The 72,089-nt window shown below is 35.8% G+C and overlaps 4 protein-coding genes across 5 annotated transcripts in view; 3 read left to right on the top strand and 1 right to left on the bottom strand.

The window, feature by feature from the left end:
- Wdr33 (WD repeat domain 33) overlaps nt 1–8,519 on the top strand; it is an 8,833-nt gene extending 314 nt beyond the window's left edge. The window contains exons 1-9 of the mRNA XM_083041615.1: nt 1–160; nt 764–1,210; nt 1,297–1,566; nt 1,958–2,109; nt 4,633–4,730; nt 5,047–5,407; nt 5,631–5,842; nt 5,939–6,274; nt 6,357–8,519. The exon at nt 1–160 is cut by the window's left edge and continues 314 nt beyond it. Of these exons, the coding sequence (XP_082897741.1) occupies nt 887–1,210; nt 1,297–1,566; nt 1,958–2,109; nt 4,633–4,730; nt 5,047–5,407; nt 5,631–5,842; nt 5,939–6,274; nt 6,357–7,765 (3,162 nt within the window). The 5' untranslated portion in view covers nt 1–160; nt 764–886 and the 3' untranslated portion in view covers nt 7,766–8,519. The remainder of the gene's footprint in view (nt 161–763; nt 1,211–1,296; nt 1,567–1,957; nt 2,110–4,632; nt 4,731–5,046; nt 5,408–5,630; nt 5,843–5,938; nt 6,275–6,356) is intronic.
- Nucleotides 8,520–9,606: 1,087 nt separating this feature from the next.
- Nucleotides 9,607–12,633, top strand: Ns3 (nucleostemin 3). The gene is made up of 4 exons (XM_083043369.1): nt 9,607–10,015; nt 10,327–11,716; nt 11,904–12,207; nt 12,486–12,633. The coding sequence occupies exons 1-4, from the start codon at nt 9,917–9,919 to the stop codon at nt 12,631–12,633; spliced, it is 1,941 nt and encodes a 646-aa protein (XP_082899495.1). The 5' UTR covers nt 9,607–9,916.
- Ssu72 (Ssu72 CTD phosphatase) lies at nt 12,209–14,926 on the bottom strand. The gene is made up of 4 exons (XM_083043372.1): nt 14,482–14,926; nt 14,067–14,210; nt 13,435–13,693; nt 12,209–13,354 (listed from the first exon to the last, which is right to left on the bottom strand). The coding sequence occupies exons 1-4, from the start codon at nt 14,562–14,564 to the stop codon at nt 13,253–13,255; spliced, it is 588 nt and encodes a 195-aa protein (XP_082899498.1). The 5' UTR covers nt 14,565–14,926; the 3' UTR covers nt 12,209–13,252.
- Nucleotides 14,927–27,470: 12,544 nt separating this feature from the next.
- LOC145939157 (uncharacterized) lies at nt 27,471–70,396 on the top strand. Of its 2 annotated transcripts, none has more exons than XM_083043371.1 (3): nt 27,471–27,489; nt 64,577–66,113; nt 67,777–70,396. In XM_083043371.1, the coding sequence occupies exons 2-3, from the start codon at nt 64,684–64,686 to the stop codon at nt 68,108–68,110; spliced, it is 1,764 nt and encodes a 587-aa protein (XP_082899497.1). In that variant the 5' UTR covers nt 27,471–27,489; nt 64,577–64,683; the 3' UTR covers nt 68,111–70,396. The 2 variants fall into 2 exon arrangements, with proteins under 2 accessions (XP_082899497.1, XP_082899496.1); XM_083043370.1 differs by lacking the exon at nt 27,471–27,489 and adding an exon at nt 47,568–48,533.
- The last annotated feature ends 1,693 nt before the right edge of the window (nt 70,397–72,089 follow it).

The raw sequence follows: 72,089 nt of genomic DNA, 5'->3' as shown, positions 1-72,089 counted from the left end.
TGACCAGAGGGGACTCTCGAGAGTTGTATTCATTATTCGTCGATCGATTCCCGATGAGGAGATCGACGAGGAACTGAGGAATCTCCGAAAATCTCGCGCGCGCATCTTCGTATTCGTCCATTCGTCGATCCAACGTGTTTTGCGGAGCATCTCGTGACGTGTACGTATTTTCCTCGACTACCTATCGACTGTCCGAATGTCAATTTCGATTATTCGATTAATCATTTTTTGGTAATTAGAGAAGTTGAAGAATTGGAGATTTTATTTAAAAAAAAAGAAAATGTGTATATATATTTTTCTTTTCAAGCCAGCCATTTGATTCGTTCGAAGAATGATGTAAAATTGATGCAGATTTTTCCGTTTTCTCTTCATAAATTATATGCTAATAACCTGCGGTTGACAGCAGTCAGGAATAGATATGTTAATTGAGAATTAAAACAGATTAGAGCAACTAATATGGCCTGTATTATAAATCATTGGAGCAACTCATTAACAATCAGAAAAAAGATCATAAATTATTAATGAAATATAGTGTACAATTATATCTTCGATTAGTGTTTTGCTTTATTGATTAATTTAATTTTGATATAAATTTTAAAATAGTACATTAATTGTATATAATATATAAATGTAAGCTGGGCAATTGATATGGCTGTAAAACACTTTATTGCTCTAGAATCTTTATTACAATAATAATGAAAGACTGATTGGCATATTTTATTTGTTCAGAATAATAAAAAGAATATTTCTTGTGTTTTTACAGGTTTCTCTCTCAAGAATGGATCCGTCGTAATGTTATTACAGGCATGAAACATGCCTGATCCTTGCTGTTTGGACAAAGTTTAATTGGAATTATTCTGTACCTGCGCATGTAACTCCTCTCATCATGTCTGCGAATACTCAATTTGCGAGTCCGCCACCGGCTGTCAGCTTACCCAATATGTCTGTGCCTCCACCTACAGCTCCAAATCTATCAGCACCACCGCCGAATTTGACTACAATAAACACATCGGGTAGCTATCAGCATCGTTATCCGAATCACAGAGAGAGCAGTCGTGGTTTCTTCAAGCCGTTCAGACCTTATCACGCTCCGAAAGTCGTCGCTGGAGGACAAGATACTCTGCAAGATGAATTTGACGGAAAGAGACTTAGGAAATCCGTCATGCGGAAGACTGTCGATTACAACTCTGCCATCATCAAAAGCTTAGAAGTAAATACACTTATATATATCCAAAGTAAATTTGTCAAAGTGTGTGATTTCCTCGAGCTTGTATCTAAATTCTTTAATTTCCACAGAATCGTATATGGCAACGAGACTACAGGGATCGACGCGCGCTTCAGCCAGATGTAATATACTATCCCGATTTACTCCCTCCACCAAGTTACATTGACAATCCAATAAATGCAGTTACCACGAGATTCGTAAAAACGGCTACCAATAAAATGCGTTGTCCGATTTTTTGTATGGCCTGGACACCAGAGGGTAGGCGTCTTGTCACCGGTGCTTCGAGTGGAGAATTCACACTGTGGAATGGCCTTACTTTCAATTTTGAAACTATTCTACAGGTATATTATATTAGATATATGTACATCAGAGAGATACAATTATATTTTGAACTAAAGTTATGACAAATTCAATATATTTAAAATGTAAATTATATTTTATGTGTGTTAAAACATTCGCGAGAGATAGAACTTTTCAATTTTGATCCTATGCCTCTGCGAATATTTTGCAGAGTATAAAAAATTGTAATTTTATTATATAGATTATATAATATAAACTGAATATAATCATGAGGCTATCTTTTTGAGTTAAATTGAATATAATTTTGTATTTAGTGTTGCTAAATAATCGTAATTGTGTATTTATATTTATATAACTTTAAAAAAAAAAAAAATTTGTCAATGAGATATCGTCATTTGCGCTTTGACGGGAGAAATGAATTCCTCTGTTTAGGCACACGACAGCCCGGTAAGGACAATGGTATGGTCGCACAATGAGAGCTGGATGGTAACGGGGGACCACGCGGGCTACGTGAAATATTGGCAGAGCAACATGAACAACGTCAAGATGTTTCAAGCGCACAAAGAAGCGATTAGAGGACTCAGGTATACCATCCACCACACTAGTCCTTACGTCTCTCGCGCCACTGTTGCCGATGATCCGTCCATCCTTGCCGTAGTTAGGATATTGGACGTGATTCTTATTCTCTTATTCCTTTTCTGGTTTTGTGCCGTTTCTGGCAGAGTAATAGTGATTCTTGTATGGGTACACAGGTGATTTTAAAACAAGTCTTTAGCATTGGATAGATAAATATAACGCTCGCGCGTCATGAACCATGTGGAATGAACCATATTCGATATCTTTTGCCGAATTAAGAGGAGATTTTTCAAAGTGGAAAAATAAAAGTCTGAATCAAACTCCAATCTTTTTTTTTTTTTATTTTTTATTTTTGATCGTAATAGAAAATATTTTATGCTATAGCAATCATATCTTTTAAGTGCAACGGCCTAAGAATATAAATTTTCAATAGAATTTGCAGAACTTGATAAGTAAATATTGCTATCGCGTTGTAGAAATTGATAACACAAGACAGTGTAAATTTTTTTGCATATATTATATTGCGCGTATCGATATATAATTTATGATTTGTATCTGTAGAGTCTTAGGGACCTAACTCTCGATTTAGTCCATGTAGTATCGATAATGCGCTTATCGCATATTCAAAAGTGGCACGCAAATTTTAATTAACAAAGCATATAATGCTATTAGGTCCTTACGGCTCTCGTTTTAAGGAGTTTATGTGGCTAGATTATTTATTCGGCAAAGATGTATGCTTTAGAATAACAAATAAAAAAAAAATATATATATATATGGCAATACCTAGTCGAGATTCCTATATAATGATAAATAAAAGATGAAATATCCTGTGTCTCCTTCTTTATATCGTTTAAGTTTCAATAAAGTTAAATAAAGACGTCACATTATTATTGCATGGCTATGAAAATAAAATATTTTATCTTTCGTTTTGTGTCACTCGTGCCCTTTCGCAGACGAAAGAGAGAAAGAATGAGAGCGAGCGAGCGAGAGAGAGAGAGCGTAACAGAGACAAATGATAAGATTACATGATTCATGTACACTTTGGATATTTTTTTTGTGCAATAAACGTTAAATTTTGAAACAAAATATTGCTCTTGATACATCACTCGGTGGTCATGTGGCATCAAAGGATAATATTCAGTTTCATCAAGAATGAAACTGTTGTGTTTGCCCGATACACAAACAATGGGATCTTATTTGAGTGCCAGATATGACTGTCGCGGATGGTTTTTTGTTTATTTAAATATATATATATATATATATGTATATATATATATATATATTTATAACATATAAAAAGAAAAACGTTCCTTTTATTATACTGATCTCTGTCTATTCCTCGATGGCGCATTCGTAAAGATTCGGCTGTGTGTTCTCTATTTACATACTAAGTTCCAAGTTATTTCAGGCCAATTCACTTTACATATGTGTACTGCTCTTGTGTGTACACACTTGCTCGCATTTCTTTTTTCTGCTTCTTCACGCGTACAATGCTTTCGATATCAGCAAACAACAAACAGGGAGAATCATCAAACGGCAGCTATGACCCATTACGAAAAATAACATAGTTTGATATTTAATATTATCTAATAATACGGATAATATTATCTATATAAATATCCTTCCCCCATAAATATCATATTAAAATACATGTAACTTATATTATGCAATGCATTAATCTGCATTTATGTAATGTCATTAATTTCTTTAATTAATCATATCGCACAATATATATTCAAGATATATTAATTATCTAAATTTAAATAAAATATAAACTGGTGCATACAATTTTAATCATACTAGAATACATTTCTCTACAGATTTTTCTTTAAAAAAATGTAATTTTAATAATTTTTTTAGGAAAAAAAGTTCCCAGTATTGATAATTTGATAAAGTTTTCTATTTTGCTCCATATATATATATATATATATATATATATAAAATTTACATACATACATCGACGTTGCATGCAGTAATAATTATAATAAATATATTTGACGAATCGATAATATAGACAGTTGGATGTTTGACTTTTCAGCGATCAATTTTCTAGAGGCACTTTAGTAAGTTATGTCGTAACAGTGTCTTGTAAGATGTATTATATATGTGTGTTTTTTTTCTTATATTTTTTTTTTTTTTTTTTTTTTTTTTACTATACATGATAGTCATGTTATCTTTCTTATTCGGTTGTTTTGTCTACAGAACGACTTAGAATTCTGTGTAAAATGAGTTTCAATAAAAATTCATAAAATTAACAACTATATTCCATTATCTCAGCCATTTCTCTCTCAGAATATTAAATTACTATCTTACTCTCTCAGATTTGATTGCGAGGTTTTTGGTGTGCAAGATAAAGTTGATGATTCTTTTCTTCCTCATATCATTTAATCAATTGCTCGAATTTATTCATAACTCTTCACGTCATGGATATATCGGCAAAATATAAAACAATAATGTAATTATTTTTAAAAAATATATACAATAGTGCACATTGTTCAAATGTAACTTGTTTCTTTTTTTTGGACGGGTAGTTTCAGTCCAACGGATCACAAGTTGGCGACCTGCAGCGATGATGGAACTGTCAGAATTTGGGACTTTCTTCGCTGTCACGAGGAACGAATTCTTAGAGGTATAAATCTTTCTTTTATCTATTAACAAAGAATTTTATATGGATTTTTTTTCTATCTATTCATGGCTTAGTTTTTGTTTCGACATATACTTATTTTATTTTTTATTTTTCAGAGTTTATCACATATACTATTTTTAATATACATGTATCTTTCCTCTGATATATTTTCTATTTTATAAAGAATTTTTATGTAAAAAAAAACGATAAAAAATTGCACTTAAAATTATAATACCTTCATTCTTTTTTTTCACGTCAATTTATTTTTAGCAAATAAGTCTATCCAGCAATATACTTCATATAATATTCTTCTTCACAGGTCATGGTGCAGATGTCAAATGCGTCCACTGGCATCCGCAGAAGAGTCTAGTCATTTCCGGTAGCAAGGACAATCAGCAACCGGTGAAATTGTGGGATCCTAAGACCGGACAGTCCCTGGCGACTCTGCACGCGCACAAGTCGACCGTGATGGACGTAAAGTGGAACGAGAACGGTAATTGGTTGGTGACCGCGTCGAGGGATCATCTGTTAAAACTGTTCGATCTGAGGAATCTTAGCCAAGAGGTGCAGACGTTCCGTGGTCATAAAAAGGAGGCGTCCAGCGTTGCCTGGCATCCCAGCCACGAAGGTCTCTTCTGTAGCGGTGGTAGTGACGGCGCCATCCTCTTCTGGCACGTAGGGTACGTATTATTATATGCTTTGAATGACGATCGCTCTATTCGTCTCTTCTTTTCAGCTGAACTGGCTGCATTAGTTTAGAGTTTATCTCTTTTCTTCCAACGTGGAGTAAAAGAGAAGAGAAGAGAGTAAACTCTGAACTAGTGCAGTTAATTCAGCTGAAAAGAACAGATTTAATATCTCTCTGAAGCTGAATTTGCATAATTTTTATTGCATTCTTTTCAGGGCTGATAAAGAAGTAGGAGCTATAGAGCAAGCGCACGATAGCATAGTCTGGACATTGGCTTGGCATCCGCTGGGGCATATCCTGTGTTCCGGTAGTAACGATCATACATCCAAGTTTTGGACGCGCAACAGACCGGGAGACCTGATGAGAGACAAATACAATCTCAATACGTTACCAGCGGGAGCAGCTGGCATTGACGATCACGAGATCGGTATTAGAAATGTTTTATTAAAAAATATTTTAATAATTATATATAATTTATAGATAAAGTCTGCGAAAATATTTTAATTCGCTTCGTCTACTTTAGCCGATGAAGCAGCGGTGATACCCGGTATGGGACCGGAGGATAGAATCAACGCCGATGGCGAATGCGAGGACAAGAGCGGCGGAATTCCAGGTCTAGACCTGGATCATGCCGTGGATGAGGGCAAAAAGTTTGCCAACAAGAAAGTTCCATACAGCAAACCGATACCGCGAAACTTCCAAGCTCAGTGGAATGAAATGGAAGCTGAAGATATGGAACAGGTCGAAGCGCTTAACGCGTTTGTTAATCAATTAATAGAGACTACACCGGGCGCTGTGCCATTGAACGAAGTCACGCCCAACGCTATTATATTATACGGGAAAATGATTTCTGTGGAATGTGAGTATTATATACAACGTGTGTATGTGTGTTTCTAGAAAAATACGCGTTTTATTATTTACTAATTTACAATCATTTTTAGCGGATTCGAAATTGGCGGAGGCGATTAGCAAAGGAACCGAAGCCATAAACAAATTAGTATTCTCCGGTGAGATAGAGGAGCTTAGAGATGTGGTGGGGCCACCGGATAACGTGGACGAAGCCGAGGAGTACCTGCAAGACGACGGCGAGATCGACTATTCCAAAGTACCGGACATAGATCTGCCGCCACCCTTGCCCAGCTCAAAGTTCGCGCAGAATCCCGAGCTGCTAAAGACGCTGAATCGCGGTGGCAAGCGTAAGTTCGATCAGCTGATCGGTTGGAGCGACGGCGGAGCCAGCGATCGCACGTCCAAGATCCATCAGCCGGTCTTCGGTGGTATTCCGATTACGGAGGACTCGCAGTCCAGCGATACGGATTTACGATTTGGCAAGTCCAACGCGGAGGTCAACTCGTTCCAAGACGAGGATCACAGAAGAGGCGGACCCCTTGGAGATTCCGCGAGGAGTGGCAATCGCGTCGACGAGGATCTGAGATTCGGCAGACCCGGTTCGCGTAACGAGTACGAGCTGTCGCGCGGCAACAGTTTCGCGGACAAGGATTTCCGCAACATCGATTTCCCACCTAAGAAGCTGCTCGACATGGACGATATGTACGACGAGCGGGATCGCGACGGCGGTCGTTGGTCGACCGACGAAGAGAAAGGCATCGGCGACGGTCCGCGCAAACCGGACGGTACCTATGTCAGCTTCGGCGACAAACGAGATAACGGCATGGCTGCGATGGGTCCAGGCGGCCTAGGCAACAGCATACACGGCCACATGCCCGGCATGCCACATCTACAGGTGAATCATCACAACATGCAGAACATCAATCCCAACATGCCGCCGCCGATGCCGAGTCTGGTGCCGCATCCCGGTATGGCGCAGCACCCCGGCATGCAAGGGAAACCGCCGCCCCCGCATCCCGGCATGGACGGTCCGATACCGCCTCACATGATGCCGCATCATCCGGGCATGCATCATCCGGGCTTCGGGCCCAACGGGCCGCCGCCACCCGGCGGCTTTGGACCCAGCTTCCGGCCGCCGCCGAACGGCAACTTTGGACCGAATCACTTCAGGCCGAGTCCGATGCCACCGTTCGGACCGAATCATCAGGGTCCACCGCCGCCGTTCGGCAACAGTTTTCAGGGCCCGCCCAACGCTTTTCGCGGACCCAATGCTGGCCCGATGGGCTTCGACCGGCCCGGCTTCGGGCCCAACTTTCGCGGCCAGAATCCGCAGGCTCAGTTGAACAATTTCAACTCCAATTTCGGCAGCTTTGGCAAGAACGGGCCTAATCGCGGTATGAACCGTGGCGGTGGCGACAGCATGGGTAGAAGCGGCTTCAGCAATCGCGGTAGAGGACGCGACAACGATCAGTCGAGAGGTGGAAGAGGAAGGGATTATTAAGAAGATTTCTCTCGAAATGCAGATGTATCGGTTGCATACAAGTGATGTCTTACGTGAACCGTAATTCATCTACATACCGAGACGTGACAATGTCAGTGTTGACTTCTTGTCAGTGTGTAAAGTAACGTATCGTGTCGAAATTGAGTAACGATCGCGAATTCTCGTATTCGCGTGTGAGAAAAAAGAAACTACTATTCGTATATAAATAGACTATATATATACATGTATATTTTTACGATTCGTCCAGAAAGAGGGTGATAACGATCGGACGATTTATCGCTAGACCGATTGCATCTAATACGGATTTGTTGAGGTGAACTTTCTCCCCCTTTCTTTGGGAAGAGGAAAGAACGAATCGCCAGTTTCGATTTTAATTATTCGGGATTCAATCGATCCGGATTGATGACTGTGCGGTGCGACTCTGCGAATCTGTCACGTGTATGAACAGCCTTCTTTGGAAGAATAGGCGAAGAATTGTAATATAATACGCATTATTAGAGGGATCGAATGGAACACACGAATAGAATTATTCCGATAGAAACTGTGTCACAAGCTGCCTTTTGCGAGGGGAATTTCTGTTCCGCGTTTGTGAAGCTCGACAATTGCATGCCGATCTCGTGATCCCGATAAAAGAGGAAGCACGAATGAGTACGATTGAGATAGTCCACGTTCTTTCGTTTGTCTGAGGAATATGAGAGAGAGTGTGCCGGAACAGTCTATCTATTATTAATAAAACGAAATAACATACAACATTCTTCGTTTTTATAAATCTTTGATTTTGCGTATATTCGATTTTCTCTGATCCTGTATGATACGATGAAACTATGATGAGCTAACGAATATATTGGAATCATGATGAATTTCAAAGAAAGATAAAATGATTTACGCTATATTAATTGGAGCCGCAATGATGATAAGTTTTTATTATAAAGATGAACGTATAAGAATTGTGTCATTAGCTTCTCGAGATTTGTATTTTCAATCAATTTCAATTTACTCCGAATTATTTTAGACAAATAATGGTGAATTGTAACGCCATTGTTTCAAGGAAAATATATATATATATATATATATATATATACACACACATCTATCTTACGTTATTTATTAAGGCTCCTGGTACCTTGCCGATCATGTCGGAATCGTGACGTCAGAGGCGAGAAAATACACGCTATTTTTTTTTAGATGCCATTTCTAAATAAAAACATATTTACATAAAATAACACTTAAGATCTCTTTAATATACTTCTAAAAAAACGTCGAAAACTATCCTTTTCCCTTTATAATCAATCAACAGCTGTAAAATGTAATATTATGAGGCCCAGTCCGTCTGGTCTTTGCACATGCGCAGTCATTCCGCATGTCAAACTCTGATATCTGGATCATTTTACGGTTGTTGATTGACTGTCAAGGGAAAAGAATAGTTTTCGGCGTTTTTTAGAAGTGTATTAAAGAGATCTTAAGTGTTATTTTATGCAAATATGTTTTTATTTAGAAATGGCATCTAAAAAAAAATTGCGTTTTCTCGCCTCTGACGTCACGATTCCAATATGGCCGCGGTGAGCACCCAGGAGCCTTAATCGTCAATAAATTGCTTTCATTTTTTAATGATAATTCGTATTCGAACGAGAGAAAGAGAGAGAGAGAGAGAGAAAAAAAATGGTTTTGGTTTTTTTTCTCACTCTGGAGCAACCAAAATTTCCTGCTTTTTATTTGCTGGCATTTAAAAGTTTTTTTTTGTAGTATTTTTATTCTTTCTCTCATTTTTTTTATTTATATATAAAAAGAATAACAGTGTATCTTTATACGAAGAACAGATGTTAGATGTTTGCTCTTGTTTCGCTTGCATTTTCTATAATCTTTTCATGTCAGATTTTGTATTTTCTTTCCATTCAGAATTGCGTTTTTTTATCTCATTTGAAATATAGCAAATTTTCGGAAATGCAAGCAAAACAAACATTTCATTAGATGTGTTGCTTACAAATGCCCTAGAAATGAATGAGACAAATATATTCTATTATCAGAGAGAAAGAGAGAGAGAGAGAGAGAAGGCGAGATCTATCGCTGCTCAGTTGAGGTTATGTGTTTTAAAACAAACCACTTGTGCGGTTAGCTGCTACGCGAGAATAAATATCATTAGCTGAAAATCAAATGGGTAAAAAGGGAGGCAAAGGAGGAGGTGGCAATTTAGGAAAAGCCTTGATCAGAGATCGATTCGGACCCAGGAAAACCAAGAGAAATGACTCTATGGTAAGCTGATGAATTTTATTCTAACCTCTTCATCCAAGTATGTCACGTGCGTCTTCGTTGACAAATATAATAAGATCGTTGATACACTGATATAATTTCATACCTGGTGTTTTACTTACATTTTCGATCGTCCTCGGAAACTTATAACACCCTATGACACGCTGACGATAAATCTGTCATCAATGCTAATTAATACTTTATTGATAGTTATTATTTATAATTTTCCCTTCTTTTAACTTATAGCTAAAGTTCTTAATAACTCTTAATAATTATAATGAATTATATATAATTAATATTTTATTTCCTTATAGCTTCACACCTCAGAGATCAATGATGGTTACGATTGGGGTCGACTCAACCTGCAGTCAGTTACGGAAGAGAGCTCTTTTCAAGATTTTCTGTCGACCGCGGAACTCGCGGGAACCGAATTCAACGCCGAGAAATTGAATGTTAAATTCGTGAATCCTCACAACCATGGCTTGCTATCGAAGGATGTGATGAAGACGGTGCTAAAGAAACAGGAGGAAAATAAGGATTCCATCAAGATACCAAGGAGGCCGAAATGGGACAGTTCTATAAGCGCTCACGAGCTGCAGACACGCGAGAAGGAGGCTTTCCTAGAATGGCGGCGTCACTTGGCCACTTTGCAAGAAGTGGAAGGTCTGATGTTGACGCCTTACGAGAAGAACTTGGAGTTCTGGCGACAATTGTGGCGAGTGGTGGAGCGCAGCGACGTGATTGTACAAATTGCAGATGCGCGCAATCCGCTTCTCTTTCGTTGCGAGGACCTGGAGTGTTACGTTAAGGAGATTCATCCCAATAAATTGAACATGATTCTCCTTAACAAGGCAGATTTCTTAACGGACGAGCAGAGACAGGTGTGGGCAAAGTATTTTACAGATCTAAATGTACGAGTAGCCTTCTTTTCCGCTACGTTGGCGGCGGAGAGCCAGACGATTCAAGAAGAGGACGAGGATGAAGCGAGATCGATGGACAAGGATGAGCACGATCACTCCGATAACGAGAATAAGGACAGCGGAGACGAGTGGTGTTCGGAATTCGCATCGGAATCGGAATACGAAAGCGCGGAGGATAGCATCGTCGACACGTGCACTGAACCTGATGAAACGGAGGCTGATAATAGCGAAAAACAAGTGAAAGCACCACAAAATTGCGAATTGGAGAATTTAAAAATCTCCGCTACAGACTCGGAAACGAAGAGAATAGTCAATTCGCCGAAATTACTAAACAGGAACGATCTCGTCAAGTTATTTAAAACGATTTATACTGGTGATAAAACATACACGAACGGAGTGACAACGATCGGCTTGGTGGGATATCCGAACGTGGGCAAGAGTTCCACCATCAATACTCTGCTTATGGATAAGAAGGTGTCTGTATCAGCCACGCCGGGCAAGACCAAGCATTTTCAGACGTTGTACCTGGAGAAGGATCTGCTGTTGTGCGATTGTCCGGGTCTGGTAATGCCGAGTTTCATTTCCACGAAAGCGGAGATGATCCTGAACGGTATACTGCCGATAGATCAGATGCGGGACCACGTGCCGGCGATTGCGTTGCTGGCCACGTTGATACCAAGACACGTTCTAGAGGACTTGTACGGCTTCATGTTGCCTGCTCCAACAGAGGGAGAGGATCCGGATCGCCCGCCGACCGCGGAGGAGCTTTTGAACGCGCACGCCTGTACGTAAATCACTGTAAATCTTGTGAAAATATCATAAGAATCTATGAAAGAGTAAAGAAAATTATGCGTCCAATTACATTTATATTACAGAGTGTATATATATATATTTTTAATTATTGTTTTTTTTACATATTAATATCAAACATGATACATACGTTTCTATTACAAATCCTACTTTTGTTGTAGACAACAGAGGTTTCATGACGCAGAACGGTCAACCGGATAACCCGCGTTCGGCCAGATACGTTTTGAAGGATTTCGTGAACGGTAAATTGTTGTACTGCGTCGCACCGCCGACACTCGAACAGGAACGCTTCCACGTATTTCCGCCAAGACGCCGGAATTTGTCCGCGAACAGGCACATAACGCCCCGAACAGCTCGCGTAAATCAAGGATGCGGAGTACAGGTCAACAATTTGGATCGGAAGTTTTTCCAGGACGCGCACGTGAAAGGACGCCGTGGACCCGTATTACTACAACACTCTAAAACGTAATGTCAAAATGTTTGTTTTATTTGTAAAGTCGCTCGTGTATATAATAGATTGCGACAATAGTCATAATTTGTAAGATCGATCAATGCGGGGCGACTAAATCCAAAATCCTAATACCCGAATGAGACTCGCACGCGATTGGGACACAGTATGTACAATTGTTGGAACATCGGGGTTTTTTGTGTATGTATGTATGTATGTATGTATGTAATGTGTATGTGTGTGTATTTTCTCATATACAAAATTCATTCAATCGGTACAATTATTTTTTTTTCAGGCACGCAGGATCAATGATTAGTTTAACAGAATCGATCGACGCTCAGTCTGACAATGTGAAGAAACCGTGGAAGATGATTAATAAACATGTCAATAAGAATAAACGTGAGAAAGCCCGAAGATTGTACGCTCATCTCGATCAACACTGACTGAGTGCGAAGAGTATCACACTCTGTTCTGTGCACTTTCCGGAATCTATTATTCTTTGTAATAAATTTATATTTAAAAGCTGTACAATTGTTCTGTAGTAAACGTATGCGCGTCACAGGCTTGTAATTCACGTGCAATCGTGTATTTTGTATACGATATGCGAACGTGTACATATTTGTATATACGTTGAAATTAAGTATTTTGTATTTTTTACACTCATTTATTCCTCCCCCTCCTATCCTCAATTTGTATACGTTTTGTATTCTATAAATTTCGACCCATATCATTCAGACTTCATTTAATCATAACATAATGCCAGTAACGATATTCCTGGGATATCGCGATTTCGATAGTACAATTCCGCGAGAATAATCATTCTTTAAGTAGGAAGCACAAGCGGAATCCTCTGTTCGCATTAAAAATTCGATCCACGAGCCGGTGGATATGATACGCGGTATATATATATATATATATATATATATATATATATATATGTATATATGTATATATATCTTTATATTTAAGTGTTATACACATTAATTTAATTTCTCTTATAATTAAGCTTGAGGTTCGATGAACACCAGGTTTCTGATGATTTCTCGTGACGGTAATGGACTTTCAGTAGAATAGCACAGTGTGCAATATTGTCCTCGCGAATTTGGACTCAAATTCATGGAGTAATTCGTCTATGTCATTATCTAAGTCTTCGCTATTCGCCAACTGAAACATATGAACATGTATTAGCGGAGGACAGAATTTTCAAATGCATGGAAAAGGGTATATATGATGAGAGACGATACCACTGTCACTAGTTCGCATATAAGAAACGATCCTACTGTGGCCTCTTCGTGATTATCCTGAATGTCGATATTGATTAAATGCGCCGGTTGATTATCTTCCTTAGTCCTAAATTCCATGCATTCAATTACTTGATCGTACACGCGCTCCTCACACGTAATTAGAATGTCAAACTTATCCTTGGACAATTGAAACCGTTCTGGCCTAGGTTTTATCCGACGATTCCGATCCAACATGTGCAATAAGCCATTCTGTGTATAACTGCGCTCATTATTAAGGAACTTCTTTTCAGCAATAAAATGTTATTAATATAAACAGCAATAAAATCTGTGTAGAAACAATTTGACAGAAGACTAATTGTTTCAAAAGCTTCTCATTTGCAAAAAATTATATAAAAGAGAAAAAAAATATATATATGTGTATAAATTATAGAAAAATAAACTCATATATAGTAGAGTAGATTAATCTAAATTAACATTAGTTTAATAGCAATAAATTACAGAAATAACATGGAACGAAGTACATTTATATTATAACAATATATAAATATAACAATATATACATTTATATTGTATATAATATGTGTGAAATATCAAGAGGCTTATTTATTTTCTTTCTTTCATGCAAAGGATACTATTGCTTGTCTTTCATTAACAGATCATTGTAGATCTCATCGTACGAAGTACCAAAGTCATAGATATTAGGACGATCCGGTGCAGTTCCAGGTAGCTTTACCTTGTCGCCGGTTCCAAATGATTTCACGTTGAATCCCTTTTTACTGAAACACACAATTACATTCTCAGATAATATTCTACATTTACCATAGAAAGTGAGCTTTCTCGCTCAGTCTATTAAAGCCTGTGACTTCTCTGATTCGCAGGAATATATAGTGAAAATATTTTTGTAATCTTGGAAGTAAAAATTTCCCCTTTCTCTACGCAAAAAGAGAGAGTGAGGACGGTTGAAATTCTCGGTGAAATGAATCGTTTTAATGGATTTTAATCCATCCCGTTGCTCCGATATATGGGTTGACCGCAGGACCGCGTTACCTTAGGAAAGCGTGGGCCTCCATGCTCCTGTTCATGTTACTGGAACATATTACGGCTACGCTGATGGAATTTGGCACCGGCATCCTCTCGCGCGTTCTATCGACCGTGAAAGAGCCGTGATAAAAGTGTTGCCGTGTCGTCTCGTGAGGTGAGCCAAAGATACTACCACGTTTGAAGGTTACGTCCGCAAGGTTATGAGGAGTACATTTAATACATAGAAGTGAATACGAATTCTGACGTTTATTTCTTTCTCTATTTCTCTTTCGATACGCGCGTGTAATCTTTTTTTCTCTTCGTATGATCTGAACCCGAGCGAAATTTGGGCGCGATCCGGTTAAATGTTAGATACAATCGTCTTTCGAAAAGGCCATACGAAATTTTTCCAACGGGAATGAACGGATATACGGCCAGTAGCGCAACTCTCTGTCGGCGCCTTTGAAGTTAGTGTTGGCCAAAATGGAGTGCGCATGCGCGAGATAAGCGAGTTGCCCAGTAATGCCATCTGAACTTTTCTCTCGCTCACTCTTGTTTGTTCTCTCTCTAACTATTGCCGCCAATTTCTGCCATCGAATGTACACATAAACATTTAAAGCATGATTTAAAGAGAGCATTTAAATGTGTTGAGGCATTTAAATGAGACTGAGAGAGACCGAAACAAGTAAGAGTGAGTGAGACAGAAGTTCAGATGGCACTACTGGGCAACTCGCTTTACTTCGCGCATGCGCACTCCATTTTGGCCAACACAAAATCGAGGGAGTATACTGGGAGTGCTTTCGCGAAAGATCAAAATGATCCAGATTAAAATGATCCGTGCGTTGTGATTGGCCAAATCTGAAATTTCAATAAATAAAGTTACAATGAGAGTCAATCTCATTGAAATTTTATTCAATGAAATTTCAGATTTGGCCAATCACAACGCACGGATCATTTTAATCTGGATCATTTTGATCTTTCGCGAAAGCACCCTGGATATACTAGCTGAATTCCGTAAAGCGCATATGCACGCATTTTTATAATATACGTGACGTGTATTATAGATAAATGCGCGCATATGCGCTTTACGGAATCCAGCCACTGTGTATATGGTATGGATAGCGCAATTACACAGAGAGAGAGAGAGAGAGAGAGAGAGAAAGAGATCTTTTCACTCTGGTGTCGATACGAAAGTCGACCGCACTTTAGCGACATCTGTGAACGGCAGGATACATTAATTGGGAGACGCACTTTATCGACGATACGTTGGAAATTTAAAAATGGCGAGACGAGTACGAGAGGCGATGAAGTATATCGTTCCCTTTCGCGACATTTCGACAGACTTCTGACAAAAGGTGAGAGAAAGGTAACGTTTCAGAAGGACAATTTAAAAGCGGAAATATGGAAGAATCAGATTGCGAAAGTAGCTTATTCGCGGTCGAACGTTTAATTATCTTATTAATTGTTCTATATACGAAGCCGCGCATCTCGCGACGAGCGTTCAGATGAAGGTATATCCTTTACCCTCTCTAATCGAAACATGCAAATCAATCAAGTTTATCAAAAGATTTACATCAAATCATACATGATGCATGAAATTGCGAAGCGGGATATTTATTCTTCGTTATTTTGGGTGTAATTTTTATCCCTGCGTCGTAATTAAAATATATAATTACGACAAAATGTATTTACTATTTTCAGGGACGACGGATATTTATCTCGTGACGTCACGTGACGTCACGTCCCACGTCTCGCTCGTCCACCCAACCCAACCCAACCTCTCGGACGCGCGTGCGAATGGAATGTTCCTTTTAACGCGATTTCTTCGAAAAGTGCCGCTTTTGTACCCGCGAACGAGATTTCCTCGAAAAGTGCTTCGCTTTATCGCCTCCGTGTAATCAGTTGGTCCATCGTCCCTGGAACAAGCGAGACGAGCGCGAGTCTTCATTCCGGTGAGTAAAGTTGTCGTTTACTCAGGTTATAAATTATATACATCGTTTTTTTCGTCCGTGTGCGAGCTTCGCTCCTCCGCAAACGTGTCTCTAATCGAAGTTTAAGTCCCCGGAGATTCAAAGAAAGATAATCGAACTGATACTAGAAGATAATAGAACTTGGGGAAAGAAAATGGACAGATGAGAAAATTACATTTCTCAATTTATTTCGATTGGACTTTATTTTAGTAGATTTTTTTATTCAAAGCTCCTTATCACGGAAATGTATACGTAATACATTTATTTTCCAAATGAGTACAAAATATATATGTCATAAAATATGTCATAAACTAAGCGAGACAGACGTATGTTGAGTCGAGAGAAAAGATCGGCGTGATACATTATATTTCGTGAAAGTGTGCCTATCGCCAGGGAGATTAATTTGTCTAATTTTATTATTATTATTTATTTTACAAACGCGTGCGAAACCGTGGTCGACGATTCCCGTTGGCGATTCCTCGCCGTTTCCACAATTTTCGCGAAATTCGCGGCCGCGCAACTCGCGAATCGAAGGAGGGAATTAAAGAGGGTCGTCATTAAATTGCATAACACGGGCTCTCTTGCAAAACCGCGAGATAATGGTTAGGCGCCGTATACCTTGGCCGGCAATAAGCCCCGGCGAGACTCGACCGAAGATTGCGTGCCTCGGAGGGGCCCCCGAATTAAGGCGGGGCTCCGAGGTCCCTTCAATTTCGCGCTCGATGATTTCCACCGCGAGACACTCGCGATCCTTCCAACGGATTCGGCTCGCTTACTTTAGGACGAATCGCGGGGAATGAGCGCGGAGGAGCAATAAGATCGCGTAATAACACGATTATACAGACCGTCCCGTTTCTGCCCGTTTATTATTTTTCGCCAGCTGACTCCCCTCGATCGATTTGCGGTCGATTCTTCCTCGGCGAAAATGTCGAGGCATTTCGAACTGTCGAGTAATTAGCGATTGAAAATTAGGGACGAATTGAGAGCTTCGGAAAAGAGAATAGACAGATGAGAAAATGACATTTCTCAATTTATGTCAATTATATTTATATTAATATTGTTTTAATTAATTAATTCATATAATTATTTCTCAATTATTTATATAATATATTTATATGTTTAGTCAAAGTGTGCCATATTATAGAAATATATAAATATTGTAATAATATTTTTCTTTACTCTATAAATCGGAAGAAATCATTATTTAAAAATAATGTGGCAAAAGCGGGACGTTTAATGTTAACGGCTACTTGGTCGTTATTTTCACGTTTTATTTTTTTCTATGAGAGAGAGAGAGAGAGAAATATACGTTATTTATACATAATTTATACAGAATTTATATAATTCTGAGAAATAAAAAACCAAGCATATATCGTAAATAAATTTGCTATTTTTATAATATATATTTATAATACATATTGAATTCTTCTAATTTTAAGATTTTAATGTGTCACTAATTTTAAACAAGATACTGCATAAAAATGATACACATTACAAGTCCAATACTTTTATTTTATTGATTATCTTATTATAATAATATATTTCGCAAATGCGCTCTTACTTTATAAAGAGCTACAAGCGTATATATAATATTTTCAGAAAAAAATTATTCTCTCTTGAAAGAAAGTTCGAAATTATGAAAAAAAATACAACAGTGCGAAAAGCGGAGATATATCGCAATCTCTGACGATGTAATTTTAAAATTATAATATGTTATAAATATGAAAATAGTTATATGTTGTATATGATAATTTATATAATAAACGTTTAATCTTTAAATACAAAAATTAAGACCTGTGTAAGTCGTAGAACATTTTCTTTAGGCGCGTTTTGAAGGTCTCTTCAAGACCTACAAAATAAGCCCTCAGAAAATGTTCTACGATTTACACATGCTTTAATTTTCGCAAAAAACGTTTAAACTCTGAATTCAAAAATTAAGGCCTGTGTAAGTCGTAGAACATTTTCTTTAGGAGCGTTTTAAAGGTCTCTTCAAGACCTACAAAATGAGCCCTCAGAAAATGTTGTACGACTTACGCAGATCTTAATTTTTAAATTCAAAGATTAAACGTTTTTTGCGAAAATTAAGACCTGTGCAAGTCGTACAACATTTTCTGAGGGCGCGTTTTAAAGGTCTCTTCAAGACCTACAAAATGAGCCCTCAGAAAATGCTCTCCGACTTACACAGGCCTTAATTTTCGCAAAAAACGTTTAATCTTTGAATTTAAAAATTAAGACCTGTGTAAGTCGTACAACATTTTCTGAAGGCTCATTTTATAGGTCTTGAAGAGACCTGTAAAACGCGCCTTCAGAAAATGCTTTACGACTTACACAGGCTTTAATTTTCGCAGAAAACGTTTAATCTTTGAATAAAAAAATTAAGACCTGTGTAAGTCATACAACATTTTCTGATGGCTCATTTTGTAAGTCTTGAAGAGATCTGTAAAACGCGCCTTCAGAAAATGTTCTACGACTTACGCAGGCCTTAATTTTCGTGAAAAACGTTTAAATTTTGAATTCAAAAATTAAGATCTGTGTAAGTCGTACAACATTTTCTTTAAGAGCTTTTTAAAGGTCTTTTTAAGACCTACAAAATGCGTCCAAAGAAAATGTTCTACGACTTACAGAGATCTTAATTTTTGAATTTGAAGATTAAATGTTTATTATATAAATTATCATATACAACATATAACTATTTTCATATTTATAACTTTAATTATAATTTTAAAATTAATTTAGCAAATTTTCGCTTTATTAATATTTTTTGACAAAAATCAGTTGATTAAAGCGTTAATTTGTTAATTAATTTTTAATATAATTTGTTATAAAAGTTAAAATAATCATATCTTTTAAATAATATGTTATTCTTTAAACTCGATTAATATCATTTGACAAGTAGCAGCTGATATTTGTATCATTCTGTTGAACATGAAACTTTATTAATATTTTTTGGCAGAAAGCAGCTGATTAAAACGTTAATTAAATTTTAAAATAATAATATATGTAATAAAAATTATAAAATAATAAAGTGTTTTAAATGAAATATTATTGTACTTTAAACTCAATTAATATTTTTTGTCAGTTATCAGCTGATTTCTGTCGAAAAATATTATTTAAATTTAAAGCATTATAACATATTATTTATACACAGAGAAAATTTTTTTTAGAATTCACTCTGAAAATCATGGTAATCGTGGGACAATATGGTATGGAAAGAATTTTATGAGAATTTCTCTAATTAATATTTATCAGAATAGAAAATAATAATATCTATCACAAAATATAAAATATGTTTTGATTAATTTTACTAAAAGTATAGTAAAATTTACTAAAAGTATGGTAAAATTAATCAAACATATTTTTAAAATTCTTTCCATACCATGTTGTCCAACAATTACCATGATTTTCAGAGTAAATTCTAAGAGAAAATTCTCTGTGTGAAGTATTATTATTTTATTTTTTGTAACATTTTTATTTTAAAATTTAATTAGCAAATTAATGCTTTAGTCATCTGATTTCTCTGTCAAAAAATATTAATCAAGTTTAAAAACATCATTCTTTTTTATATAAAATCGAGGAATGGCGTAGCGCGCGCTTGTGTTGTTCTAGTCTTCTTTTTTTTTCTAAAAAAGACATGTTAAGTCGATTCTTGCAAGTATTGTTGCTTCTTTTCCGATGCTGATTAATTGTCTTGATACGCGTTGTGCGTTATATTCATAGCATGGATGAGAGGCTGTCATCGCGATGGTTAGCAGTTTGACAGTTACTCCAAAGTAAAATTGAATAAAATAATAATATGTTTTAAATAATATGTTATAATATTTAAAACTCGGTTAATATTTTCGACAGTTATCAGCTGATAATTGTCAAAAATATTAATCAAGTTTAAAGTATTATAACATATTATTTAAAACATATTATTATTTTATTCAATTTTATTTTGGACTAATTGTCAAATTGCTAACTGCTAACACTCGCGATGATACGAATATAACACACAACGCAAATTGACAGAGAGCCAATCAGCATTGCGGAAAGGAGACAATAATACTTCGAGACTTTCGAGAACTCCACTTAACATGCCTTTTTTAGAAAGGGATATTTATAATACATATTGAATTCTTCTAATTGTAAGATTTTAATGTGTCACATAATTTTACACAAGATACTGTATAAAAATGATACAAGTCTAATTTTTATTTTATTGATCATCTTATTAGTACATTTTGCGAATGCGCTCTTTATAAAAAGCTGCAAGTATATTATATAATATTCTCAGAAAACAATTATTCTCTCTTGAAAGAAAGTTCGAAATTATAAAAAAAAAAAAAAAATTATAACAGCGCGAAGAGCGGAGATGGATCGCAATCTCTGACGATGTATGTGTGGGTCTTTAGCTTCTCTTATATCGTGTCTTGATTTGGAATCGCGTTCAATTGCGGATCGGCGGCACTTATCGGCGGTGCTGTTAAAATTAACGCTCCGGCAAGTAGCTCGAGCTACTTGTTTTTCGTGTAGCCGCTCGTCGTGTAGCTCCACGGATCGTCGATCGGTGCACGTGCACCGCACGTTACACGGACAAACGGATCAACGGATATTGACGAAACCAATTTAGATCCACGGTTCGTCTCTCCTTCTCTCTTTCTTTTTCTCTCTTTATCTCTGTATAGCCGTATAATGGCGCGTTATATGTGCGTTCCGCATGGCAATTGCTTCACTGACAGCCCACTTAGATCGAAATATTTTAAATCGCGATTGTAACGTCGTGCGCGATCGACTTTTCAAATACGACCGGACGCGATATGGTCCATTTGTCTTTACATGGGATTATATACAGTTACAACGCACACGATCAAAGATTATAATAAAAAAACTATATATATATACCTTTTTTTCAAACTCTAGGAAAAGAGAGAAAAATAGTTATATTCCCACAATTTTTTTGATTTAATATAATTTTGGTTTTCAAGGTGCATTATCACGTCACAGTTTTAAGGAATAAATAATGAAATAAATAAATTTAGGAAATTAAATACATAAATTTAAGGAATAAATAAAATAAAATAAAATAAATAAATAAATATAATTAAATGATTGGAGCATTTTTGAAACCGAAATCGAGCATGAAATTATATGAGAAACGATTATTTCTTTGTACACGTGATAACGTATCTATGTATCTCCCCGTTCAGCCGATAGCGAGAGCGCAAAAATAAATTGTGAAATAAGACTCGCCAAGTCTAGACCTAGCACAATCGATCTTTTGTTCGTCTTATACGATACGTCGTAAATTACGTTCTACGTGCTCAATGCCGAAAACTCATGGATATTAATGACGAACCGTGACCATGAGAGTCCGCGTTCCGACGTTTGTCATATGCATAAAAACGAGCAGCCAAAAGTCACACATCTTTACGATGCAACGTTCATTAAATTATCTTCCCCTCTCTCTCTTTTTCCTGCTTTCAAGCACTCCGGGTTACGTATGCGTTCCGCGTCCCGAATATCAATGTCACGTTCTACGCCGGTAAATCGCAGCCATTTGTCTCCCTCTTGTCGCGCTCTTTGCTCCGCCAAACCCGCGGGAATAACCGCGATATGTCGGTCACGTAATATCAAAGTCAAGCAGCACAAGTGGAGATAAAATTGAATTAGACGTTGACGATTATTTTATATACGCCATTGCGATTGAAATTCCGAGTTTTAAAGGATAAAGAGATCGCTTGTACTCTCTTGGTTGTTCATTCATACATTAAAATACAATAAATCAGACGTAATAATTTATTATTGAATAAATTTACACAGATATATTTCCTACAAATATTATTTAATATCTCAATTGACATTTTCTCTGAAATTCTTTGAAGCTCTCTGAAAGAAATCGCGCACATTTTAATACGAATGATAGGATTATTAAAGATAGCTCTCTCACAGTCGTGATTTAGCTTATTTATATTACAGATTTTTTCACGACATCGCGAGAACATTAATAAATCATATGAGCAATAAGAGATTGCACTTCCCTTATTATTAATCTCGGGTTAGCTAATTCCGCCTTGCAAGAACTCGTATAAGAAGAGTTAATAAATCGCGACTGTGAAAAGAAGATCCTTCATACCTGACTCGCATTAATCCTGGATTGGCTAATTCTCGCTATCGGCCGTTTCTGTGAAAGTCGGGAAGTCGCGATCGTCAGAGCGGAAACGACAACTCTTCTGTACAGAGAGAGGACACGACATACGATTGCGAGGGATACCTCGTATACCGGAACTCGATCGAAATTTCCTCAGTCACCGAGACTTTCGACTCGGTAGTTTCCACTTGTCGAAACATAGGAAAAGACATAATTTAAGGAGACGTATATCGCAATCGACGATTTTCGCGCGACTCGAATAAAATTGATTTTAAAGGAATCCTCCCGAGAGAGAAATCCGTGCGATATCGTTTAGACTCGGGAGTAGACTTGAAGATCTCGCCGATTATAACTCGAATATATGTTTGTTCGTTCGAAAAGAAATTTCGCACGCGAAATTGCGAAACGAGGTTCCCTTCACCTGAGATGGCTCGATTTCGAGCAAAGGGCTCGCCGTCTTCGTCGTCGTGAAAGCACGAGTGAACGCCCAAAGGTCATTAAAACGGCAGTTCACGATTCGCGTCACGACTTGTCCTCGATCGGTATGCAAGCACCAAGTATCTCGCACCGAGATACTTGCCTTCGACATTGAGGCGGTCCGACGCCACGAAAGCGAATCTCAAAGGTTGCCAGACCAAGTCCGTTCCCCGGCAGCAATTTCAATCTGTACGATCGTAAAACGTTCGTTTCGATAGCTCTTACTTCAACGTTAATAATAGTCGGTTAGACCTCAATCCACTATATAATGGAAAAATTGAGAATAATTTATTTTACACAAATTATATACATATAAATATGTATAATTATATATATAATATAATTATATGCAATAGAAATTATATATTCAATTATATATTAAATTGCATATAAAATTATATATAATATATAAATAATATAGAGTATATATATATATATATATATATATTATTATTATGCATATCGTACACGAAAATATAGAATGTTTGTGTGAGACCACGAGAGAGAATTTTATTACTCCTAATTGCAGTATTTTGGTGTACGTTATTTATCTTTTTCACATTAGCAAAATTCTTGATTTTTTTTATCATAAATCAACGGCATTGATCATAATGTCTATAAGTATTGCTTTTGATTAATTTCGATGTACTGTAAATTGTATATAATTTGTGTCGCATAACGTTGGATATATATTTCGTTATTACAAAAGTCTTCATTAACTTTCAATTATTATTTCACTACTGATGCAATTAACTCGCGCGCGGTTCGAATTATGTAATATCGTCAGGATTCACATAATTTACGATATGACGTTTGTGAACAAAGTGTATAGGAACCGGTTTTTTTTGTGCTAAAATATATTTTATATAGGAAAAAAAATCACATTAAATTGCTGTAACAACTTTTGCAGAGCGTATCGAAAATCGCAAACGAAATATATTTAACTATTGTATTATAGCTACTATGTTCCTATATTTATAAATAGCGTCATTGACATGTTGAAGTGAATGCAACAAGTTTTAATAACGCATTTATTACAAATTGCTAAAAATATTCTTTTTCTTGTAAATGAAAGAAGTATAAATTGATTGTTTGCAATCGTTTAATGTTAATTACTTAGTATGCATATACGTATTCGAGGGATCTTCAAGGTCTGTTTTCTTTTCTCAAAAAAGCCTTGTATGAGAAGATTTCATCCTAAATTTTTTTACTTGTATTTACATAAGAAATCATCTCCATATTTCGTTTGCATTTTCGACGATTTTTCATACACTCGGTGTATAATAATTTGTAGAATCGCTCGTACGAGAAATCTACTTGTCGCTGCTCTGTTTCTTTTACTGCTGATGAGAAAAAAATTGCCCGTTATTTTTGTCCAAAAAAGAACACGCCTCGCGTTTGCTCGATGACAGATCTTTTCCACGCTGGAAACTCAACGGCCCGCAACGCCTTTCGTGTAAATTAACGTCATCGCGTTCCAAGTTGCACGTTGTCGCGGGAGCAACGAACGATAAGATTGCTATTGTGGGACACGATATTGTTGGCACGTGTCCAATATGCTTCTGCGATCTACCGTTTTCTTCTCAAAACTCGATACTTGCATCTAACTTTAGGCACGAAAGCACTAACAGCTTTAACTATCACGTCTTAGAGTTCACTGCCTTAGAGCGCGAGTGTTCCATTATTTATGTACATCTTATTTGCTCTACACAAAGTTATCGTAGATATTTTTTATTCATTTTATGACGCTTGAAAAACAGCTGATCAAGATTCAGGTATTATCAAAAGACATCAAAACATCCTATTAACCCTTCTGTCGATGCATAATTTTTCACCTTTTCATTGATATATAGGGTATCACGTGTGTTTTCGACAATACATTATTTTATTATTATATGTATTTACATTGCATTGTGAGACAATTTCTTTGTAACATTTACTGCATCTACATCGAATATTCTTTTATGTTATATGTTAGGAGATTTCCGAATACAAAGGCCCTTTGTATTTTACTTCGGGCGGAGAAAAGTCTCGACACATTTTTTTAACATTTAAAATTGCTTTAAAATAATAATATGTTGTAAATAATAAGTTATAATACCCGGGTATCCGTTCATTTATTAGAAGAGTTAAAATTGCGCGAAAATTGATTTCAAGTTTAGGTGATAGAATATAAAGGAAGCGTGTACGAAATATAGCGATATATGTGTATTTATACACTTATACCTAGAGACTTTCTCGAATCGGCGAGTATACCTTGTCGAATAACTACGTGCACATATATATATGTCTGCAGTTAGGGAGGTTTAAATTACTGTCCGGACAGTGCGTGCAAATTTCTGGCGGAGAGCAAGATAGGAGCAAAAAGCGGATTTTAATCGTTATCGCGAGTAGAATCCTCCGTGTGGCAGTCTAATGGCAGATTATATCAGCCGGTTCGTTTCGCCGTTGCTTGTCTCGTGCCCTGAAACGTACCTGATACACACCTCCGGCAATGTGTAATTTCCCCCAGGGACTTGGCGTAATTGAACTAGCGTGCTTACAGGATTCTCGCTCCTGCGGTCTCTCTCTCTCTCTCTCTCTCTCTCTCTCGCCCATTACGTCACGAAGGTCGGTCAAGCAGCCGAGATCGTTCGGGCGTTTTTCTACCTGGACTTTAGGTTCGATTCTCCTCTCGAAGGAGTACGTCCGACCATTGCGTGCAATCGCAACGTGACCTTGACGGGCCGTTGCCCCGACGTCTTCACGGAGACAGTCGTTATGTCTCTCTTTCTCAGCAGGAGTGCCTCCTCTCTTTGCCGGAGATATTTTAAAAATATCGTCCCAGATGCAAGAAGAGCGTTTTTAGAGAGAAAGTTGCTGTAGCACTTAGCACTCTCCTCGAGAAACTAAGAACGTTGCTTTAGCTATTCGACGCGAAGATGACTGTCCGATAGTATTATCTGATACTAGGCTGCTAACTTGTACCGGTGGTTCTTTTCAAGATCAATGAAAGATATAAGGAAATATATCCGCCTCTCAAATTATCTTATAAGATTTTAAGAAGATCTAGGCCTTAAATCAAAGTTTTAATAAAATTTTGTTTCTTTTTAATTATAACACAAAACAAAAGAGATTAATCATTTTTTCAAATTTTTTTACAGCAATTGGAACAACACAAATGCGCGCCATTTTTCGATTTTATGTTAAAAAGAATGATATTTTTAAAAAATAATATAAAGTTTGTTTAAACTTGATTAATATTTTTTCACAGAAATAAGCTGATTAAAGCATGAATTTGCTAATTAAATTTTAAAATAATAATATGGTACAAAATTAAAATAATAATATGTTGTAAATAATATGTTATAATACCTTATTCTTAATTAATATTTTTTGACAGAAATCAGCTGATAACTGTCAAAAATATTATAACATATTAATTAAAACATATTATTTTAATTTTTATAACATATTATTTTAAAAATTAATTAACAAATTAACGCTTTAATCAGCTGATTTCTGTCAAAAAATATTAATAAAGCGAAAATTTGCTAATTTTTTAAAAAATAATATGTTATAAAAAATTAAAATAGTAATGATTTATTTTATTTTATTTTATTTGTTACAGGTAGCATTGCTAATAAGCTGCGTGCGAGATTCTCGAGTGTCGAACGGACGTTGATTCGTGCTATTATAGTTTTCGGTTTTCGCATCGTTTTTTCTCATTGCGCAATGTACGCGAAATACGCGTGCGATTCACGCGTCGCGTCGGGAGTGCCGTGTAAAGTGTCGGGCGATCGTAATTATTCGCGAGTGTCGCGAGTGCTACCAATGGACCAAGAGAGGAGGAGGAGGCTTGGGGGCATCGGGCGACATCGGGGCAACTGTAAGGTATGCAAAATAAATATATAATTTCTTTTAAGAAACATAATTTTTGTTATATTTGTTAAGTATCTCTATATATATGTATTTTATTTGCTATTACAGGTAAGATTTACTAACAGGAGGAGGAGGCTCGGAGATTCATCGCGCGACAGCGGGGCTACTGGCTGCGAGATTCTCGAGTGTCGAACGGACGTTGATTCGTGCGGTTATAGTTTTCGCGTCGTTTCTTCTCATTGCGCAATGTACGCGAAATACGCGTGCGATTCACGCGTCGTGTCGGGAGTGCCGTATAAAGGGTCGGGCGATCGTAATTATTCGTGTTTTCGCGAGTGTCGCGAATGCTACCATGGACCATGAGAGGAGGAGGAGGCCCAGGGAGGCATCGGGCAACATCAGGGCCACTATGAGGTATGCAAAGTACCTAAAAATATTTTTTTCTAAACTGCATGAGATATTCGACCGTTTCCAGACTTTCAAAACACCCTGTACACACACATACATACACCCACACGCACATGTATATATTATACATAATTTTAATATTATGTTTTCAGATCAACGTGTGTGCTGTGTACTACAACTCTACTATCGGTGAGTGAAAATTGTTTATTTTGATCGAATTGAAAGTATAACATCCTTCTATAACACTATAAAATATAAGTGGCTCCTGTTTGCAACTTTACCCGCAAATTACTCAAAATTGTGATATAATTTGGAGGCCGGAATATAGAAACTACTAATTGTAAGATGAATGATCATCCTCTTTCCTGCATTTGAAGGAAAATTTTTTTTGTTGAAGCGTATAATTAGCAATACAAGATAAAATAAAACGAAAGTATGACACAACGCGTTTGTCGTGCCGATATGTCATATAGTGGGAAAGGCAATTATGTCGGTGCTGCAGGGAGACAGGAGACACAATGACGAAACGCTCGATGGGGAAAATTGAGTGGCTTTTAGTCCGACTCTTAAGGGTTTACGTAAGCGTTCGCGCGCGGAATCTTATCCCTCGCATCTCTCACGCCGACGCCCGATGACGTCGCGAGCGAGGAAGTTACACGTTAAATATGCGCGTGAGAGATGCACGCAGCATCCAACTTAGCTTTCTCCATAAAGGAGCCTCTCCTCGTGCGCGCACGCGAAAGCGAGACTCGCCCTTAGGATCTTTCGCGAACATCTTTCGTTTCAACGTCGCGTTGTGTCTGATAACGCATTCCTGTAACGCGATAAACCTCGCAAGTAAAGCTGACGCGCGCGATTACGTCGCACGGTGTCCGATAATTAACGCATTAACGTTGTTAGGCCACGCGCATCGTCTCGAAACTTATCGCATTACCTTGACGGATCTTGGCAAACGCGCGATCGACTCGAAATTCCCGCGATGAATAATTCAAGTTTCGCCGGAAAGAGAAAAAGTGAGAGTTTCAAATTAATTAGTAAATTTATTGTCTCGTTTAAGTAACGTAACAATGCGATAAAAATATCAATTAAAATAAATAAATAATTAAATAAATATATATTTTTTTATATAAAATAAAATTATATATAAATACACACACAATATATATTTATATATAAAATCTAGTATTGATCTTAAGTTACGTAAATACTTCGTGCGTATTCGTCTTTTGTAAGGCTGTTACATAAGCTCTATCTTCGAGAGAAACTGAAATTGTGAAAAATTAGTAAAATTTATTCTGCAAAATTGAATGTCTATCTTATGGAGCTGCTAGTCACGCGATACCGCGAGCATCATGCCTGCAAGCCATCAATTTTCTCCAAATATTTATACCGGATGATGTAGACTAATTTATCGCCGCAAGATAGAAGCTAACTTTGTAACGCGTAGGATTTGGCTTGTTTTCTTTTTTTCGGCGTGGAATTTGTTAAAAGGAATATACACATACGTTATGCGTCATTTAGAATGGATCGCGATTTAAATAGAACGAATCTCATGACTATACGTCGGTTCTAAATCATCTTAAACACGCAAGCAAATAGCTGATGCTCTCTCTTTCTTTTTAAACTTATTGATAGTCACGTATTGTTCACATATTCTGACAAATGATTAACGTGCGCCTTTTCGCATTATTTTTTATCCTTGACGTTTTCGAAGCGTATCTAATATGAGGTCATATCAATAATTTGGCATGTATTTTGAATAACGATAATAACCTCTTTTTTCTAATAAAAAATTCTTATTTATTAAATGATTAATGCATCACGGAGCTCATCCTTATTTTATTTATTCAATCCTGTGATTCGATTGTTTGTTCTCCGAATTATATTTAGATCGTCAAAAAATCAAATAATAATTTATAATTTGAAAGAATTTTTATCACTTCGATTCTTACTTGATTAAATGATTAAATTACGCGATAAATGCGTTTTGAGACATATCTTCGCGATATACATATGTATATAGTTATAGGTAATTATAGAAGTCAATTAACTCATTAATCATATTAGCAATTTCCCATATTGATCGTGATCACATGCGTTTAAATAATTTAATATTCTGCGTACATATATAAATTATAGCGCGTAAAATATTTAGGCAACGAATTATTAATAACACAGTACATTCGGCCTTGGTGTTGTTTGCCAGCGCTATTGTTGACATATTTCGGTTTTGTTATAATTCACGCGCCGACACTCGAACAGAAAAATAGTGGTGCGAAATGCTCGAACTTCTTTTCTAAACGCGACTGCGATCAATTATCGGACTATAATATAATTAATGAGTAATTGACGATGATATAATATGTATATTGCGAGATAGGTCTCGAAACACATAATTTTTGCATAATTTATTTATTATTCATTTAATCAAGTAAGAGAATTGACAGAAATCCAAATTTTAAATTTTATTGCGATCTTTACGAACGTTAATTATTTTTTTTTTAAATGATGATTAGAGTCGCAAATATATTGCATTTGATTATTTATCGTCCGACTTTTCGACGATTAATATTATTCAATTTGAGAACGCGCAATAAAATTAAATCGCAGAATCGAGTAAATAAAGAAAAGAATTCTGTGACATATTAACCATCTAATAAATAATTAATTTCTATATTTAAAAATATTTATATATAATTTAATATTTCGCGTATACATATATATACATATATATGTATATATTACGATTGCAATTCATTTGCAATTATTTTACATGCTTTTTTTATATCAAAGGCTTATCTTTCCTTTTGATTTAATAAATGAATAAGTAAAAATGAATAGGAAAAAATGTCCAGCATTTTACATCAGCTTCTCACGTGTCCATCTACATATATGCTATTTCGCGCGAAATTTCGCACGTCTATCATTAGCGCTAGTTCCAGGCGCTAATTTATTACCGCACTAGTCATCCGTGCGATTTATTTCGCATTCGAAGTCATCTCGAGAGTCGTTTCGACATTCGCGCCTTCACGGCCGCTGATTTACGCGTAGATTCGACCTGCAGTTGCGCGAATCTGTTTCACCTTGCGTTATACGGAGCGCGGTCTAATTGTTGGCACGCGTGTTTAGCGCCTTGCGCAATTCTCGACCGACACTTCCAATCTCGCGACAGAGAGAGAGAAATATCTTAGATCTCTCCGCGTAACTCACGCGAATAAGGAAAGCTATCTAACGCGCGCGCGTGCCTGCCCGTCCTAGACATCTTTACTTTTTCCGGTCATCATCGCGACAATAGTCGTGTCGCAGTCGCGCGTTCTTGACGAACGCGTATTGAATACAAAAGCGTCACGTTCGTTTTCACTTGCGATGCGTAATGTTCAATACGAAATCGCGTTTCGTTAGAATCTATACGATTGTGTGAAAGACGTTAAAGGCAACTCTCTTATACGCAACATAACATAATGCGATATAAGATATATACACTCGTCAACAAAATTAACGCATATGTATTTTAAGTCAAAATTTCGCATAATTTCAAATAAGCATAACTCCGCTAAAAATGATCGGATTTCAAAAATTTTTTTTTCACTGTCAAGCTTGAAGTCTCTACTTTAAAAACCATTCGTCAGATTTTTAATTTATCCTCCTCCCCCGTACGCCACTGCTTCAAAAGTAAGGACGTGCTTTGTCTAAAAAAAATTGCGTACTTCGACGCACTCCACGAGGTGAAATAAATTTTTTTCGCAAATCTTATCATAACTATCGTAAAATGTGGACTTTTTACTACAAATTTAAAAAAAAAGCAAAGTTTGTACGATTTTTTTTCGCGGAGTTATTACATATGAAAGTTACCCATACATTTTTTCAAATACAATCATTTTTAGCGGAGTTATGCTTATTTGAAATTATGCGAAATTTTGACTTAAAATACATATGCGTTAATTTTGTTGACGAGTGTATATATACGTATACAATATCCTTAAAATCCTTGTGTTAGTGCAAAATAGTGTATAGTATAGGTATTGGTAATATATTAGTAATATACTGACAGTAGCAGTATCGACTTAAGCAAGCCTATTATTATTTCGACACACACGTGTGACGTCATAGATACAACAGCAATGAGATGTTGAGATTTTAATTAGCCAGTCGATGTGATCAGATAATTATGTTATTAAAATGTCAATTTCCATTTTCCACTATTATTTTTATTGCAAAAGACCTCATTAAAATGAATAAATTATATATATAGGTACATATATATATATATATATATATATATATATATATTTAGCTTTGATAAACAGTATTATTAGAAAGGAAAATATCAATATATATTTGTTTTTCGATAATTGACCTTATCACGCTTGCATTTAAGTTGTTTAATCAATTTATTCGTGAAAAGTTTAACATTTTGTATAATAGCTTAATAATTAAACCTTTCGAATAAGGATAATTGAACATTATTTGACAGATCTTATTAATTATCTAATTCGCAACTCCTGCAATTTAGATTCTACGTTTAATTGATTAATATTTTATTACTCATAATCGACACTGCAAAATTTCTTTTCGGGACTAAAAGTCTTAACAACATACTTTGTATAAATGTAACAGAACTTCTTTTATACGTAGCTATAATATGATAAAATACATGTACATTAAAATAGCCCATTTTTGCAACTTTAAAAGTAACAAATTTTAAAAAAATTTTTCCAAAATTTCGACGATAAAACAATTTGGAAGCTGAAATCGTATTTAACGTCAGAAAACAAAAAATTAGGAAATAGTTGTTTTTTTTTAAATTAAACTGTACTATTATCCTCTCTTTCTCTCTCCCGATTTCAATTTTTGTTTCATAAAACTCGTATGACGAATAAATATCGTACAACGTTTTTTTTGTTTCGCGCACACTGAGAGAATTGTCTCTTAAAATTTACCTTGAAAATCATGATAATCGTGGGACAATAAATGGTATGGAAAGAATTTTATGAGAATTTCTCTGATTAATATTTATATCACAATAAAAATAATAATATCTATTACAATAAAATATAAAATATGTTTGATTAATTTTACTATGCAGTTTAGTAAAATTAATGAAACATGTTTTATATTTTATTGTGATAGATAATATTATTTGTATTGTGAGAAAAATATTAATCAGAGAAACTCTCTTAAATTTTTTCCATACCATATTGTTCCACGATTACCATGATTTTCAGGGTAAATTGTAATTGTAAGAGAAAATTCTCTCGGTGTACGAATAACAGATATCGATTGTAGGGCAGAAATCGGTCCGGGGAACTTTGATATTGAACGCGGCCGTCACGTAGCGCTTATCGTCGGATTAGAATACATACTCTATTCATTAAAGCGAATAGCGCGTTATATACGCGGCAGTAGATTGCAGGAAGGCCTGCATCAGCGTTAAAGTGCATTACGGCGTCCTCGGTAGCCGTGCTCGGTAGAGGTTGTCCTAATTCGGCCGGCTCGTTACGAAGTGGGCCCCTCGACCGTCTGCAGGACGTTATGCAATTGCATAACGGACTCGACCGATGTGTCTCGACTTATTATATTGCCGGTAGCCGAGTAGCTGCTGACGTTTTTGTAACAAAGAAATCCTCTGGCGAGCCGCAATTCTCCGTTGTTGGCGAGCGATTAGATTGGTAAGTCCTACTTTATTGGATTGGAGTAGCGCACTTATTGTTTGGCGAAGAGAGATAAACGTAGGTATATAGCAGCCGCGATGGACGCGTAATTTTCATTCTTTTTCATGCCATAATCGAAGAATAATAACGACTCGCGGTATTTCTCGAAAACATCTTCCCGTTGTGTCGATTACTCGTCCTTTATCCTACCTAGCAATCAGAGAAGGAGAAAAAAGATATATCTCTTTCCTATTTGGATGTGGATTGTGAAATATGTACTTTTACATTACTCTAATAATATGAATTCCAGCTGTTGCATATATATATTGCAATAGTGAACATTTTGCATTTATGATGTTTTATATGAAAATCGTGTCGTATTGAAATTGAAATAGGAAATCCTGTAATTAAAATCGCATCAAATTAAAAACGAAAATTATTAATCACCTCACAACGAAGGTATTAGACACTAGAAATATACGATAATTTCTTAATCATCCTTACACAGAGAGAATTTTCTTTTAGAATTTAGAATTTATCCTGAAAATCATGGTAATCGTGGGACAATATGGTATGGAAAGAATTTTAAAAATATGTTTGATTAATTTTACCATACTTTTAGGAAAATTAATCAAACATATTTTATATTTTATATTTTATTGTGATAGATATTATTATTTTTTATTGTGATAAATATTAATCAGAGAAATTCTCATAAAATTCTTTCCATACCATATTGTCCCACGGTTACCATGATTTTCAGGGTAAATTCTAAAAGAAAATTCTTTGTGTAGTATTATTAAAAATTTTTATTGAAAAAAGGAAAAAAGGCGAATCTCTTATTTCATCCGCCATTGGCTTTCAATCTTTGAAGCGTGTAGCACAAACGCTACCTTGACGCGCGTTAATTGCAGACGTTTAACGGTCGTTAATTAGGCGTATCAGTGTTAAAGCGATTTCTCGCGATCGGATAGCTTCTCTCGGTCCGTTTGCACGAGGAAGCAGACTCTCGGGTCGAAAACCGTGGCATTGACTGCCCTTGCAGGACTTCATCCCGGACGTTTGCGTAAGATCGAGGGCGAACCCGGTTCAGCATCTGTTGCACAGCAACGAGAGACCCGCTCGTCCGTAAAAGATGGAAATCTATCTTTCCGTCTCGAGAGGGACTCGGCTCTCCTCGACGACGACGTTTCTCCTCGTCTGGTATTGATTTTCGAAACTAAATGCCCGCGATCGCGACATCGAACTCGCGCCGCTGCGAGGCGAGGGGAAAGCGCAGGGTGTATGTGCATCTACAGTGAAAGAGAAAGGCCGCGGGAAAGGATACGTGCTATGATAGCGGCAGCTATATGCATCTCTCTCCCGATGCATCTCTCAGAGCGCGGTGACCTTTCGTCCGCGTTACGAAAGATTTAATACCTTACGCGATTAGAGCGCGAAGACGTTGTTCGCGATACCCCGCACGACCGACCAGACAATCGGCGATCGCGATTTCCGTATTCGACCGATAAAAATCTCGACGACGACGTGTCTCGCGAAGCTCTCTCGATGTTGGACGCCTTTCGTTCTTTCAAGACATAAACACGCAATGTATTAAACTGGCGAGCGACGCAAAATCGTGCGAGCACAATCTGAAGAGAAGTAATTCTTATTTTGTTAGGTAATCTTTTAATTATTATATTTAATCATTACATAATTATTGTAATTAAATGATTAGAAATTAGGCTTGAATGAATGTCAAATAAATTTAAATATCAAATAAATACATATGCACATATATTAAAGATTATAAAAATTATTAAATAAAATTAATTTAGGTAATTATTTAATTAAAATAATTAAATATAACAAATATTAATTAAAAGTTTATGTAATAAAATAAAAATGATTTCCCTTCAGATCGCTCACGTTGTGCGATGTTTCGATTTGGGCGGCTCGATCCGCGAATCAGTACGCACAACTTAGTCTTATTTGCAATAGAATATTTGCACAAAATCTGTGAAGATCTCGAAGGCCATGAATTTAAAATTCAAATTTAGATGTATAAATATCTTTCAGTAAAATTTCAATAATCTATTTCTTCCAAAAGATATGAGACTTATAAATTTTAATTTTTTTGACAACCGTTCGACGATTCTGTATCTCAAGCATTCGATCGCAAAATTAACTCGTATTTGTTCATATAATATATAACGGTCATACAGTATAATAAGTTTTGTAAAGAATCTTTAGTTAGGCATGCATTTTCATCAAATATGCATTGCCTTTCGGGACTCGAGAAACCCGCGGAATGCAGACGGAAGGAAAAAAGACGGAAAAATATCATCTCTCATCCGCGTAAACGCATTGAATACTCGGAATATTTCAATACTCGGAGATATGTCTTTTATTAGCGCAAGCAAAGACTAAACAGCGAGGAACGATTATATTACAAAATTATTAGGAAGATAGAATGCTCATCGTTTTTTTTTTTTTTTTCCCATTACTATTTCGACGTGCGTCATCGACGAATCGGTAATTGGCAATTAATTGTAACGGTAAACGGCCTTTATTATATCCGCGCGCTCTTTAACTTATTCAGGAACACCGCGGGTGAAATGCCAACCGGTCTAATGATTAATCGCGCAAACGCATAGCAATATATATTTTTCATGTAACCTTTGCGTCGCAGCATCGCCAGGAATCCCGAATACAAAAACAAAGTCGTTGGTATATATATGCGCACGCGTATTATGTATAATATGCTGCACGATTAATTTGCCAGCGGCAAAAAGGCAGCATCGCGTCGACGTTAAAGAGATTTTATTGGCGAAATATCTCATTGAAATATTTATTATGCAATAAATGTAGTGGCCGGAGAGAGATCCCTATTAAAATTCTACCGAGGCAAAACTCGCTTGTAATTAACCTTGGGGCACCCGTGTGTGCGGATGACATATGTCACTCACATCCAGCGTCTCCATTTAACTCGTCTCGCTCTGGGCCTCGGAAATGCGCGAAATTTTAGCGATCCGTCGACATATATTATAATCGTGCGCGCTCGACGAGAGATGAGCGCAAAAATAGACATAACGGATTTTTGAAGAGAAAATTTTATTTCGTTTACAAAAACAAGAAAATAAATCTTTTCCATTCGCGTTTCGAAATTCCATTTATAATCGCTCCGCTTGATCCGCCGATTTTTCGTTAATCGCGATTTTTAAATAAAATGCGCACGCAACTCGCCGATATAATTCAGCGAAACGAGCGGCAATATATATATCTACTGCCGGCGATTAATTACGCTCGTAAGTTTTCCATAGGTAGAATAATGCGTTTTAAATAATTTATTTCCGATTCGCACGCGCGTATAGGAACGATAAATGAGGCAAGAGGTGCGGAGAGAACCAGATTACGACCTATCGTTAATGTCGGTGATTCACGACGAGCGCAGAAAGGATAACGCCTTTCTCCACGCACCCTGACAGTATCCCGCGAATTTATGGCGTAGAACGTAGCTCTGTGATAAGAACAAGCGTTACTTTAACAATGCACGGCTTAAGATTCGCATTTATCATTTTTAGATCGCTTCACGGACTCTGCAGGACTTTGATTTAATTTATTTATATTTTATTTATTTTATTAATATTAATATTAATTGGAGAATTAACGCTTCTGTGCAATGAACGGGTGTCGGGGTACCAAAAGCAAACTTCAAATCTTAAAAATATGTTGGAACTTTTCTCCGTTCGAAACAAAATAGAAAGGCACTTTATATTTGGAAACCTCCTAAAATACAAACGAAAACATGCAGTTGGTATCCCGAATATATATTGATAGAAAAATGAAAAATTATGCATTGAGACAGAAGGGTTAAATCTGTGGATGATCATAATTATGTAGCTTCTTCTTAAAATTAATGAAATTAATAAATAAAATTAATAAATAAAATGTACGAAGTCATAAAATGAATAAAATAAAATAAAACGAGAGAGATTGTAAATTGAGCGAATTAAGTATTGCGGTTAAGATTCAATTAAATGTAATTCAAATTTATTTTGTTCGCGAATCTTTCTCTTTCGCCGAGTTCCATCCAATATTCAATATCGCTACGTGCTACGATTCATTTCCCGACGGAAGACCGGTTACGCAAGATTCGCGGCAGTTTTTGCGCCGTTTCTTCACCGTCCGTCCGGAAGCGCAGAATGCGCTCCGGGATGCAACCGGAGCATGCGGTCGAATTAGAAATTGAATTACTTTCGCCGCCGTCGTCGTCGGTTCGCTATCCTCGTCTCGTGGCTTAAAGCCCGCAACTGTCATCATCGAATCATTTCCACAGTCTTAGTTTCTCTGCCGTTTTCTAAGCTGTCGAAAAAAAAGAACCGAGCAGACGTTCGAGATTGAAAACTTTCGCGAGAGAAGCGGAAGATTCGCGCTTTCGAAAAACTTGTCGACCTTTTTGCTGAAACTTTCTGCAGATTATCCGCGATTTTACTCTTTCCCTTCGATAATGATGCCCCTTATCGTTTCGTGTTGGAAATCGAATTCGTTAGATAGATTTGTCCCTTATATAATTTTTATACGCGTAGTCTTCGATATTATTTGTATGTATCAAGTTAATTGTACTAATTCAACGAAATTATGAGATTATCGAAAAGATGATGTATTCGAGATATAGTAAATAGAATCACATTATAATTTTTTCGGGATTTCGTTGATAGATATCTAAACTAACTAATTCAGCGTAACTGATTAAAGATTACTTATAGATGTTTGTGTTGCAATATCGATATATTGCGCATGAATCATTCGTTTGCGTCTATCAGACACAAACATTGAACGAAAGAATTGGTCAATCAGGTAGGAAGACGTCAATTTGATCCTTTTATTTGTTATTTTATTGTTGATTTATATAAGATATCGCTTATTAAAGTAACAGTATATAAATCGATACTTTTTAATTTTAACTCATTTATTAATTTTTTTTATTATATTTATTATTTATTTATTTATTTTTTATTATTTATTTTTTAAATTTATTATTTAATTATTATATCTTATTATTTATTACTTACTTGTATTAATTTTTTTAATAATAGAACTTATGCTGTTCTTGCCAGCATTTCAATTATTATAAATTGACAGTTCATGTTAGCAAAGCACTTAAAAAATCAACGTTATTTAATGGTGTAATAAATAACATATGATTTGGGCGGGTGTGTATTTCCGTGCAATATTGTTCAAAAGAAAAAGAGTTTTACTCGTCATTGCACTATCGAGCAATCGCGCATTTCGAACTTTGACTTGAATACATAACGCGAGTGTATTAATAAAGCTCGCTTCGTTAAAGATTCTCTTCGCAAGGAATTTCGCAAGGACGAATCGTGAGCGTCGCGTATTACGTAGATAAAATCTATCTGCAGATATTCATCAGATGCGTGTGAGGAAGACTTAATGACACTCGTGAGAGATGACATCACACTCTAAAGTATTGATAATTCCGAAGCCGCTCGCTTTGGCAGCTATTTTTTAAATTTAAAGTCTGCTAATTTTCCCGAGTATATCATACTTGTGAAATCATGCATATAGAAGAGGTTCTCCCCCCCCTCTCTCTTTCTCTTTCGCGAATGCGCTGAATGAGACGAGGAAGGGAACATCGTGAGGTAGTATTTTTCGCAAATGGCGAACGAAAATCGGTGGTTCTGCCGATCGATTTGCGCGGAGAAACGAAGGTGCAATCGCGGCATAATCGGCAGGTCGCGCAAAATTGCGCGATTAATGGCGAACCGGTAGAATTAACGGTAATGACGGATGATTAGCCGGACGATGAAAATGTTGTGGAACTAGATCGCGGAGAGATCTATAAATCAGAATCAATTTCTCGATCGGAGCGATCTCGCAAGTGATCGTTCTAGGACGCGGCTTAAACGGTAGTTGTTGTTTGGTAATTATGTATCAAATGTGCCGCTATTTCTACACGAGAGATCTACTCCTGGAACAGGATCTCTCAGGATTCGTAACACGTTTATACGATCGCGGATTAAAAATGACATTATAAGTGACTGTTGGCAGAACAATGTGCGATTTCGAGTTAAACGATGTTTCTTACATAAGTCGTATATCTTAAGTCATATATCTTAAACGGTTTTTAATTTTGTTTTTATCGGTTACGTCGAATTTTTTTTCAAGCCTCTATTTTTGTCTCACACAAATAACTCGCTCTTTTCCCATTATGATAATTAAATATTCGAATGTTATATATTTACGGTTCTTTTATGTAGATCTCTAGCTTTTACGCGATGGCGTTTTTTTCTTAGCAGACATCCAAAAATAACAGTATTTATTGCTGATGTTAATTATATAGAATATGTTAATTTTTGCAAATTAGTGACAGCGCAATATGATATGATTACTACTATTTTAAGAATGCAAAGTATGTCGCATCCTTGAATTTCTCTCGAGATTAATTTATATGAATTGCTTCATCGATATATGATTTTATTAAAATTGGACTTATTGAGTAAACATTTATAGAAGAAACGTAAAAATTATAAAAACTCAATGAGCAAATATTTAAGATATTTTACATAACTAAATCATTTTATAATTATATAATAGTTATTTCTCTTCGTAAGAGACCACACACACTTTATAATATCGCGCATAGCAGAGATAAAAATATACATCTGCATAGAAAATGGAGCACACGCGACAAATAAACGAGACGTGTCTTTTTTTTTTGTGATAAGAAAAGGTGATACATTTGACAGGTATCGGATGTTTTTCAAAAATTATTTCGCGATATATACCTACTTTTATTACTACGCAGATACATTATTATAGTTAGCCAAGGATATTACCGTTCTGTACCGATCGTAAAATTGCGCCATTAACGAGGACGCTATTCTCAAAGAGAACCTCAATGGTCTCTTGTAACACGTCTGTTCAACCGCGCAACAGTACCAGATGTTAATTCGCTCGTTGGTCCTTAAATCTTTAAATTTACGACGTCGCCGCGAGACTTTCGTTTCTCTTACACGAAAGCGGAAAAGCATCCTACTTTTACGCGCGTATACGCTACTTGGAGCTTCTTGACGTCCATTGTACTCTTAATTAAACTTCCGCGTCGCGATTTATTACTTAATCGTCGCGTAATCATCGCGGATAAAATTTACCTCACGGTATAAATCTTTGGAAAAATAAAAGTAAGCAAACTCGCATTCTGAAAACCGGCGCTTTCTCATATAAAGTACAGAATTCCGCTTCGCATCTTGTGGAATGTATTTGTCTGATTTGCAAGAATACTTTGTCACAAATATCAATATTGAAAGAAAACTTTCTACAACATATAACGTATATTTTAAATTGTTGAAAAACTTTGATTTCAACAATTAAAGTTATTACTAAGACCATTAATACGCATGATTGTTATTAATTTATTATAAAAAAATAACATTACTAATTGCAGATGGACAGTATTTTCTTAGTAATTAAACAACATTAAATTATGAATAATTAACTAATTTTTAGTAATTAGTATTTTGATTTTATTGCGCATTTAATATTATTAAAATAATAATATTTTTATCAATTTATTAATAATGTTTGTAAGAATTGTAAAGTAATTTATTTTTCATGAATGTTACAGTGTAAATTACTTTAAGTAACTTTTTATTAAACTCAAAGAGTTTAAGAAGTTTTTTACAACTTAATGGTGGAAAGACTATGTGCTAGTTACTTAAATTTGAATGACTGCATTCATTAAATAGTATATCCCACATTCTAATTTATATCTTGAAGTAATACTAATTTTGCAGAATTCTTCGATCGTTAAATTGTAGAAAATACTTCGTCAATAAATATATTGAAGCATTGATAATTTTCGAATATTTTTATTATGGAAGAAATCGACGACAAATTAACCAAGGAACTTATCTTCTAGCGACATCAATTTTCAATATTAAGAAAAATTCGGAAGAGTTTGCAAAATTATAAATGCTCTCTAATTTTTAAATCTCAGAATTATTTTTCATTAATCTTGTATAACTAGATAATTGAAGAGACCGATTATACGCCTTTATATTACTTTTCCGGTACTAATACCTATTAATCGCACTAATTACGCGCGATTAAACTCGCGAGACGTGAGAAAATGTATTCCTTATGCATTCGTGGTCTATAAACGATATTCTCGTATATTCTTGTATCCTCTGTATCATTTAGCGATATAAATGCAATTCGCGAACGAATCAAATGAGAGAACCGATTCATTTATATCTGCTCGATAATTGGTTCTCGCGTTAGACGTTAGAACGCGCATTGGTTTGCATATATTATAGTAACAAGATCTTATAGTAACAAGAACTTCATTAATTTCCTTTACGTAAGAGCGCCAATAATGAAAATCAATACAATCTGCACACATTTTATTTTGTTAAAAGGACACTCGGAATTATAAGTGCGGGACGGAATAGGATAAATTGAAAAATCCAGAAGCGGAAGCTGTGTTGATATTTATTTACAAATTCCCATTCCACAATGGGAAAGAAACAACGTGTCGATATATTTGAAATACGAACGTAGTATACCGGGTGTCCCATTTTAAAGGACTCACTCAAATATCTCAGAAACACTGCGTTAAATAAAAAAATGTTTCCTACAAAAGTTGTAGGGTTTCGAGGGGGACATAACAAGTAATATTCATATGACCTTGGGCGGCGTCTCCAAGGTCAAGTGAAGGTGAGAATAAATTTTTTAAATGGAAACCCATATTTTTTATTATAACATCTTTTTCTACTAATTAATTTGAACAACTTTTATCTGAAGCATTTTTTTATTTTCTTCAAAATTCATTCTCACCTTTACTTAAGGTTAACCTTCACTAACCTTGGAGACGCCGCCCAAGGTCAAATGAATATTACTATGTTATGTCCCCCTCGAAACCCTACAACTTTTGTAGGAAACATTTTTCGATTTAACGCAGTGTTTCTGACAATGAGATATTTGAGTGGGTCCTTTAAAATGGGACACCTGGTATATCCGCGAGATCAGCGTGATTCGAAGCAGAGCGATATCGCTTCACTTTGCGTGCGATATCGCTTTTGCACGCGTTATCGTCGATATGTGTCGCGTATTGCACATTTCATCGCGGTGTTCCAACTTGCATAAAGCGCGCTCCATAAAGCATAAGCTCTATCGCGTTGCATCTCGCATTGTAGTATTTGTGTGTCGCGTGTATCGATTATATATGAAAGAAAGGGAGAGAAAGAGAGAGTTTTCGAAAGAGAGAATGTGTGACACACATTGCAATGCAACTAAGGAAAGACGTTTCCTAAATTCCTAATTTTGTTTTACATCGTCTAATTACTCTAATTGAAGAGAATTTTTTTGTCAAACAAAAAAGTCGCAGTACATGAAAAATAAATAATTATTACAATATAATATATATTTATTAAAATAATTAATAAAATAAATAATTATATATATATATATATATATATATATACACAAAAATTTACAAAAAAAATTAATTTTTTTTAACTTTATGTCTTCCTTTCTTTTGTATGTTTTTGCAAAGGATATATGTGCTGATTATAAAATAAGAAAGATAAACGTAACGAGGCTGTCAACTGTGTGTCGAGATTGTACATATACGTTTATATAAAAATAAATGTCCGGGAGAAAATGACCCAATTTCTTAATATTCCAAACATTTTTTTTCTGCGAGTCAGCTCTTTTGCGAGTTCTCGATCAGCTCGTAACAGCTATTGTAACAGCTGTTTCTCTCGCGTATCATGGCATCTTTCTCAGATCGATTACGGCATCGGCGACGAGCGGGATTTTCTGGACGATCGTATAACAGCGCGAGTAATAATTACATATCCTACACACTGCTCGTTAACACTTTCGCAATACAAAACTCTGCTCCGATATATAGCGAGGAAAAATGAAGAATTTATTCTTAGCGGCTAGAGACCCCGTTAAGCCCGCTTTTAATCTGGTTATCTAATTGCGCCGCCTGAAGACGTTATCGTAAATTATCGAGCGGCAGAGCCACATATTCGTGTGTAGTATAATCTAAGAGAAAATATTTTCCTCATAACCGCGCTATATATATATATATTAAGGTTAAAAGTAGATATAACAGTTAGAGAGCAGTATATTGCTATAAAAGTTTACGATGATTACACATTTGTTCCGTCTAAGTGGACAAATTTATGGTCAATGTCTGATAAGATATTATAAAGTAAAACGCGAATGCAGATTAACACGGGTTAAGATTAGGTACGAGTTTAAACATTTAACAATTACATTACAATTTCAACATACTGCTAACATATAATACGCACTATCTCCTCCCCTGCCCTCTCCAACGTTTGCATTATATGATATAATTGATCATTGTGTCAATTATTATTTTGTCACGGATATATATAGCGAAACGCGGTAATCTTCTTGTATTACAGCAGTATAAAGTATGTCGCAGTATAAATATTACAGCAGTATAAATATTTCCGCAAAACATATTTAGCGAAAGATAGATTAAACAAGAAAGTAAACAATTATTTCAATGATAATCTTTCAAGAAATTTTAAAAATCCAAAATTTTATTCTATCGATTCAACGCGCGCGTAAAGTTTATGAAATTACGAAATTTTTTATTTCTCACAGTTTATATATACAGTTGTAAAATATAATATATAATATATATTATATGTATTATATTATAATATATTTAATATAATATATAATATAATATAATATTTAATATAATATATTTAATATAATATAATATTTAATATAATATATTTAATATAATTTTATAAAATATAAATTTGTTATAACACACAAAAAATATTTACAATATCGACCAATTAAAAAAAATTTGATTTTGTTTTTGATTTGCATCTTGCAACATCTTGTACAATAGTTAGTATATCAAAGCAAATATACTCGGCGATGCGAGTGTATCGAGGAAATCTCTCGAAACAATTATTGTCCGTAATGATGATCGTGACAGCCATGTCCCAGTTGCGGGCTTTGGCTCGCGGACCGCGAGCAGCCTATTGTTCCTTTCGTTGGGAAGGCCTTACTTAAGGATATATCCTGTCATTTTTCTTCAACGATGGGTCGCGCGATTGGCAATCCGACACGCAAATGCGCAAGAATAAGTGGCTTCCATTAAAATAGCAGCAAATAAATGCAATAGCCGGCATGAATTTTTCTATCGCTACATATTAATTTATGATATTTTTTATTAATTTATTAATATTTTTATTAATAAAAAATTATACTAATAATTAATTGTTTTCAATTATAATAATTGATAATGAATTATATATATATTTATTATATCTTTCTAAATAAAACTTTAATAGATTCTTGTACCTTATGTATGTCAGTACATTTTTCTGCTTGCTATCTTGAAATACGAACAAAATAAGCTTCATGTTTGTGCTAAATACAATGTATTTCTATCACTAATTTCGACATCCGCCCATATCTAGCTATGGATAACATGGGCGGATAACCCACACAATTCATGTTCCGCCCATATTTTTAATTTTCTATTTTATCTATGCATTGTACAGTAAATTTTGTACGTAGCTCTTATCCATTATCATAAACTGTCACAGTCGCGATGTCGCATCCTCAAATAGCTTTTCTTATCCGCGATATCACCGCGCGCAAAGTGGATAGATTTTCGTCTCGTATATCGTTTCGACTCTGTCATATGTTAATCTCATTCTTGGCCCACGTTGAGATGCGTATGTAACCTACATTTTGCGAGAACCCGCTCTCTTTCGTTCAATCCGCCATTAGGTGTACTCGGTTTATTACTCAATCGAGTGTACTTGAAAAAAAAGAAATCGTCGAGTTTGTTCATTCGACACCGATCGCTAATTTGCTCGCTCGATCGAAATTGAAAAAACAGGTCGGAGATTTTTTAACAAGATTTTATCGAAGGACATTCTCCTCGCGCCCTTGTAAGACTTATTTTGTCCTTAATCGGTTCATAAAATAAAATGCGCGTATTTAAAATTTTTCGCTAATTTTTACGAAAAACTTTGATATGATGAAAATATTAGAAATTAAATAGAATTAAATAGAATTAAATAGAAATAAAGGTTCAATTTCTTATCAGTAGGTTATCGTAAATTTACGCGCCTTTATTTGATCCACTAAGCTCTTATGATTCTCTCATGATTTGTTCTGTTTATATCTTACAATTAGATCACAAGATACACTTTGTTATCTTGCAAAGCTAAAAAGCTTACAAACACGAGCGTTTTGCGAAAGTATTCTTTTAATTCACGAGCAACAAGTGAAAGTATCCTTGTTACAAGAGACTTGAGATTCGAGGTTCGTTGTTATTAAAGCTGCATCTAGCCGCATAAGGATCGATTTACTTTGGATAGATGATCATAGCTATATACCATTGTAAGACGAAATAATTTCACGACAACAAGAGATTAATCCCGCGCGTTCTGTTAGACGTGTAAATTCGTTTCGTCACTCGTTTCACCTTTCGTTCAATGATCTCAGTTCGATGATCTCAGATCTTCGAAATTTCTATGAGAAATTCTCGGCTTACATTTTTTCAAATTATAAAGTTATTTTTAATTTAATTAAATTATTTAAATTTAATTAAATTATTTAAATTTAATTAAATTTAATTATTAGAGTTTTGGATATGTGTATCCTTTTTTTTCTTCCCCCGAAAAATTCTAGAATTTTTAATCAATTTTAGAAAGAGTTCTGTCATTTAAAGCAATGAAAAATCTGGAGAAGTAAATTTTGCAATGTCCTTTATTATGTAAAAATTGCAATTTTTTAAAATTCCGGGTATATTTCATAGTTCTAGATTTCTAACGAAATATTTTCAAAAATTAATTTTGAAAATGAAGATCGATCTCACTTTTAAGGAAATATACATTTTATTATACAATTATACATTTTATTATACAATGGTTAAAAATTCGATTATAGTATTTTCATTGCTTTAAATGAGGTAAAATTGATTGAGAACTCTCCGGATACTTTGGATCGATCAAGATCGTTCGATAGAGAAATGATGACTCGTCCTTTATTAAATTCAATCGAGAAAGTTAGCTCGGGATAGTGTACGTTATGATGAGGTCTTGTCGAGATATCCTTTTATTATCGTGCTGCAACTCGTAATTCTTCCCGTATATTATCTCGGCGTCTATAGATGTCTTCGAACCGATTTCGCCTACGCCACGTGCGAATTTTTCGATGCGATCGAATAGTTAATTACAGCCCGACTTCCTGTTAGCGCCCGGCAATTTCAACGAGGAAATTCCGGCGAGCCGTTGAAATTCCGTCCAGAATTTCCGATGAATGATTTAGAAAAAGCCGAATATTAACCTTAACGATTGTTTATTTTTTAACAAAATTAAAATTTAATTTTTTAGATCATCAAAAAGAGACTTATTCAGTGTTACTTATTTAAGGATATAATTTATCTTTGTAATTTTGTGCGATTATTTTTCATTTAATCTTCTTTTTTCAATTTTTTTATACATAAAGAAATATATGTATTACAATAAATTAACGGATTGACATATTAAAATGAGGATGTTTCTTAATTAGCATTTAAATTATTGCGCTGAAATTATTTTTATCGAAACATAAGGAGATTATTCGGACTTGAGAAAATAATTCAACGATTCGGGGTTTTCGAAGAAAGAAGTTCTGACTGTTTGTGAGAAAGAAGAGGTCTGGGAACGTGTTTCGGCTAATTATTGCATCCGGTTGTGGCAGATAGCAACTCAAAGAATCTCTTTCATCGTTCAATTATAACGATATCTCGTAGAAACAAGCTTTAGATGAAACGGAAAATGTGGGAATTACGAACAAAAATAAATAAATACATTTAATCAAATAATCGTGTAGATGAATCTTAATATAATAGATTCAACATAAAAATGTTATTAACTTTAATTTTCGCAACTTAAATTTTTTTTAAAGATATTAAAAACTCCAACAAAAATATACTTAATTTTAAACTAAATAAAACTTTGTACATATACCATATAATTATAAGTTATGTGAAAATATCTTATTTTTACAAATCATTATTCAAAATTGCAACGAAGGCTTGCTATTTAACATTTCAAACAAAATTACAGAGAATAATAATTATTTTTCTTGAATTTTATTTTTTGAAAATTGTGTTATTGTCAATTAACATCTTTAAAATTGGATTTTGTCAGAAAGGTAGATTTATCATAGGTTTTCTATATGTTTTATCTCGTCATCAGATTGTTCTGGAAGATAGGCGTTAAAAATCGCGTTTTAATATAATTTCGCGTCAATCATCATCAATGCACGACTCGTCGCCTCGCGAAGAACCGGAGACACGCGAATATATTGAGAAGCCACATGACAAAGTCACAGATTGCATCGTCTCCTTCTTGGTCGGTGCAGATGCTACTCCCTCGTGACTTCCCATGTGTTCCCCAATGCCCCTAGGGTCCCGGAGGCATCACCCTTCTCGTCGGAGCCACATAAGTTGACCAATCGACCACTTCTCTGTCTATCTATCTCTCTCTCTCTTTCTCGCTCCCCTCTCGATCCTCTCGAACGGCCCCCTAGTCGGAGACTTCGTCTGGCGTCTGGCGGCAGTTCGGAACGAGACGCCGACACGACGTACGACATAGTATTTTCGTCCCGGACCTTTCGGGCTCCGAAACGCGGCTCAAGTCGTCTCTCTCTCGTATATATATTTATATTATACATCATCAGTTGTCAGACTATCTCGCGAGGGGCAAAATTCGCGATTGCCGGAGTGGCGAACGTTATCGTGGAGAACGTATGCCGGCTGCTGCTGGTGAGGTAGAAGTGCGTGCAAAACGGGTATCCTTTCGATCGGCGATCGACCTTCAGGAACGAGGCCAAGTTTTTAGCTGGTCCAAGTTTCCAGCTTGATCAGGTGACCGGAAAGGTCGCTCCCTGGCAAGGTCGACGAATTCGAGAAGAAAATTCGTTGATCGAGTGATCGACGCTAGTGAATTCTTCATTTTTCGCGAAGAGTGAACGACGATTCATCAGAGATCATCGAAGATTCAGGCGCGGGCGATTCGGGACCGCCGAGGATCGTAAGGGGAGATTCTTCAGGTACATCGAAGGGGAGCCTTCCACAAATACGCGCACGCACACAGCTTCCGTTCTTTCCATTCAAGGCGCGTCGCATTCATCCGCCGGCAGCAGCCGGTATCACACGCATACACACACATACATATACATATATCTAGGCGTACACACGATCCGGAGAAGAAAGCGCGTCCGGTACGTCTTGCCACGCATCGATTTCCGTCGGAATATCCGGCTTCTTCGGAGAGGAGAAAAGCGATATCGCCGATGCGCTCCTCTCGAGGACCACCGGCCGGAAGATAAGGGGAAAGGAGGGACGTTGGGCGACGAGATGACGTGACGCGTCCCGACCGGAGAGGAATGCCGGCGCGTCGACGCGGATTCCTCTGATTTCGGGATAGTCACCGAGATGCGTTTCAACGGCTGGCGAACCACCAGGCTGCTCCGACAGATCTGACACAACCGCGTCCATCTGTTTTTTCTCTCGTAAGTAAAAGAACGAGATAGTCGTATCCTGAGAGGAGGAGGCTGAAAGGAGCGCTAGCGCGCCGTGAATCCGGATCGATTCGATATCGAAGTGGTATACCGTTGGAATCGAGTAACCATCGGAGTTTTTTTTTTTTTCCCCCCATTCTTTGCGACCGCACAAAAAGTGCTCTCTCGGTGTAGCTAACAGCATCTCTTCTCGGCCATTTGAAACTTGAGATCCAATGGGAATGTTACCTTTTCAAGTACTTGTTACAAAGTTTTCTCGATTCGCGATACTTTCGAGGAGCGCGTTTTCTCCGATCTTTTTCTTTTAAACACTCGGAAAAATTAATTAAGAAGGTTTCAGAGAGAGAGAGAGAGAGAGAGAGAAAAGGAAAGAGAGAGAAATTTTAAGTATGAAGTGTTTTTTAAATAAATTATGATAAACCAAATTGAGATTAGTATTCAGGAAGTAAAGGGCGAGGATTGCTAATAATTACATTTTTGAGTGCAAAAGTGCAATAAAGATATATATATATATACATACAAGGTATCCTGCAATAGGATAGCTTGATTACGTGTTCTTAGGATTATTTTAAGTAAGAAGGTTCAAATTAATATGGGTCCGGATTATAAAATTATTTTATGAAATAATATTATCATCAAATTATTACTAATTATTCTAAATTTATTCAGAACTAATTCAGAATTAATGCTGAATTAATTTAGAATTAATTCTGAATTAATTCAGAATGTGTTGTATTTCTTAAAATAAAGTTGTAATTAAATTACAAGTATTAACACAATAAAATTATAATTTTATTGTATGAAAATTTACAGAACTCTGTAAAAGCTCTATATAAGAGCACTTATATTATCTCGTTTAGCTTAAAAATAGAGTTTGGCTTATAGCTACTAATTTTTATTAGTAGCTATAAGCCAAACTTTTTATAAGCCAAACTCTATTTTTAAGCTAAACGAGATAATATAAGTGCTCTTTTGCGCTTCTGCGCAGGATACCTTCGACCATGTTTTAAGCAACGTGATGAACTTAAAAGCAGTCTGAGACGACTGTGAGAGACAGGAGTTACTAAAGCGCACGACTTTTATCCGCTCGAGAAAGAATTTACCTGGTCCGGTTAGACCGGTAGCTAAATGAAATTGACGAAATTCCCCGTGATGCAATTAAGTATCGATCGTTCCCCAACGATTTCCAAGTGACTGCCGAACGAAGGAATTACCGTTAAAGCCGATCGTGACCTCGATTTATCCTTGGCGGATTCTGCGTGATGATGGTTTCGCGCATATTTCCGTGATAAACATACGCGTGCCTAAGTGATCCGCTATATTTCGTCGGATATCAGAAAATACGATATAAATAGAGAGGTAAGACGCACAAATTCTCATGTTTTGGTGATGATAAGTCTTATATTTAATTTAAAAGAGAATCCATCGTTTTTTCGCGCGTTTTCCTCTTAATTTTTTTTCCTTCGCAGCAAGGATCCGGACCGAAACAAAATTAGCGTTCGGTTTCGATTACGGTTTAATAAAATATTTAATAACTGTTCGGGTTCCAATTTCGGTTTTTTGATAAATAAGGGAAACCGAAACCGTTTAAATTACGATTTTTTCGGTTACGGTTCCGGTTTTTTAAATTTTTACTTTTTGTTTTTCTAATTAAATTAATTTCTAAATTTTATTACTTTAAAAAATTATTATTAATTTTTATGACATATAAATAAACAACACTTCATATTATACATGAAAATATATGTATGTATCTATATTATATATATTATATATATAGTATGTTTTTCGTTATATATATTATATATATGTATATACACGGGACCGTTAAATTATTTTCGGTTTACGGTTCTTTTCGATATTTTTTTCTATTTTTGCGCAAATGACAGAAATGTCATGATAACTCGCGTATTATACGGATAACATACTATCCTCACAGCTATCGTTATTGCGATAATACATGTATTTCAGAACATTTTGAAAATAATTTATTTTTAATTGTACTGCACTTCAAGGAGGTAGTTATGAGATTTCCGTCATTTGCGCAAAAATAGAAAAAAATATCGAAAAGAACCGTAAACCGAAAATAATTTAACGGTCCGGTTATATGGTTCCAGCGTTATAAATTTAATAGAATTTCAATACGGTTTACGGTTTCGGTTTTACTAAAAAAAACGATTATGGAACGGTTATCGGTTTTGGTTCCGGTTCGGTCCGGGTCCCTGCTTCGCAGTAAAAAACCGACAATCCTCGATGCAACCGATGTGCATAGGATTTTGTGGATCGCACGCTACATATAATGATGAAAGTGCGTGAAAGCCCGGGGAAAGAACAATAAATGTATGCGCGGTCGCTCGCTCGTTCGCGATTGTACGCTTTAACGACCCAATTCGGCCGATTTCATTTGACACGAATCGAGCGGGGGATTCAATTTCCGTTATCGATAATAATATATGGGACACGCGATATAGAAATTGTATATACGGGACAAATTGGCGTTTATATGACACACACGCGTGTAATCGACAACAGCAGATTTTACATAACGTGGCCTCGACGTTTCTTTAACGAGAACAAACTATTTATTCGTCTCGCAGTTTTTTTAATTCTTATTATTTAATTTTTATATGGAAATAATACACTAATCAGAATTTATATTAAATAAATATTTAAAAAATATTAAAAATATTAAATATTAAATAATAAAAATATTGAAAGTATTAAAAAAATAAGAGTATAAAAAATATATAGCGTATGAAATAACTTTTTATTGATAATTATATTTTTTGATCTCCGATACAATTATTTAGTGCAAAGATTATTATTTATTCTGCCTCTTTTTTAATTTCGAAATAAAAACTTGGTCAACTCTTTATAAAGCTTAGTTAAAAATTAAAAATGCAAACAAGATCCTATTAAACATTTACATTCGTGAAGTTTTAATTATCTTCGTTATAACCATGTCATTGTTGAAATTTTCATGTCGCTTTAAATTTGCCGCGAGCAATCTTGATCAGATCGCGTCGTATCCACATATAATCAGACGTCATTTGTTTCGCTACTTCTAATAAGACGTTGAATAATTAATTCGCGAAGTCGAGTAATTAATTCAGCAGTTCGAAGGACAAGCGCGCCAGATTGCCGTTCTTATGCGTGTATATTGTATAATTCAAAGGAAACAGGTTACAGATTGATAACAACTCAAGAACAATATAACTCTTTATAATGCACATTATGCCGCAAGTTATACAGATATTATCTCCTTCGAGGGAATTATATATTATATAGCGCTTTTTTGATGTAAGCGCCGATGTAACACTGTTGTAATCATTCATTGTCAACGTGGCGCGTGGATGTCACGGATGTCATCAACGAAGACGTCAAACGTTTTAAATTAGCAAAATTATCGGAGAAAGTTGCGATACGAGTACACATGTATATGTATACAATGAAAGAAATATCTGTTTTTTACACGAAATTGATGTATGTATATACGTATAGTAAGTCGTCTTTTCATGTAAACAAGTTTATCGATCACTCTTAACCGTGAAAATCAACCTCGCGTATGCAAATTCCCGTTACAATAACATCCTTAAAATATTTCGTGCTAAAACACGGATTCTAAAATACAATCGTGGAATAAATTATTTTTAATAAACTGCTTTTCTTTTATTCGCGAATTTTTATATCCGCGACATCTGCTCAATCAATCTGCTCTTTAAACACTCATTAGTAGTCGGAGTATTTATTATGATATACGCACATATGCAATATATTATTGAAGATGACTGTCGCCTTTTAAATTAGCAAGGTTAACTAGGCCCGCTGGAATCTACTTGAAAACGTCGCGATTATTATTATCGGAGGCTGTTATTATCGCATCTTCTCGACCATGTACAGAGGCGAGAGATTGATGAACGATCGACAAGTCGCGATTATACATATTCGTCTGTTGAGATCTCGTGTCTCGCTCTTCTTCTGGGGAAACGACGTGTGTACGACGTGTAAAGAGCCAATATGTGCGATCCTGCTGGACCCCCTCACCTCGCTCTCCTCTCGATAACGGTTGTACGGATCCAGGTATCGCAACCTGGCATCCCCGATAAAGTCGGTCGTAGCGCAGCAGGCGCTACGTCATTAACGTTGCACGTTACCTCGACGATGATGTCCTTCGCGGACATCATCGTCGAGCGGCACGACAGCCTCTGAAACGCGATAGAAATTGACTTTTAGAAAAAAATGTTGAAAAAGTTTAACCGCTCGCGAAAATAAGTATGAAATTTTAACGCCAAATTAGCCAAGTATCCTTGATTGTATATCATCAGCTTGTAATTGACGCTAAGTAGTTTAGCGCGTCCATAGAGAGGTTGTAAAGCAACGTTTTATCGCACGCATCTATAGTCCAAGGAGAAATTTAACATCACGGGGAGTGATTTTTATAATATTGAGAGGGGACATTGTGTAACCGTAAAAAAGATTTAAATTCATACCATTTAGAAATTTAATTGGAATTATTTTAATTTCGTTACGCGATAATTATGTGTTAATTAGTTTTTTCGTGTTTCTTTATGTTTAGCGCGCGTAATCTTCCTTTTCATAAAAATATAATACATTTTATTGACATAAATCCAAATGAAAATAGTTGAAAATATTTTTAACAAATATATATTACAAATATAGATACATATACATACATATTGAGTTTTATCAAAATTAAAATCATTTACCCTGATATTAATTTAGAAAATTATATTAGAGATATCGTGATTTTTTTAAATTTCATATTTCGTTAATTATATTTATAATGTCTATAAATCTAAATACATTCATAAAAATCGAAATCCCCATTCACTTATGTATTAGTTTAATTTATGTATTTATTGCTATTCATGAATTTATATGCTAAACCGAGTTTCTCAAGTTTGAAAGTATTTTCTGTGACTTTCTTTGACGAATTGCATAATCTAAGTAGCGCATATATTTTCAATAATATTACATTTCATTATACTAGATTGATTAATAATATCTTTTAATCTTAAAGTATTCTAAAAAATGCTTATTTGTATAAATAAATAAAAAAATCGAATTTTATTTTCAATTTAAATGTCGATTTTTAATGATGAATTCGTCTAATCTTTTAAAAAGATCATTAGCTTAAAAAAAAATAATTTTTTTAAGCTAATAATTGTTTTAAAAAGCAAACGATATTATCAATATTATCGAAATGTGAAATAATCTAATGAAGGAATGCAGTCTTTACTAAATATTTATGGATATCATTTTTTAAAATCTTTTCATAAATTAGGGATTAAAGTCCAAGAAAACAAGATAGTATACGTTTATATACATTTAAATAAAAGTATTTGCATGGGTGTGAAAGTAGCATTCTTGGCGGGAAAGCACACGACTGCATCGACAGACACTCGAAACACTTAGACTTGCACGTGGCATTGTGTCAGATAGGTAATATATAAGAAAGAAGTATGATTCGCGTCGTCCGAGGTCTTTCGTCGCGGACGATCGTTCGGATAAAAGCTCAAGTGGCACCCATGCGTCGAATCAGAGATTGCATCGGCACGAGAGAAGGATCGTGTGTGCAGTTATCCGTCGACGAGATGATGACGTGCGTGCGGCCGGCAATTTAAAGCTGCCATTCGCTTCCTGCGGTGGAGGGAACAACGGCCCCGTTTCGACAATCATTGCGGTGCCGTTAAGTATTTACGGGTAACCCCGGCCTAATTGCCGCGGCGTAAATGCGAAAAATGACTCGCTAAACTGTGCACTTATGCGCGAACACGTCGCGATCGCGAAAAAGCGAGAAAAGAAAGGAAAATAAGATGGAAAATGAGCATAATTTGAGGTGAAAATGACAAATCTCGTTCAAGCGTGATGTTGTTCAAGGGATGATATATTGGGGGTGTGCAGATATAAAATATATAAAATATATAATAATATATAAATAATGTATAAATAATATATAAATATATAATTATATATAATGGTAAAATATATTATATATACACAGTTGAAAAATTTGTGTTTCCTTGTTAAAAAAAATGCCCGTTAAAATTTTGTGTTAAATATTTAACACATTCATGTGTTAATTTAACATATTGCTGTTCTGTTAATTAAACTCAATTGTTAAATTATCAGAACAACTGAAAAAAATGTAAAAATAACACACTGTGCATCTATTTTTAATATTACACAATAAATATGTTCCGTATTATTAGTAACAAGATTTATTTGTTAAAATTTACAGAAAAAAAATGTTAATTTTACTTTATAATATAAGTGGGGATGATAAAATGTACCCGTGTGGAAAATTGTCTCATGAAACAGGCAAATGCTTGTAGCTAGCTATTCTAAACTATATTGAATATCTAGCTAGTAATATTATTATCACTTGCCAGATTTTTCGATGTATGTCATACTTTAAATGCTTAGTCAGTAATTACATAGTTATTTGGAGTTAACCATGATATCGTATTCAACTACAAAAATTATATAGTTATTAGATAGCTACTAGCTAAATACTAGTCAGTTTTAAGTAAAAAAAAATCATGTTTCTCATAATACATATCCAATTTCTACCTATATATTATCTAGTTATTCTGAGTTATAGATCGCGTTATTTAAAACTTATCTAATTATCACCTCATACTTGTCTAGCAAAAAACTTTAATTAAAAATGAAAATCATTTTGTATATACCATTTAAACTTTTTATATAAGTAACAAATTTACTGAATGTATCAATTCGAATTTGGCGCAGTGAATAACGCGCACAGATCATAATGTGAAGATTCCAGGATCTTCGAAGGTACCGAGATTTTTCAGCGATTGCAAAGGTAAAATAAAAAAATATAATATCAATATATTAATAATTAACCACAAGCATTACAATTCTATCTGATTATTAGCTAATATAACTAGACAGTTGTAGGATACTGATGATTTTTATTTTCCACACGGGTAAAATTAACCATTTTTTTTAGTTAATTTTTACATTAAAATTATGTTAATTTTACATAAAATTTATTTCAAATTAGTTGGAGTTTGCATTTATTTTGTGTTAAAATATTAACACAGTATTCGTGTCATCATTTAACATATCCGTATTATGTTAAATTAACACAAAAATTTCTGTGGACCGTTTGGGTCAGGTGATATCTGTTAAATTTAACAGAAATTTTTCAACTGTGTATAATATATATAAATTTAAAAAAAGTTTTTGATATATGAAATTAATTTTATGCGAAATACTATCTTAATTATTATAATCTACTAAAACATGATTACATCCTTCTCAAATTTTTTAAAAAGAACATTATTATTTTGAAGTTTGAAAATATGATTTGTTCGGTTTAAAAAATTTCCATCTCATAATTTATCGCGATGACAGGACATATTGGATGTTTGGAGTTTCTGTTTTAAATCGAGAGATGAAGGAAACTCAGAATTTAGCCTGCACACAAGTTTGTCGGACGATCGCGATAAAATGCGGAAAAAATCGAACGCGATCGAGATTGGCAAATGCTATCCCATCTCTGCAGAGATGTCGGCTACTATTGTCGAGCAACTGATGAGTGACGCAACGGATTCTGCGAGACTCGTTCGGTACGAATAACTTTATGTATCGCTCGCGTAAACTTGACGAGCGTTGTAACTGTACGTGGCATAAGTGATACATAAATTTGCATGGGAATTAACTCTGGCTCGAGCTTTTACGGTGTTACTGCTTCAATTTCCGCGCGACGTCACGCACTGTGGGAGATGTGTCTTCTCGAGAGAGACCACCTCGCTGTCTAGATGATTTAGAGATGATCGTTTACGACATATACATAACTAGATGTCGCGTGAGTGAAATCAATCGCAAAAGTTTCGAGAGAAGTTAAATGAGAATGATAAATTTTAAACCGCGAACTGCGAGTACCTATAACGAGTTATAGAGATTTTTTTTTTGTTACGACACAGTAATCTTGTAATAGTAATAAAATACTTGATATGGATGTGTTTCGGAATAAAATGAGAAATACCAGATTTCTTGAAAGATAAAACTAATTTGGTGGCATACATTTTCTGCCATTGTTCCGTTATTTCATTTACTCGGGGCCAGAGATTGAGATCTTAAACTGATTTAATTCAAGAAAAGATATTTTTTCGAATTTATAATGAATTTTTTCTTGTAAAGTGATTACGGAGTTAAAATAAGCTAATTATTAGGATTTTTGTAAAAATTCACACCTGTGCATTATCGAATACAAATCCGACATTAAAATTAACATGATTAAATATCTAATATAGTAGTAGAATAAGTACAATGCTACTCAATAAATAATTAATTATGACTTTGTTAGTATTTTATTACAAAAATTTTACTAACTTTTTTATAATAAATTTTGTTTGAGAATTAAAACTTTTAACAATAATACATATTTAATTTTGAACGGAAAATTAAACCTTTCTAGCACAGATAATAAATGATTAAAATAAATCCTTTTTACACAATTTTAACCACAATTTTCTCAAAACGACAAACTATTTGTGTGAGACCGCAATCGTATTGAGCATAAAAGAAAACCTGCGAGAAATGATTATTATGAAACCTCCTGAGGTTTTCTTAATTGTGCTATTAACATTAATATTTGATTCCTCCCTGATGTTTATACCGATATTGTGTGCGTTCTCCGAAGATGTCCATTATCTCCTTCTTGTGAAGAGCATGAATATGCAATACTGAAAATATTTTTTTTTAATTTCACACAAGTTGCAAATTGCGATATAAAAAGCCTTTCCTCTGCATTTATATATACGGAGCAATTGCTCCGTTTTCATTTGCATAATAATTTTCGCGAAAAAAAGCCTCGCTACACAATAACTATTCTCGTTTACCATCCTCGAATGTTATTAATCACTCGATTCTATCTATCATTACGGCACAGCTCCGGAGGAATCATTATCGGTCATAACAAGTCGAGCCGATTAACGTTTACGTTTATGCGATGACGCTCACGCATAATTACGTTTCGCGGGAGATGAGCGTTTGAAAATTAATCGCCGCGTTTAGTTATCCGTCTCGCGTCTGACGACGTTACACACCCGACATTATATGGCCATAATGCGTCGCATGTGTGTAAAACGCGCCAGGCGGAGCCTGGTTTAACACCCATAGGCAGCCTCTCGGGCTGGCTGGCTCTCTCGAATCGAGAGAGTTCACGCTGCGAGTTTGCGATACGCACACGCGTCAATTGCACGGCTCGTGGTATCTCGTTGTTGCATACCACAGCTCTTGCTCTGCATCTCGCTCTCGAAATCGAGCGAGGATCGGCGCGAGACGGAGACGAGACCTGGTGAAATCGCCCGCGCCTCTCCCGAGATCTCTATACTCCCTTCCCTTCTCTCTCTTGTTCTCTTCAATTAGGGTTAATTAGCACGCGTAAGCGAGAAATCGCAATTGGAGCAGGCGAGCGTGTACCAAGTAACAGCAGCAGTATCTTCTCGTTCTCTCTGTCTTTCTGTCTTTCCCTTTCTCTCTGCTCGACTTTCCACAAAATCGCTGGATCCTCGCTGGACTGCGTCTCATTATTCCTTCTTTCTTTCTCTCGTGCAAGCATTGGAACCGATCTAATTTCGATCAGTTCAACTCTCCGAGGCTATATACAGTGTAGGTACAAAAGAATGGGCGATTCTTGACGCGTAAAGTAGCGCAAAAAAGTAACGTAAAAAAGTGTGCAAATTGGAAACTTGCACATTGCTTCCTCACCATTCTATTTCGCTCATTAATCTTTCTCTATGAGCAAGCTAGTTTTTCAATTTTGGCTTCCTCATGGCTTCCTCATCAGAGGAAGCTTAATGAGCGAAACAGAATGGTGAGGAAGCAATGTGCAAGTTTCCAATTTGCACACTTGTTTCATATAAAATAACATTTTTTGTCACGTATATATATGTGTGTATGTATGTATGTATGTACTTCCTTTCGTATGTTTCTTTCGTAAAATTTTCATTTTTTGAAAAATTTAAAATTTCATAAAAAATAAATCCCTTTACCGATTTTCGTCAAATTCAATACCAACCAACCTTTAATGATAATCTATTCATGTAAAAAAATTTAAACCGATATCTCAAAATTTACGGAAATTAGAGCAATCACGTCCTTTTTTTAAAAAAATTAAAATTGGATTAAAATCTAAAACACTTTATGAATTTTTCTAAAAATTACAATAAATAAAAGTGTTGTACTACTTTACTTGTGTGCAAAATTAAAGCGCTGTAGCTTAAGCAGTTCTTGAGTTATGGACGTTTGAAAAATCCGTAGATGGATACATACATACATACATACATACAGACATTTTGTAAAAATGTGATTTTTCGATGTTTTGGAACATTCTGAACACATTGGCATAGAAATCCGAAAAAAAATTTTTTTCACGAAAACAAAGCTTCCTCTATGAGGAAGCAAAAGAAAAAAAAAAAAAAATAAATAAATAATCCAGACTTTATTCGCGAGTGAGATTATTGTGATGTTATGAAAGAGAACCTTTTCTTTTTTTTGTAGACCATAAATATAGATAATTCATAAAAAACCGCGTCACTTCCGTAAATAGACATGTAAATTGAAATTTTGGCTTGTAAGGAATATTTTATTAGTAACAAGTAATTGTCAACGTTTGTCCATACTTTAAATATCACTTTCATTCGCCTAGTAAGTGAATATCGAAGTATCGAGCTCGTCGAAAGTATGTCGCAGGGGATTATTATCGAGTCGCCTGGATACGTCGCGATATTCTAAAGCCCCGCCATCATCATCAGCAGCAGTTACTGTCAATTTAAATAATATAGCGACGAGATGTTTCTCGCCCGCGCTGGATAAGCTCCTTTAACGCTTCTCTTTGTTGAATAACGTCTTTCTTTCTCTATGGCGCGACGCAAGAAGAAATTGCGGAGGCGCAGCGGCGTTACGTAAAGACGCGGAATGCAGATGCAACTCGTGCTCGCGCGATGAGCCTTTAATACCGAGATTAGTGCCTATCGCGACATTATTATAGGTGATATTATTGGCAAACGATGGAGGAAAGGTGTCGGAGAATGGTCAGAGAAAGATACTATATTATCGTTTTCTATATAAAAGTGCAAAATGAACGTCCACAGATATTCACAAGAGATTCGTTTCATGTCAGATCAATATTTTAAAAACTTTTCTAAACAAATAATGGGCTTTTGTTTTTAACGCGAGTGAAAAACAAAATTTGAATTTCGCAAAATTCATCAAAAAAATTCAGAAACGTATTAAAAATCATGATGAAGGAGATAAGAGAAAAGATAGTCAAAAAATATAAATGAATATCGAACGCATAAGCTGTGTTTCTATAGGCTTGTAATGTGCAGCTTAATCAAGCGAATCGAGCTCGTATATTATAGCTCCGATAAAGCGCAACGCTTAATGTCAGCTGATTTATGTCAGTCTTGATACCTTCACTTTACATCCGGAATATATAGCAAAGATTTCGCGAGAATTGCGCGAGTAATTAAAATTTGAATGATTCAAACATCAAATATCAATTTCTCTTTTTCTCGCAAAATCCGGCTGGCTATATCATCATCAGCTGTGACTCAGCTGCCGTATCTCGCAACATTGAGGAAAAATAATTTATTGTCGATTGACGTAAGCGGATAAAGGTATATCGAGGAATTTTATTGTACAAAAGCGCTTACACGCGCGAGATAAGCGCAGCTGCTGTTTTTTTATTATTTTTTTTTGTGAGAAAGGCAAGAGATTGGCAAGAATGTGTCTTTCGATCGACAGCCTCGGAATGCAATTACGATCGCGACAAAGATGTATATTTATGTATTCGGTGACGCGTCGCGATTATATCAGTGTGCAATTAAATACAAAAAAATTAATTTTCTAATAGAACCTTATATCGGTGATCTTAAGTGACTTAGCAGATATAGCTATTAGTGTTATCGTACCTTAGTAATATGGCTGATTCGATGAAGAAGAGTATAATTAGACATTTATTTTTTGCACTTAGCGTAAGTGTGTCGTGTCATTGTGACGTTTGAATCCTGAGTCAGATAACATTCGTCATTTTTTTACATGAAATTTATTTATAAATTTATAAATTTATTAGTCTCTTAAAAAAATATATAGTATAAATATATATTTATATAAAAATATATATTTTATGCTTTTTAATGTAACGAATATTGAATTAGAAAGAAATTAATATACATATATAACTGTATTCTCAACACTTGGATCATATTTATTCTAATTAATGATTCAAAAATAAATTTGATGGGTCATTAAGTAGACCTTATTTATTTAATGAGTCTTTGAATAATTCTCAAATTTTCGAGAGACTTAGAGCCATAAAAATTATAATTATATAATTATGTTCTTGAAAATTTATACATGTATTTCTTTGGCGTATGCATTTTTTCATAAAATAAAAATAATTTTACTTAAACATGTATATATAATTAATTGAAAATGAAAGAGAAAGAAGCATCTTTTCAGTTAAGGAAAACGTCTGTCTCATAATGTTATTGTCTCGTTATATACATATATATCTGGCGAGATACTACCGCGTCTATTCAGTCTCATTTCGTGTTTACATACGACGCTTTCATGTTTGATGTCTTGGTAACAAGGTTTCACGTCTAGCTCAGAACGCGTGGTAAGAATACAAATCTCTCAGCTTTTTCAATACTTTACATTCCCGAAATCAATCTCATAGTTGTCATTAAAATACTACTTGTTTCTGTCTTCTTCTAGTCTCATAAAATAGTTAAATCAAACTAAATGTCAAACGTATAGATCATTAAATCGAACAAGATTTCAATATTAAATATCAAAATTGATTAACACTATTTATACTAATTAATATTCTTAATTTTATTTCGAAAAATATTGTTTTTTATCTTATTTTTCTTGGTTAAAAGTATAAAAATTAACGATAAGGGAATATTATCGAAATAAGAAATTAGTACAATATTTTGTCAAAAAATTTCCCTAGATTAAAATTGGCTGAAAAGCGACATTTATTCGTTTTTTTTTTTTTTTTTATAAAATAGAAATACCAGAAAAAAGCGAATCGAGCTCTGTATAGCCACATTTTTCGGCTTATTAACCTCCTTTCTCTCAATCTTCTTAAGCAAGTAGTGTATCTCTCGTAATTTCGGCATCGCTCGAGAATTCCAACATCGATCCTAAATAAATGTCTATCCGAAGTGCGTGTCTAATCCCGCTCTAAGTCCGTTTCAGGCCATCTTCGGACTAACATTAACCCGATCTAGCATTAACTCATTATTTGTTACTTATAACGCATTATTACTTCATTATTTCACAATTTTCTGGATTCGCAATTTGAAAAATTACGTGTAATTTAAATGTCAATTTATACCGCCAAGGAAACGTTGCACTTTATGATTTTTGAGTGGGATAAAAATAAATGCAATAAGGAATATGTTATCTATTATGTTATGGACTTTTTTATTAGTAAATATCATATATATTTAATATTTTTTATATTATTTTAATTTAATGACGCGAGAAAAGCAGATAGAGTTCTTTCAGTTATCCCCACGCAATTAATAAGAGAATCTCATCTTAAAAATCTTTGATTTATCCAAAAATTACTGAAGAAATTCAAACGCGTTCGCAAAAGAAAAATTTCATGAAAAAGAAAGAGAGAGAGAGAGAGAGAGAGAGAGAGAGATTCAAAATTCCCTTTTAATAAACACAGGCTCACAGGTAAATGAAAGAGTTGTATCGGGGGATGGCGAGAGATACGAGAGCGCGTTTCTTTCCGCGCAATTTGCGTTTCGTTGCGCCGGGATTGCTAATTACGAACGGAACGATAAGAACCGGAGTCTGAATTAAACGAGATAGCATTATGCGCCGCACTTTTGCGGCGCGATTGCGCAGTTACATACGCCAGCTTATCGGATTACTTTGCACATGTGTGTGGATTAAATAGATGTACGTTAATTAGCGATCCTCTCGATCACTTAACTTAGTTAGTTAGAACCGAGGCCAGGTCGTGTGAGAATCGTGCTCAAGGAAAGTAGCACACAAATCTGGAGCTTTTACATATTCGGGATTTAATCGCCCGATGCAATTACGCTTGCGATAGGATCGAGATATTGTGCGAATGAATGGAACGCTTCATCGCGAGATTACGTTATCTTGAAGAACGTATCTTCTCCCATTTCTTTGTCTAACAATATATATAATGTATAAAAATTCTCGAGTTACGAAAAAATATTTGAAAGGATTAATAATGATGTTCCCGTGTGCTTTAATTAGATATATGTCGTAAGATATCCGTTAGATGTAAACTCTCTCTTTTTATTAATTAATAGTTCCTAATAACTAAGTGTCGGCGCACGCCTAAATATGTATTATAATCACAAAGTAATACTTAAATAATTATATTGATCTATATAAAAAAAACTGAATCTTTATATAGTAATATAATTATTTAAGTATACACTTTGAGAGAGGGAGAGAGAGAAAGATCACGAGAAATCTTTTTAGAAATACTTATCTTTAATGTATTTATTTAATGCTCTAATCTTTGTTGCTACACGAAAAAAAATATAATAGTAGTAATAATAGTAAAAATAATAGTAATAATAGTAATAGTAAAAATTATAATGTAATTTTTGTAATCGTGAATCAACCATACTAATATATTATAAAAGAAATCATATGTTTTATATTTTAGAAGAGAGAGAGGATTATTGCAATTATTCAAATATATTGATGCACGAAACAAATCATAATCATTAAATTTACAATGTTATAATAAATACCATAATGTTGTTATATTCCAATTTTATATGTATAAAATATTGCAAAAAAATGTACTTTTCATGTAATTTGTATTTGTATAAAATTTTCTCCATAAAATTTGTATAATTTTCTCTGTACATCGACATAGGAAAATTAATGCTTTTTCCTTGAATTTATTTTTGCTGTTTATTAGAATTTCCATTAACTTATAGACACGCAATTAAGCGAAACAACTTTCATTCTATTAAAAAAAAAATTTTATCGCGAGAGATAAAATTCGATATCACAAATCTTCGATAAACAAATGGCAAAACTTGGCAAAATGGCAAAGTCTTTATAGAAAATCCTAGGTCGCAGTCGAGCCTGATCCTGAAAGTTGCCATCATCGCTTAGGTCGAGGAAAGAGAAGGAAGAGAAGGGTAGGAGGTCTCCCGAGGTGGTCAGGAAGGGAGGAGGTTAGATGGAGCGAGGTGCAAAAGATGAAAAACAGTTTGCCATCAGCATAACCGGTTCCACGTATCTCCGAACTGGTATCGCTTTCTCTCTTTCTCTCTTTATTTCTCTCTCTCTCTCTCTCTCTCTCTCTCTCTCTCTCTCTCTCTCTCATTCTCTCTCTCGTTCTTCCGATGCTTGGCCGATCCGGCCCCAACGGGGTTTCGCCCGACAGGGTCGCTCGCTTTGCTGATGATAGTCGGATACTGGCTACCGGTGACGGGTGTCCTTATACAGTTAAGGACGTTATCTCGTCTCCTGCCCCAAATTCCGTCGGCGATTGTATCAGGGATTATTTTGTCCTGTATAGATAAACTTGTGAACAAATCTCTCTCTTTTATCTGCTTCACATCTCTTCGAAAATAATGATCCTTCGATATTCCGGTTGAAAAATCGTCGTGATGATTAAATAATAGTAGGAATATTTACATGGAATTTTTAGTTAAGATTAATAATTACTCTATGTATAAAAATCTAAAAAAATCATTATATTTAAAATAATATAATTTTTGAATTATTCGCAACTCTTTTCTTTTCCTGGTGAAATATTATAGCACACGAATTCAAACGTTCGTTTAAAGTTTCGAGCGTTGAAATTACTCGCATTAAACCTTATCAAAATATCTACAATGCGGAATATTTTTCTAGTTCCCCCCAAGATTATATCTCTGATGAAATATCATCAGAAACTATAAAAATTGCTGATACCAATCAATTTTTTCTCACTTTAATCATTGCAGACTCAGCCGTCAGATCGTGGAGAACGCGATTAAACGAGGGGAGGGGGACGGGGTTTCAACGGTCCGACGTCGTATAGGTGGATAAGTTCCCGGGATAAGTCAGCGGGATGACGACGATGCAGATCCGCGGCGGCGGCTCGTCGAGGTGCGCGAGGCGCGCCTTCGTCCTCGTGTTCGCCTGGGGCCTGTTGATGATCGCGGCGGTGCAGTTTCACCACCTGGAGAACAGACCGCTGCGCCAAGATGGCGGTCCCACGGCCGAGGAGAGCGTCGGCGGTAACCTGGCGGAGGTCGACGGCACCGGCGGCGAACGCGGTGGGATCGCCTCGGCGAATTTGGGTTTGTCCCGATACCTTCTGCAGAGGCAGTCGCTGAGCGGTGATCTCTCCAACTCAGTCGGCACCTTGCTAACAACCCTAAAGAATCACCTGGAAGCGTCGACGAGCAGCTCGCTCGAGCTGGAACCGTTGCTGGACAAACGACCGATCAAGTCCGAACAGCAACAGATCGAGGAGATAGCTGAGAAGATACCCAGCCTTCCACTGAGCGATTGGATTAAGAACAGCAAACTGACGAAGCGGAGCAACGACAGCTGCGCGCGATATCCGCATATCTACGATCTCGAGTTCAACAATTTTTACTGGCAGACGCTGCGAACTAATAACGGCACATTCCAGTTCTTCGGCGCGTTCTACGATAATCGACGATTGTCGAAAATCGGGCCAGCGGTGAGGATCGTCGGCATGATCGACCGTATCGAGCCGACCGTCAAGACGTACTGTCAACTGTGGTACGAAGGCGAAAACGAGCCTAGGATCGTCGAGACCCTCGAGTACAAGTACATCTGGTATCCCAAGTGGGGTAATTACAAACAGGGTATCTATCAACCGTATGTGATAGCGTGCAGGGTACCGCCTCAGGCATCCGGCAAACCTCCGTCGTCCGTCTCCTTGGTCGAGAAGCGTTGCGACACAGCCACCAATCATCTCCGGGTGATCTACAACAAACCCGAGCGCAAGAAGGACTTTGCCGTGTGCGTGAAGGGCCTGGACTTTTTGCACGAGGACCTGTCGGTACGGCTGATCGAGTGGATCGAGCTCATCAGTCTGCTAGGCGCCGACAAGATCTACTTCTACGAGCTGCAGGTGCACCCGAACGTGACCAAGGTGCTACAGCACTATCAGCGCCTCGGTATGGTACACGTGACCCCGTTGACCCTGCCGGGCGGGCAGCCGAACGTGCCTTCCTTCCAGCACATGTACCTCACGAAGAAGACCAATCACAAGCGACAGAACGAGCTGATACCGTACAACGACTGTCTCTACAAGCACATGTACGAGTACTCGTACATCGCGCTGCTGGACGTCGACGAGGTCATCATGCCCGTGAAGGACGCGACCTGGCAGGAACTGATGCGCCGAGTGCTGCCCAAAGCCCTGCAGATACGGAACGAGACCCGCGCCTCGTACAACGTGAGGAACGTCTACTTCCTCGACGACCTACTGCACTCTCACGGTTACTTCAAGGACATACCCAAGTGAGTAAGGTTTCTACTTTCACGCCGCGCGCGCGGTTCCGCCGTCCGTTAATCGAACCGCCCGTGAAGGGAACGTGAAGGCAGATGGCTTGCACGTCGGTTATTGGTGTCACGGTTTTCCCTTCTTTCGGCGGATTAATCCAAAGATTCGCGCGGTCCCGAAGAAAGAGTAGAAAAAATTCACAATAGATACCAAATGAGAGTTCTTTCCCGAGAAAGAAACGTGCAATAATTTCTATATAGACTATATTTTTATATTATTAGAGAAGAGAGAAGGTATCAATCAGACATGTCAAGATAATCTTGAAAATCGACATATTTTTTATTTCTCTTTTTCAAAGTTCTGCATTTTGTCAGAGCTAAGTCGAACTCAGTTCAATTTATTCATGATGCTTATAATTTGTGTAGTTTATTTATAGGTATATATATGTATGCTAAATTGGCATATCAAGTTTTTGAAATTTGAAAGTCTTTTTGTGATAATTTTTTGGCGATTTACATCATCTAATTAATGGTGAGCATTATTTATAGTATTACGTTATTTTACATATTTATTATATATTTATTAATTATTTGACATAATCTTTTCTAAAATCTGTCTTATCTTTTTTAATCTTCATTTTTTACGATTTGATTAAGGAAATTAATTTAGAATGTTCCATCTTGTTTTATATTAACATTAATATAATATTTCATATTTTTAAATATTTTATTTCGAGAAATGTTGATTCAAAAAATAGATAAATATTTATATTTTATTTGCTTGTATTTGTTTTTTATGGATACCTTGCATATTTTAGTTTAGATAAAGATAAAAAATATTTTTAAAAATATAATTTTTATTATACGTAAATCAGAAAAAAACATTTTTTTTATTTTAAATCGATAAAGTATAATTAATCTCTCGCAAAAGTTTTTAATATTTTTTAATATTTCTGTAGCTTTTAATGTATGTGCATGTGAATATGTATCGGTTTAAGAGAATCAATATCTCAATTTGCTTAATTAAAAACAGAATCTCGAAAAAAATATTATTAAAACTGTAATATAATTCCACAGGGAATAATCTCTCTAGAATAAAATGTTTAATAAATATATTTGAAGTTTCAGCCAGAGATCTCCAAACGAAATAGTACGTCGATTTTCGTATCATTTTTTCTCTTACATTGTGCTTTGCCCTCATTTTTTTGCGGTTGAGTATTTACCTCCGAGAAAAATTACGCTTTCAAATTTTTATATATTGATATTAAAGTCACCGAAACAATTAACTTTGACAGTTGAAAAATTGAGGCCATCAGAATTTCGCTCCGAGGAAACGAACTTTAAAATTATATGGAGTCTACGGAGTGAAATCTTTTTCTCTCTTTATAATTAAAAATAATTAAAAATCCCGCCATATGTTTTCTACTAATATTTTCCAAGAAATCTCGTAAACGATCAAAGCGCCGAAAGGGAACTTTTCAAAACATTACTGCCGTCAGCCTGTCGTTTCGCTAGGAGAAACTCAGTTTTCGCTCTTCGAAATTCATAATTGAAGTCGGATCGTTTTCTCTCTACGCGATCGATCTCATATATAGTTTCTATTAGCTTTTCCCAAGGATATAATCGGGGTCTCTCGCGAGAGAAACGCGTATCTCCCTGATACGAGAATCCTCTCTCGCAGGTACATGCACATGCTGCAGCACGTGTACCGCTCGAAGAACTTCACCAAGCCGAACCAGTACATCAAGTGCTTCCACAATCCGGAACGGGTGGTCACTCTGCACAACCACTTCCCGCTGGCCTGTCTGGGCGCCGGCTGCACCAGCTACCCCATCGAGACCGAGGACGCGCAGCTGCAGCACTATCGCGCCGATTGCGTGCGCTCGTTGAAGAAGAGCTGCGTGGAGTACCGGGAGAATAGCGTGATAGACACGACGATATGGCGTTACAGGGACAAACTGATCGCGAGGGTCACCGACACCCTGAAGACGCTCGGTTTCTTCGGTCCGAGATAGCGATCGGGGGGCGGATCGATCTCTCCTTCCTTTTTCTTTTTTTTTTTTTCTTTTATTTTCCTACCAAGTTTTGATCGGTCTCCGTGAAAGGGAGGTCTGCCTCGTCTAGGCTCGTGCTGCGCCTGGAACGAGGCGAGGAAATTAATCAGAGCGGGAGGTAATTGTCGGCGAGGCTTGATCGCGATTTAATCGAGGAGATAATCGAGATCGGTGTAATCGTTCAAGTAAACGCGTCTCTTAAAGCGACAGCGTGTAATATCGTGTCTTGATGGCGTTCATACATATATATAGAGGAGGATCTCTCTCGATGGCGCGAAAAGCGCGGCGTATCTTATATCCGGAGCGACAAGATACGCGAGCCTTATCAAAGGCGTGGAAGATGGCGTCGAGATTGGAGCGATCATTCACTCGAGTCAGTTCGAAACTCGTTACTCGTTGGCTGAGGTATAATAGAATACCGAGATTGAGTTCTCGTTACGGCTTTTTGCGGAACTTGACGAATCTGATCCAAAAACTGTCGAGAACGAAATACGTATTTCGGTGAATCATGAGCGAGCGCGAATAAGACGATTCGCTTGATTTTATTGCGAGTTTCATCGACACGGTAGTTTTCGGGTGTCCCGTTAAACTAATAAACCAAGTTATTTTCAAGTCCCGAGTGTAATTCTGGCTCGATTTGTATCGAGCGAAATTTTCGCTTCACGCGACGAGCCGATTACACGTTTGGTGAGAAAACTGCATAGTATTCCTTTTTTTCCCCTCTTGTGTGTAAATAACTCCTTCTAAGTCTGCTTCCTATATGCTCAATATATAATACGAAGTCTGCGAAGATTCGATTGATAGCCATAGCGAACAGCTGTAACGGATCGGTAAACATATATATGTATACACATATAAGGTCTTTAGATTTGATAATATATCAAAAGAGACGTGGACTTAAGAAGTTATGCTCTCTTTAATAAGGAGTATAAAAAGAAATATATGAGAGATATATTGAAAAAAAATATATTTTATTATATATTATGTTACATTGTTCATTTGGTTACATATTACATAAATGCAATGTGTTTATATAATATATGTAATTTTTCTTTCTTTATTGATCTTTTGTTATTGAAAGTGTGTATTATCATACCGTTCCGACGACTGAAACGCTGCGAGGTGTAAACACTCGTATTAATTAAGGCTACTGTTAATGAGTCTTCCGCAGCCGCGAAGCGATCCGTTTTTCGTAAATATATAGAAATCGGAAACTGTCCAAATTATGTTATTGTAAGCGTGAAATAAAGAAATAAATTGTATGAGTGTGAAAAACGTGAAGAAAAGATAAAGAGAGAAATAAGACACATATAGAAAAAAATAAAACTATATCAAACAAAGCTATATTAGATACAAAAAAAAATAATACAATGGCCGCTGATTACGTATGTATAAGATTACATATGTTACCATAAAATTTTATTTTGCGGCATGTTAGGATATTTTTGAAAAATTTGTCTATCTTTTTTGATATTTAGAATTCATTTTGATACTGTTGGAATGTTCGAAATATTTGTGATATTTGTGGATTTTTTTCAATGAAATATCTCGAATACGGTTGTACGTTGATCTTTTTATCGATCGCTTCGAGATTTCGGAAAACTTCTTCCTTTACCTTATGGTAAACCTCGATCGCTTTCTGCGCGAATGCGAGTACCGATCGCATTTTACGACCCGACGCATAAAGCGTCGCTCGTAAAAGCAAGAAGGCGATTCACGTTGCACCATGAGACACGATATCGATATAAAGGGGACCATTGTAGATAAGAGTCAATAAGAGAGTCGGCGCGTATTTTCGCCTACACGCGAAAATAAAATCATATTGTATTGTTTTCTTTTCGAAGCGAATGTGTGTACGCCACTTTTTCCGAGCGAAAAGTGGATGAAACGGTGCCTTTCAATTTGACATGTATTCCGATATTTGAATTATAAATACGTTCCTCGTTTGCGCTTTTTCTTCGCTCTCTGTAATATGAAGACGTAATATTATCGCGCGATAATACAATCTTATATATACGCCCAGCGTTAATGTTGGCTAGAGAAATGAACGAGCGCGACTGTAAGATTGAAATAAAATTCAATCGAATTATAATCGACTTATATATGATATATGTCAAAAGAGGGAGAGCTATTCTGCAAATTTTGAGAATCAGACTGAATATCTGTGCGCCGTTTTACGAAAATCTCTCACTTGCTGTAATAATTCTTTGTACATATGTCTCCGAAATATGAAAGCTGATAAATGAATGCAAGAAGAATATAAACACCCATTTTCCGCATATCTCTCCTAAGCATCCTATAAATGATATTATTTAACAACCTCTAGAATCATTTATCCGAAAGTCTTATAAAAATTGAGAAACGATCGAACAATTTTGACAAATGTAGAAAGATAAAATATTCAATGATAATCTTCAGCATCGCTTCTTTTTTTTATTGCGGCAAGAAGCGATGCTGAAGACTACGAGATTGCAAGAAATGGCTTCAATTTAGGAAGTTGTAGGAGAGATCTCGAAATTTGTCGAGAAATTTATTCAATTTCCGAGACATCGTCTTGCATGGAATCGTAGTTTGTATCGCGACGTTAATAACGCGCGTAGTTTTGGGACGTGATTTCGACGCGTTGGTGTCACTCTGGAACGCGATGTTAACTTATCAGGCGCGTGTTCAAATTGTCGGGTGTTATCAGTGCGTGATGAGTTCGTGCTCGACATGCGTCGAGATAATCGATGGCGATTGCAATATGAGCTCCTGTCAACCGGACGGTGTATCTCTCTCTATGACATATGACATCAAGAAAGAGAGAGAGAAATACCTGAAAACACGCATTCTATTTTGACAGTTTTCCATTGATAAACCAAACATTGACTTGATTCACTTAAATTTTCAGGAACGTTTCGACAACTCTCAGGACGCACAGTATTATGATTCTGCGAATGTAAGGTCGACCGAATGTAAGTCAACTTTTGAAACGAGAAACAGTACAAAGGCAGAAAGGCAGCACAGAGTTCTTGAGTACAGTTTATAAACTAAGAGAATGCTACGTGAGTTAGCAAACAGTTTTTAAAATTTATTTTAATCCCAGTCTTTGTTCATTCATTGTTTATTCTTCCATAAATCTTTTTTTTTCTTTTGCTTTTATATATTCAATATTTCTTTATACATCAAACATAATTCAAATATAACTTTATACATCAAGAAAATATTTTTAAAAAGCTATTACCCTTAATGAAAATAATATTAACTTTAAATTTTGATTTATTTTATTTATTATTCATTTATTTATTTACAAGGCTGAATGTCAATTGAAATCACTTTGTCGACTGACAATATTGCAGCAGAAAATCACCTGTTTCCAATAAAATTGTAGACACCGATAAATCAGGTGGCAGGAGATAACCAATCGACGACAGTAGCCTTCCGAAAGTATCGCTGGTCGATCTTATTATTTTTCCATCACGAGCAGGAAATTTAATTTAAAGTAAAATTTTCATACGTCTAAAGTTGTCGAATCTTAAAATATCTTATTTAATTTTGAAGAAGCGTCATAATTGGCGCAAAGATATCCCATCAAAAATGTTTCGCTCTCGAAGCTGCATCGATCTCGCACGAGACAAGAATTGTTTTGGAATTTAAATTAAAAATTTCGATTTTTCGGTGATTATCTCCGCGAGTTTCAATGATTCATCTCGTTGTTACATCCCACATGCGCTTCTCTCCCTGTAAATATAACCGCCACTAAAAATAAAAGCCCGTCCTCTCCTGACTTCGCGCGTTCGCGGCGTGCCGTTTCGTTCTGTCGTTTACGTCGCCACAGGCGAATTTACATGATCGATGGCCTCATGTTTATTCACGTTAACCTCCTAACGTAACGGTCCAATTAATACACGCCCTGCCGCGATAATTACTGGACGTGTACTCGCGCCGGTGCCACAGGCGA

Source organism: Prenolepis imparis, unplaced genomic scaffold, assembly GCF_030444845.1.
Source record: "Prenolepis imparis isolate NDT839.2.m4 unplaced genomic scaffold, iyPreImpa1.0 SCAF_7, whole genome shotgun sequence".
NCBI lineage: Eukaryota > Metazoa > Arthropoda > Insecta > Hymenoptera > Formicidae > Prenolepis > Prenolepis imparis.
This window is presented reverse-complemented; position numbering and strand designations above follow the sequence as displayed.

Excerpts from the sequence above, each read along its gene's own strand:
- LOC145939157 (XM_083043371.1), top strand. The coding sequence starts at position 64,684 with ATGACGACGATGCAGATCCGCGGCGGCGGCTCGTCGAGGTGCGCGAGG. Across the intron at positions 66,114-67,776 it reads TACTTCAAGGACATACCCAA|GTACATGCACATGCTGCAGC; the intron begins GTGAGTAAGGTT and ends CCTCTCTCGCAG.
- Ssu72 (XM_083043372.1), bottom strand. The coding sequence starts at position 14,564 with ATGCCGGTGCCAAATTCCATCAGCGTAGCCGTAATATGTTCCAGTAAC. Across the intron at positions 13,694-14,066 it reads TTAATGAAAGACAAGCAATA|TTATACACAGAATGGCTTAT; the intron begins GTATCCTTTGCA and ends TAATGAGCGCAG. Across the intron at positions 13,355-13,434 it reads TATGCGAACTAGTGACAGTG|TTGGCGAATAGCGAAGACTT; the intron begins GTATCGTCTCTC and ends CATATGTTTCAG.
- Ns3 (XM_083043369.1), top strand. The coding sequence starts at position 9,917 with ATGGGTAAAAAGGGAGGCAAAGGAGGAGGTGGCAATTTAGGAAAAGCC. Across the intron at positions 10,016-10,326 it reads CCAAGAGAAATGACTCTATG|CTTCACACCTCAGAGATCAA; the intron begins GTAAGCTGATGA and ends ATTTCCTTATAG. Across the intron at positions 12,208-12,485 it reads TTACTACAACACTCTAAAAC|GCACGCAGGATCAATGATTA; the intron begins GTAATGTCAAAA and ends TTTTTTTTTCAG.